This window comes from Gossypium hirsutum, chromosome A04 (genome assembly GCF_007990345.1).
Source record: "Gossypium hirsutum isolate 1008001.06 chromosome A04, Gossypium_hirsutum_v2.1, whole genome shotgun sequence".
Taxonomy (NCBI): Eukaryota; Viridiplantae; Streptophyta; class Magnoliopsida; order Malvales; family Malvaceae; genus Gossypium; species Gossypium hirsutum.
In genome coordinates this window covers 14,885,169-14,946,116 of record NC_053427.1, presented here as the reverse complement: position 1 = coordinate 14,946,116, position 60,948 = coordinate 14,885,169, and the positions used below count along the sequence as shown (strand labels likewise).

Genomic DNA, 60,948 nt, shown 5'->3' with positions numbered 1-60,948 from the left:
TAAAATGTATAAAATTGAATAGTAGCAATGTAAGTACAAGTTGGTAGTGTTTAAGTCTATAAGAAAATCGGGTTAGAGAATTTGTTAAGCCAGATGTTATTTGTGACACTTGGTACCCATGATCCGGTGATCGGGTCGGGTAGAGGGTGTTACAAATGATATAAAATAAAAATTGAAAATAAAAACCTAAAGCTAAACTAGGTGGCTCACTTGGCCAAGCTCCCTAATGTGAAGCTAAACAGACCTATTTATAGTAAAAAATGTCTGACCTAATTAGGTTAATTACAACCTTCAAAGTTGCTTTATGCTTAACATATAACGTTGTGTATGCTTTGTGGTAATTCCAAACATTCACTGAGTTTATTTAAGCTCATACACTCCATATTAAAATCTTGCAGATAAGTAGCTTTTTTAGTGTAAGTGGAGTAGTGAATGAAGGGATCTTAGCAAGGCAATAGTTTTCGAGTAGGTAGTTTTATATTCTTTTGACTTTTTGAATAAATGCAATGTGAATTAGAGTTTTAGTTTTGATTATTAGTATTATTTTATTAATTCTATCTTGGTATTGGATTGATGGAATGTGGATGTTGTTTTGGACTTCATTTAGGATTAAATTGACGTTTGAGATTAAGGTTGATAATGCATGTTCGATATACTTATTTAAATCTCTGGATGTGATATGATAAATGTTTAAAGGATGTAAACAAGTTCAGTTAAATTAGACTATAATTGTGTGTTGAGTAAGAACATTGTTTTTAGCATGAAAAATACTTTATTTTGTGAAATTTTTGGCATTCTAGGTGAATGTGTCGATACTCGAGACTCAATTAGCGATACCATGGGGTTGGGATGTTTATAAAAATTGACAGTAACCCAATTTGGTATCGATACTCACTCACGAGTATCGATACTTGTTATAAAATTACCAATACTCCTACCAATGTATCGAAAAACGTTTTAAATAAAAAATTGACAGAGAGCTAAAATGGTATCGATATTTACATAAGTATCGATAGTTGTTATTTTGTATCGATACCTATGTTGTTTTCTTTGGAATGTTAATAACTGAACCTTAATTCTGGATTAAACTATTTCTGTTTTCATTTAAATGTTTTAATTAATCACGAACCGTTCAGTAAATGTTAATTTTAGTAACCGTTGTTCTTATTTGAAGCTAAATATGCATGTGTATAAGTTCCATTAGTTGTTGTAGCATCTTGTTACTTGGATCCAGCGACCGGGCCGAGTAAAAGGTGTTACAAAAATTAAATATGTTTGTACTAAATGTTTGCTCTTATAAAAAGCAATCGCTAACATCATTTTTGCTTATTTAAAGGTATATATCAATCATTATGTTTTACAAATCCTTTATTTCATTTTTATGGGATTTACTCTCAATTATTAATAAGAAAAAAATTCAAGACGTCATTTTCTACTTTTCCCATCTAACCAATCCTTTAGCTATCTCACTTATCAATTGAATTTTAAAGTTCATTATTTTTCATTAGACCTTTCTAATTAAGATTTTTATAACTCACATTAATTTAAGCTTAAAGCTAGTTTAAGCTAAATAAAAATTCATACTTTTCACATTTCAAGTTATAGCAAATGGTTTTAACTATTTTCTCAACAAATTATCGTTTCAAAGTATATATATCATCGCACACAAAAACGCACTTGCCTTATAACAATTACTTGCCTACTAGCCTATTTTACATACTTGTTAATTATTTTATTTCTCAAATTCATTCAACTCATTAGGCACACACAAGTCCTAGACTATTTTTCCACTTCTAAAACACTCAATAAAGGAATTTAAGAGATCATATACCTTATCAAGTTCAAAATCTCATTCTTGACATTCCCAATCTTCTCAACATAAAATCAATGCACATGCATTACACATTTCCAACTTCATATTAAAATGAAACATGAACTCAAATTTCCTCACCTTGCTTCCTTAATCTTTCCAAGTTTTTTAAACTTTCTCTAGATTTTCTTCTTTAAATTAATTCATAGATTCTAAGGCTGAAAATAAGCTTAGAAAAGTCTAGAAAGTAATATTTCTCATGAGTTTTCAAGAAATTTACTAACGCTTTAAGTGGGGGGCTTGAATGGAGAAGAAAATGGAGGGAAGATGAAAATGAAATGGAAAATGAGAGTTTTTCTCTCAAATTCCTGCGGCCAACGTAAAACAGAAAAATGGGGAGGGATTTCTCCATTTTTCATCTCATAAAACCATGTATAAAGTCCTTATTTGATCCTTAAATCCAATGGTTGCAAGTATGCTAAAGTCATTTGATCTAAAGGCTACAAATCATTCTTGAAAATAGTCAAGATCCCTCAAACATTAATGGTCAAGATTGTGCATGGGATTTTAAATCCAATGACTTAAATTATCTACTACAGACAATTTCTTATAAAATTACCACTTTGCCATTAATGAGCTCCAAAGGCCAAGATTAATCAGAATTTTTATCTAATGGTCTCATATTATATTCTTTGTTTTTTCTTCAAATTTTAAATTCGTCACATATAGCATGTCTTATTACTATGCAACTCTTAACCTCCTAAATTGGAAACAAAAATAGTTCATTAAATCCTACTTTCCAAATTAAATCCAATATCTCAGAATAAATTATATTTTATTACATTTAATAGTTTTTTTATATCTAACTAACTCTACAAATATTTTTAATAAATCTAAATTCTTTCTCTTATAAATTTTATGATACTCATTTTTGAAATATTACCATCAATGGCACTAAAATTTTTGAGGCATTATATGAATTATATAACACCAGTGCCTAAATTGTAAACTTTTATTTTGACTGCCTAAAATGATAATTCTTTGAATTAATGGATCACATATTTATAATAAAATTACTTTAAAAAAATTGATTTTATATAACCAACTAATCACATATATTATTGAAAAATAATATAAAAAATCATAAAACTTGTTTATGAAAAATTATAAAAAAAAATCATAAGAGTGTAAATATTTAAGCTTCATACACAAAGTTGTTTATAAAGCAAATGGCGATCTAAAATTTCTATTTCTCAAGTCTCATAATTTCTTTTTTTTTCCTTAAAATTTCTTATGTTTTTATTATTTTCTGCTACAAGTTATAATCACGGTGTGACATATTGTCACATTAATTGAAAAAAAAATAGAGAATCCTTAATTTTAAGTGTCAAATAATTTTTAAAGCATTTTAGCCATTTAAGTATTCAATTGAACGTAAAAAAACAAAACAAAAATAAAAACTTAATTTTCTTTTTGAAAAAAATTAAAAACTTTTTACATCCTTAAGCTTAAAAATAATCTCACCTAAACGCGTGTGATTATGACATTTACTTATAAATAGATGACTCAGTTACATTTATTCATAAATTAATTTCTCGATACTCAAATATTCTTTTCTTTTACTGAAGAAAATGTTTTTTTAATTAAAGAAAAACTGGCCACATGTACATGGGCTTTCAAGTCTCAGCAATTGGAAAATTTTCATAATTAATTTTCTATTTTGTGTGGAAATTTGACCTTATTCTGTTGGCTCATACAATCATACTCAACAAGTAAAACAAAATCCAGCTCATTGAATGTTGAAATCTTAATACTCTATTCTTTTCTTATAACAAGAAAAGGGGTATTCTTTTCATTTACATTTCCAAATTATGGTTGGAATTGTGGAGAAAAACTCATGGTCAAATTATTTTTCAGTACAGGAAAATAACAAATAATTTTATTGCATATATATAAGTTTATTTATTCTCAATACATTAAATATAAATTTAATAAAAATAAAATTATCAAGTTTTGTTTATATTATTTTAACAAAAAGTTAGTGTAACAGCATCGTGCATAATTTCATATTCCTTTATGGTGTCAGTAAGGAGAAGTTGCAAGTAATCTAGAGGGAAAAATCTAGGCAAAAAGACAAACAACTAACTTCTCAAATTGGTAGTGATTTGCTAAATTTCCGGCCATTGCTGGATGTGTACAGGTAAAAGAGAGAGAAAAAGAGGGTAATCAACGAGTTGATAAGTGGAACAAATTGGTAGTGACTTGCTTTGATGGTAATTGCTTCCTGTTGAAACTTATATAAGCAACTCAATAACCAATTTCTTGTGTATCTTCTTTTGGGTTCATAAAAGAAACATGGGTTGTTGGTCAATGTGGTTATATTTAGTCCTCTTCTTCCTTTTTTCCTTTTTCAATTCCCCATTGTTATCCCTTTCTTTATCTCTTCCTCTATCGCATTTATGTCGTTCTCAACAGAGTTCTTCATTACTAAGATTCAAGAGCAACCTCTCCATTTCCATTGATAAAACTTATCCTTTCCAAAACATAACTTTTAAGACAAAATCTTGGGATGAAGGTACTGACTGTTGCAAAGGGGATGGTGTGATGTGTGATCACAAGGAAGGAAACGTGATTGGCCTTGATCTCAGTTGGAGTGGGCTGATTGGTTCTCTTCAATCAAACAGTGCCCTCTTCTCACTTCAAAACCTCCGATGGCTCAACCTTGCTGGCAATGATTTCGACGACTCTGAAATCTCGTCTGAGTTTAGTAAGTTGAAAAGTCTAACATATCCCAATCTCTCTTGCATGGACTCACTGGTTTTGTCCCACCTGAAATCTCGCTTTTGTCAGAACTAGTTTCGCTTGATCTCGGTCTGAATAATCTTTTGTTTAGGAACCATGATTTTAACATGCTTGTCCATAACCTTACAAAATTAGAAAATATGATCCTTGACCTTATGGATTTGTCTTTGGTTGTACCCTTTTCTTTCTTTAACTTGACTGTCTCAATGAAGCATCTGAGTCTCTTTGCCTGTCATCTGCAAGGAAAATTTCCAACTGAAATTTTACAATTTCCATATCTTGAAAATATCATTCTCCAGTTCAACGTCGATCTCATTGGTCATCCACCTGAAACAAATTGAAGGAGTCCCCTTAGAATGTTGGATGTTTCACAAACGAGGTTTTCAAAAGAGTTGCCAGACTCAATTGGAAACCTTAAAACACTTGAAAACACTTAACCTTCAAGGTTGTAATTTTATGGGGTCAATCCCTTCAACACTTGGAAACCTCACAAAAATCACTTTCTTGGATATCTCAGGCAACATGTTCCAAGGGCAAATTCCAGATGTTTTTGGGAACTTAAACGATCTAAGTTCCATGGACTTTTCTCATAATAATTTCAGTGGGTTCTTACCATCATCAACATTTAACCTCACCATTCTTACTTTCATGGACTTCTCTTCCAATTTCCTTCAGGGCACCCTTCCCAACAACGTACGTGGACTTTCATATCTAAGAGAACTCCACTTAAATGAAAACTTGCTTAATGACAGAGTACCAGGTTGGTTGTTTAGTCTACCATCTTTGAATTGGTTGGACCTCAACTCTAACAAACTTAATGGTCCCATTGACCCAATTCAAGAGCCTAATCTAGTCCAATATGGCGATTTGTCAGAGAATGAAATCCAAGGACCAATTCCAGATTCTTTCTTTGACATTGTGAACCTTATTGATCTTCACATTTCATCAAATAACTTGAGTGGCAATATCAAGTCATTCGAGCTTGTGAAGCTTAAGAATCTAAGGTTACTTGATCTTCCATATAACAGCTTACTATCATTAACTAGCTGCAATAATGGTGCCAATTCTACACTGCCCATGATAATTGAGTTTCATTTCCCTTCTTGCAACATGCAACATTTCCCAAGCTTCTTGAATGCATCCAAGTACTTGCAAGTTTTAGATCTTTCTAATAACCAAATTCATGGTTCTATTACAAAATGGGAAGCCGAAGGATGGGAGATCTTGATTACTTTGAACTTGTATATGAACTTCATGACTGGCATAGAGCAAGTTCCTGGGAAGCATCTATCAGCTCTCGATCTTCGTTCAAATTCACTTCAAGGACCACTTCCAGCTTTACCACAGTCATTGCTTTATTTCTTAATCTCAGACAATGAGTTGGTTGGAGAATTACCTCCTACTATTTGCAATTCGAGTTCTCTTGTTGTACTTGACTTATCCAAGAATAAGTTGGGTGGGATTGTTCCAAACTGTCTTGGCAATTTTAGACGTCTCACAGTTCTGGATTTGAGATCGAATTACTTTCGCGGAAAAATTCCAACAACATACCTCAGATATAGTTCATTGAGAACACTTAACCTCAATGACAACCAACTTGAAGGATCAATTCCACAATCATTGACGAACTGCTACAGTTTGGAAGTTTAGATTTGGGCAACAACAACATAAATGATACATTTCCTTATTGGTTAGGTAGGCTTCCTAATCTGCAAGTTCTTGTCCTTCGATCTAATAGATTCCATGGTGACACACAAAATTTCAATGGATCATTTACCTTCAGTAGCCTTCGAATGATTGATCTCTCTCGAAATGAGTTCACTGGTCACATCCCACCTGAGCTATTTGAAAATTTAAAATCAATGAAAGATATTCAGGTAGACAAAAGTAGTCCAAAGTACATGGGAGGATATTATTATCAAGACTCTGTAATTGTAACAATGAAAGGGTCGGATTTCAAATTTGAGAGAATTTTAACTTCTTTCACAGTTATTGATTTTTCAAGCAACCATTTCAAGGGGTCGATTCCTAACGAACTTGGAGAACTCAACTCACTCATAGTGCTCAACTTTTCACACAATAGCTTAGCAGGTAATATCCCACCATCACTTGGAAAATTGGCAGCACTTGAATCTGTTGGTGCTATAACTGAAACTAACAGATTCAGTACAGACTTGTCAAGCAAGTCTCGAGACTTGCTGAGCAAACAAGAGAATTCGAGCAAGAGAAAGGAAGAAAAACTAAGAGAAAATGAAGAGAAAAATTGATGAACAAACTGAACTTCATTCATAAATTGCATAATGGCACAATGCCAATACATAAACCAGGCACTAAGCTTGTCAAAAATAGTAAGTAATTACCTAAACATCACCTACCTCCACTAATGACATGGAAACTTGAAATTTTGGCTTGTAAACTTATACAAAGTTGTGTTTACAGCTCGTACATAAGCTAATTACATCAGTCAACAACCTAACTTAGTTAGAAATGAACTAAGATTACATTTCATTGACTAGGAATTACAAAATAAACAAAATAAGCTTGTATCAGCAGCTCCTGCATGTCTTGGTCTTGATGGCCTGCATGCTGTTGAGTTTGCTGCATGTTGAACCAACTTCATCACTCCTCCTTGGTTTGCATGGAGCAAACACCTAGCTTCTTTCTTAGGCATTCGAACCTTGTGACACTAAGGGCTTTGGTTAAAATGTCTGCAAGTTGATCCTCTGAATTACAGTGGATCAGCTTTACTTCCTGAGCTTGCTCCATTTCTCGAACAACATGCAACTTGATGCTGAAATGTTTTGTTCTTCCATGGAACACTGGATTTTTAGCAATTGCTACTGCAGATTGGTTGTCACAGAAGATCTCAGTAGCTTCCTCTTGATGCACATTCAAGTTAGCCAATATTTTCCTTAGCCATATGGCTTGGTTGACAGCACTTGCTGTTGCCACATACTCTGCTTCAGCAGTAGATTGAGCTACTAGACTTTGCTTCTTTGAGCTCCAGCAAAACATGGCTGAACCAAGGTTAAAAGCATACCCTGAGGTGCTTTTCATGTCATCTATCGAGCCAGCCCAGTTACTATCAGTGTAGCCAACCAGCTTCAGATTTCCTTCTTTGCTGTACTTCAGACCATAGTTTAAAGTGCCTTTGACATATCTCAGCACTCTCTTTGCAGCTTGGAAATGCTTCTCATTGCAGCAATACAAGAACCTTGAGAGCAATCCTACAGCATACATGATGTCTGGTCTAGTGGCAGTCAAGTATAGCAAGCAACCAACTAGACTCCTGTAGGTTGTTTCACATACTTTCTCAAAATCACCTTGGCTCGATAGTTTTTCTCCAACAGCAACAAGTGTTTTAGTTGCCTTGCTGTTTTGCATGGAGAACTTGGTCAGAATCTTTGTGGCAAAGCTTCTCTGGCTTAGAAATATCTCATTCTGTACTTGAGACACCTCCATTCCAAGAAAATAGGACATCTCCCCAAGATCAGACATTTCAAACACTTTCCGCATCTTGGTCTTGAAATCAGCCAGCACTACTCGATCTCCTCCTGTCACCAGAAGGTCATCAACATACAGGGACACAATGAGTTGTATTTGTGTCCCTTGTTTCTTGACATACAGTGTTGGCTCACTCTTGCTTCGATCGAATCCTAGATTAGTCAAGTAGCCATCGATTCTGCTATACCAAGCCCTTGGAGCCTATTTTAATCCATATAGAGCTTTCTTCAGTTTGTAGACCATATGCTCTCTGCCAACTATTTCAAACCCTTGTGGTTGTTCAACATAGATGTCTTCATCTAAGAAACCATTCAGAAAGGCTAATTCACATCAAGTTGATGGATCTTCCATTCAAGCTGTGCTGCTAAGGCAATCAGCAGTCTGATGGTGTCGAGCCTGGCCACTGGTGCAAAGGTCTCCAAGTAGTCCAAGCCATACCTCTGACTGAACCCCTTGACAACTAGCCTTGCTTTCAGCTTGTTCAAGGTACCATCAGCATTCTGCTTGGCTTTGTACACCCATTTCACCCCAATCACCTTCCTTTTGACTGGCCTTTCAACCAATTCCCAGGTCTGGTTCTTCTCAATCATGCTGATCTCCTCAGCCATTGCCTGCTTCCACCCTTGCTGAGCCTCAGCCTCTTCAAAGTTGCTTGGTTCAGCTATGGCTACATGAGCCCTTTCATAAATCTCAGCCAATGGCCTTGTTCCTCTGACTGGTTCATCATCAATATCCATTTCAGGGACATTTTGGTCTGGCTCAGCTTGGTCTGCTTGGTCTGCTGCAAGTTCTTCAGAAACTTCTTCAGGTTCATGTCTTTCCCAGTTCCAACATGACCTCTCATCAAATACCACGTCCCTGCTTACTGACACTTTGTTTGTTGAAGGATCTAAAATCCTATAGCCCTTCTTAACAGTGCTATAGCCCACCAAAACACCATGTCGAGCCCTTTCAGACAATTTGTCCCTTTTAACAGCAGGTACATGTGCATAACAGATGCATCCAAAGACCTTCAGATGAGCCAGTGATGGCTTGAAGCTAAACCAGGCCTCGAATGGGGTCTTTTGATCCAAAGCCTTGGTTGGAAGTCTATTTTGAATGTATGTTGCAGTGTTAACTGCTTCTGCCCATAGTGCTTTAGGCAGATTCTTCTGAATCATCAAGCACCTAGCCATATCCATCAAACTCCTATTCTTCCTTTCACTTACCCCATTCTGCTGAGGTGTATATGTGTTGGTAAGTTGATGTTTGATGCCTGCCTTATCACAGAAGGCTTGGAACTGAGCTGAGGTGTACTCAGTCCCATTATCAGACCTTATGGTATTCACCTTGCAGCCTGTTTCAGTCTCAGCAGCAGTTTTGAACTTCCAAAACACAGTGGCCACCTCTGATTTCTGTTTTAAGAAGTAAATCCAGCAATATCTCGAGAAATCATCAATGAACAGTATGAAATACCTGTTTCCACTTAATGACTCAGTCTTTATAGGGCCACACACATCAGTATGCACCAGTTGGAGTTTTTCAGAGGCTCTCCAGGCTTGATTCGAGGGAAATAGGAGTCTGGCCTGCTTTCCTAGCTGACATACTTCACATACATCATCATGGTCCACTGAGTTGATGAAGTTTTCAGCCAGGTCTTCTCTGATCATTCGGGCCATCGATATGAAGTTGGCATGTCCCAGTCTTTGATGCCACAGCTTGGATTCATCTGAAGTGGCTGTGTAGGCAATGTCTGACTTCTTTGTCCAATCAACCACAAAGCTCTTATCAGCCATGGGGACTGCCATCAGTTTGGATCCACTTGGATCACTGATTTGGCACTGGTGGTCTTTAAATACAACTGAATAACCTTTTTCCAGCAACTGAGCTATGCTGAGCAGGTTTCTGTCAATTTCAAGCACCAACAGCACATTTGAAATCACTTTGGTACCTCTAAGGGTGCATATCAGCACATCACCCCTGCCTTCAGCTTGAATAAAATGACCATTTCCTATCTTGACTTTAGTTCTGCAGCTTCTGTCTAAAGACTTGAAGATTGCAGCATCAGGTGTCATGTGGTTGGTGCATCCACTGTCTAGGAGCCAACCAGATGAGGACCTTTCCTGAGCAGCTGAGCATGACACAGCAAAGACTTGCTCCTCTTGGTCACTGTCCTCCTTAGCTACTCGAGCCTCAGCTTTCATCTGTTGAAACTGATTGTGCATTGGTTTGGCCTTGCTCTTACAGACTCTCTCAACATGACCCTTCTTCTTACAATGCTGACACACAGCATCTGGATTGAACCAGCATTTTTCTTCTGAATGACCAGCCTTTCTGCAGTGCTTGCAAGTCTGAGCTTCTCTCCTTGCAGCATCATTCTTTGGCTTGTCTCTCCAGGCCTTTTTGCCTTTGTAGGCAGTATTTGTTCTTGCCTGAAAGGCACCTTCTTGGTGCTCCTCCAGTCTGCTTGCTCTCCTCTGCTCTTGAGCATATAGAGCATTGATCAACTCTGTCAGGGAGATGGTGGACAGGTCCCTTGAGTCCTCGAGAGTTGAGATTTTTGCCTCATACCTCTCAGGTAGAGTTGCTATAACCTTCTCCACTATCCTAGCTTCATTGAACTGCTCTCCTAAGAGCCTGATGCTGTTAACCACAGCCATAATCCTGTCAGAATATTGCTTGACAGTTTCTTCTTCCTTCATCTTCAAATTTTCGAAATCTCTCCTCAAGTTCAACAACTGTTGCTGCCTTGTCCTCACTATCCCTTGAAACTCTTCCTGCAACTTGTCCCAGGCCTGTTTTGGTGATTCACAGGCCATAATCCTTGTGAAAATCACATCAGACACTGAGTTTTGGATGCAAGACATAGCCTTGTGCCTCTTGGTCCTTTCATCAGCATGCTGCCTGATCTGAGCCACTGTTGGATTAGCTCTAAGTGGCTCTGGTTCAACATCAGAGTTAACCACCTCCCACAGATCGAAAGCCTGCAGGTAGGTCTTCATTTTGACCACCCATATTTGATAGCCTTCTCCATTGAAGACTTGAGGTGCAGCTGGTGAAAAGCTTGATGAAGCCATGGATTTGTGTAACAAATCCCTTAAGAAATAGGCTCTAGATACCAATTGTTGGTGCTATAACTGAAACTAACAGATTCAGTACAGACTTGTCGAGCAAGTCTCGAGACTTGCTGAGCAAACAAGAGAATTCGAGCAAGAGAAAGGAAGAAAAGCTAAGAGAAAATGAAGAGAAAAATTGATGAACAAACTGAACTTCATTCATAAATTGCATAATGGCACAATGCCAATACATAAACCAGGCACTAAGCTTGTCAAAAACAGTAAGTAATTACCTAAACATCACCTACCTCCACTAATGACATGGAAACTTGAAATTTTGGCTTGTAAACTTATACAAAGTTGTGTTTACAGCTCATACATAAGCTAATTACATCAGTCAACAACCTAACTTAGTTAGAAATGAACTAAGATTACATTTCATTGACTAGGAATTACAAAATAAACAAAATAAGCTTGCATCAGCAGCTCCTGCATGTCTTGGTCTTCATGGCCTGCATGCTGTCGAGTTTGCTGCATGCTGAACCAACTTCATCAGAATCATTGGATCTCTCGTCAAACAAGCTTCAAGGAAGAATCCCAGTGCAGTTAACTGACTTGACATTTCTTGGAGCATTGAATCTTTCTAATAACAATCTTGAGGGGCATATACCGTTAGCTAATCATTTCGATACTTTCTCAAATGATTCCTTCAATGGCAACTCTGGACTATGTGGATTTCCATTGTCAAAGAAATGTGGCAACGATCAGGAACTAGAATCACCTCCATCAATAGTTGCTGATGAATCTGAAACAAGTATTTGGAAAATTGCAGCAATGGGTTATGGAAGTGGACTAGTGCTTGGATTGAGTATGGGATACATAGTTTTCACAACTGGGAGACCTCGTTGGCTAGTGAAGATGATCAAGCGAAACCCACAAATGAGAAGAAGGATCCGTCGAAATGGAAGGAGAAAGAATTAGCAGTGGATGATTTAGGGTTTGTTTCCAGCATCTTTTCCATAATATTTTCCGTTTATTCTAGTTATAAGCGAAGTTTCATGCATGATTTTCAATCAAATTTAAACTTGTTTTGTTTCTCCACGTTATCGTAAAATTTGGATTTTAATTATTACAGGAAACAAAAATATTCATTCCAAAGCCATAGAACTACTTTAGTTATGATTCAATTGGATGGCGGTGGGGTGCGGGTGGTGCATTTAACTTAATTTTTGTCTCGCATTATAGTATTGTTACAATAATTAATCTCACTGTCACCGCTATATTTACAGTAAAATGCAGATAAATGCATCACCCATCCAAACTCACTCTTATTATGATATAAACCAAAAACTGAACAACCATATACATTATATTATTTGAGCAAAAAAATACATTATATTATTATCCAAGATGAATTAGAATCGAACTCGAACTCCAATCTAGTTGTTTTTGTATTATTCATATTAATTTTTAATATATTTTATATAAAAATGAACATTTTATTTTTGAATTAATAAAAACTAAAAAAGTATATAAAATGATGAGAAAAGATTGTATGAAACTGTGATTCTACGTCATCCCTATCCCTTTCCAATAGAAGAATGACAAATCAGATTTTTCTTCTTAATTTTCAGCTTTTTCTTCTTGAAAAAAATCAAATCCAACTAAAAAAGTAAAAAATTAGGAGGAAAAATTTAATTTGTCATTCTCCTATTAGAAAGAGATAGGGATGACGTGAAATCACAGTTTCATACAATCATTTCTCTAAAATGACATGCTTTATAATAGATATTTTAAATTCAATCAATTTATGGTTCCAAACTAGTGAAATTTGACCTAGATAATTTCGTTTTTATGCAATGTTTTTGGAATTGATCAATTGTTGAATCAGTTGAGTCATTAGTTTCCTATTCGACTAGTTATCCAATTTTATTTAAATAGATTATTAAAAATTTATAAAATTTTAAAAAATATTTAAAAAATATAAAATTCGATTTAATGATTATTTGCCATAACCCGAACCTATGCTTCAGTCGGTTCCACAACATGAAAAAGTTGGTAGATTACAAACGTTGATATACCTACGTTGACCAAATATATTGGGAAGTGGATAAAGTTTGACAATGGTGCAACTATAGGATAATAGCACCATTTGTGAAGAGGAAACAAATTTTGAGATATACGAAAACATAACATTCCCTATATACGCACTATTGGATGACTAGCACAAGTCATAAACTGGATTCCAACATAATCTGTGGCTAGATAATCTGAGTCTTGATGGTTGACATGTGATCCTAATATGGATACCGCATCACATTTATTTTTAAATTATTATTATATATTTTTTATTTAGCTATACCATATAAAAGATTAGATTTGTTCAGATAAAAATGTTTGTAATAATAAAAATTGAATGAAATCGTAAGCATAAAGTTTTTCATTGCCTGAAAAAGCTTTTCAAAAAATCCAACCATATGGCAATGAATTGTTGCTTGGTTTGTAACTCGTTGATTCTCAATAAACTATTACGACGGATAATGGTTGTACTATCCAATCCATCCGAGACTTTTGTAATCATAAAAGCTCCTCCTGATTTAGCATTTTTTGGTATTCATTTCTAGCTCAACTTTTAGTGTTTATAGGAAATGTGAAAATAAATAGAGTGGGGATTTCTGGATACCTTGCAAACGAAGAATTAAAGTACGTTTTCATCGAAAGATATTACCAAAAGCAGAGTCCTTCCATAATTTAACTACATCAGTGACCCCGTTGATTGCACACTCCATCGAAGTAACAGTAGAAGACCAACCCTACTAAAAAACCCTTGAAAAATCTGCATGAGTCAACCATGCCGCTTCAAAGCAAAAGGATCTTTTATCTGTTGGCGGGACACAACCAGCATCCGTATTAAAGAGAATGGGATGGTGATCTGAGTAGAGATGAGGTAGATTAAAAACTTTCAATTTGGGTAGAAACTGAAGAGCAGTAGTATTTATAAGCACTTGGTCAAGAAAGTAGAGGTGGTTTGGGGTTGAGGAAAACGAGACTTAATAATCTTGCAATGCTCGCCAAGGATAATTGGCGCTTACATGTGAACCACAATGCACTTTGGTGTCAAATTTTCCAGAAAAAGTGCATGCGTAATACTCCCTTTATGGAGGTCGATTTGAAGGCAAATGTGTCATCTACTTGGCATCACACTACAGGAAAATAGGGCTTTAGCGGCGTTTTTAGCGGCGTTTTATCAAAAAACGCCGCAAAATTGTAAAACACATAGCAATAGCGGCGTTTTACCAAAAGCGCCACTAAAAACAGAGCAATAGCGGCGTTTTAGTAAAAAACACCGTGAAAAACAGAGAATTAGCGGCGCTATTGGCAAAACGCCGCTAAAAGTCATATAACCCCTAAACCCAAAAAAATCATAAACACTAATCTATAACCCCTAAAACAATAATTATTAAAATTTATGGTTATACAATATATTAAATATTTTCTTATATAATCGTAAAAGAGATAGTATTGAATTTAAAATATCGAATTAATTATCATTATAGTTTATGGTTTATGGTTTAAGATATATAGTTTAGGGTTTAAGATTTTTGAGTTAACTATGGTTTAAGATATATGGTTTAGGGTTTAAGGTTTATGAGTTAACTAGTATTTGAAGGTTTATGATGAATTATGGGTTTAGGGATTATAATTTAGGGTTTAGGGGTTAGGGTTAGAGTTTAAGGTGTAAGGGTTTGGGGTTAAGGGTTAAGGATTTAGAGTTTAGAAAAATAATAATAATTAAAAATATTTAACTTGTTTATATTTAAAAAATTAAAAAATATCAAATGAAAATAAAATGAATATATTTATAAAAAAAATTAAAACAATATCATTAGGTTTAAGTAAATTTACGTTAAGTATTTATAAATTTAATTGGAAATTTAACTTAAACGGGGTCGTTTTCTTTTTGAAATGTTTTCTTTTTCTCATGCCCGACACTCAAACCCCTAATTTTTAAAGTCATTGAATGTATATTAATAAAAAAACATAATTGTTTAACTTAAACATGATTGTGCTTTAAGCATGATATTAATATATTTTATTTTTATTCAAGTCTCACTTCATTCAATATATGAGCCTAAAATTTTATCTAAGTATGCCCATATTAATAAAAGGCTTAACCTAAACCCAATTTAATATATATATTTATATTATTTTTAATTTAATATTTAATATCCTATATATGTAATTGTATTTAAATTTTTAATTTATATTTATTAAAATTTTATATGTAATTGTATTAGCATTTTTTAATGTTGACATTGTTACTAAAAACATGGTCCCTGGTGAAGCAAGGTTAAAAACACCAGTTAAATCAAATTGTTAGTTGTTAGGATTTTGTCCTTCTTATAATTTACAAAAAAAAAAAATCAAATTATCAGTATAAAACATGTCAAAATTAATTCTTAATGTAAATAAAAAATTAATTAACATTAAAAATTTGGCAATATTTAATAACATAGGTTATTCAATAATTAATTCTTGCCAAATTTGATATTTTCCCTTCTATAAAATGAATAACATAATTAAATTTAAGAACATATTTGTTGTGTTTCCATATTAGTTATTGTGAAAATTAATTCAATCCGACTAATTTTGATTCAAGTTAAAAGTAAACTCTTGCTAAAATTTATTCAAGTTAGGAATTAATATGTATTTTTAATTCACATTAAAAATTATTTTTTCCAAAATTAATTAGTTAAATCGGTAATAATACGAAAAAATTATCAAGAAATTAATAATAGTTGTATTGTGTAATTTTCATTTTATGTTTTAGGATATGAAAAATGCATGCCAAATGTCAATTTTTTACGTTGCCGCATCAACAACTTACCATAATTGGTTGAATAGAAGGCAACAAATTAAACTTAAATTGCACCAAACTAAAATTCATGTATACAATTACACATTAAATCAATGTTAATGTATAATTGGATCAAACTTAAATTGCAACCGAATATAGGCCCAAATAGGTTGGACACTATTGGACTGTAGCCCAAGAAGAGTATTTATATTCTTGAAATATGGGCTAGACCCGGGGATAGCAAACAAAATATAATTGTTTTTTCAATTTAAAAAAAATGAAAAACCCTAACCCTAAAATATCTCTGCGGGAGAGCATCAAACATGGAAAGAGTTTTCATTTTTGCCACTATTCGTACCTGAGTCAGTGTTTTTTCCTGTCTTCTTTTCATCTCTTTGTTTCAAAGAGCGGGAAACGAAGAAAAGCCTAAAGTTAGGGGTTTTGTGTTTTTTTTTCTTCGAGTGATGGCGAATGTAGCAGTGGATAAAGATCAACAATGGCTAATGAATTTCCGTTTAAGGTAAGTCAGAAATCTTAGTAATGCTTTCCTTTTTATTGTGTTTCCATTTTTTGTTTTATATATACGTTTTTTTTATCACAGAAAAAGAAGTTTGAAGTTTTTCAATGTAATGCTACTATAAATAAAGGTTTCTGTATTTGTATTGATTTTAAACTCTTTTTTTGGGGGGGTTATATAATGTTAACTTTCAATGGCGTTATTTGGTTTGTTCATCTTTGTTTCATTGGAGAGCTGATAGGTGAGTTAGTGTATTTTCTTTATTTTTTATGTTTATTTTATATATAAATTAATATTTGAATCTCACTGTTTTCTGTTTGTTTCTCGGGATTTTGCTTCTCGGTTTTCTTCCTTCCAAATATCCTTTCTTTTTTCAAAATTTTCTCTTCTTCGTCCTCACACTTTCTGGGATTTTTATTCCGTTGTTATCAGTTTTCTTTATCAACTTTTTTTAATGATTTTATAATATTACAGGAATTGTTGTGTAAATTAGAAAGAGTGGGAGCTTTCAATTGTCATATCGATTCACGCAAACACAATAAGAAGTGAACAAAAAAAAAGAGTTCAAAACATCAATTCTTTGATCTCTTTTCAAGGTACCATTTTACTTGTGTGCTGTGGACCATTTTCTTCAACTTTATGGAGGTTTTTGTCCAAGTATTAGTTAGTTTTATGTGGGTTGTTTTGCTGCAGCTTAAACCAGGTTTGAGCTACTATGCAAAAGATCCACAGGCTGCTGCAAATTCATTAACTTCTCTTCTTGACAAGGCAGAAAGTGTTGTTCTGCTAGATTTACGATCAAAGACTGCTGTGAGAGTTGGGGTAGGTATTAGGTTCATGCGTTATGCATTCTAAGCCTTTTAATTTGCTGAACAATGGGGCTATCTGTGTAGGCAACTGCTGGTCTGAGGGCATTAGGAGGCGAGGCATTTGATAAAATTTGCAATCGGTAATTTTATTTTCGGATATATGTTTGTTATGGCCACAGCATTTACTTTACCATTTCCTCAAGCTAGTGCAATTTAAATATGTATTTAGGTTAGGGAACTTTTGAAAAGTAGAAGCACCCTTAAATCCGAGGCAAATGGGGTCAAAATTCTGGACGGCTCTCAAGAAGGTTCTTATGAGTGGGTATGATATGCTGAATTTTCTTGTACTTTTATACTTTGCTTTTACTTTGCATACTGTAATTGGGGTTAGAGTATCTTGGCGTCCCTATATTATAGCTAAAATGCAATTTAATCCTTGTATTATAGAACCGAGTAATTTAATCTTTAAACATTTGATATAGGTGCAAACAAGTAAAATTGATAACAATATTGATGTAAAATTATTTAAATGCTGATGTGGACTTTTCTTCTCAAATCTTACATAGTACATGAGTTGTACATGAGTTGAAATCCGACAATATGTATGTTCTTAATTGAAAAAATGTTGCTACTTCAGTTCCATCTAGAGATCAATATTTTTGTCAGATTTCGGGGGTCTATGCTAGCTTTTAGATGGTTTCCCGTTAACATTGCTATCAATTTTACTTATTTCTCCAATGTCAAACATGGAAAAGATTGAAGGACTCAATTCTGTAATATAATGGATTAAATTGTACTTTTGACTAAGTACAAGGACTGCTTGATATTTTAATCTTATAACTGGTCAACATGATCAGTCTTGCTTGAGATGCTTTCATGGTGGTGCCGGAGCCAATTGGAGAAATCCGAGGGGTTTCTCTGGGGTAACTTAGGGAAACTAGAATAAAATATTTACGTGCTGTTAGGGCTAGGATCCGTTGTAATTTTTCCTACTGATGGAGCCAATGGACCTAATTTGGACTTTCTTAACCTCCATCTTCTTTTATAGGTGACAATAAATTACCTACTAGGGAATTTGGGAAGGACATATTAAGACACAGTTGGCATAGTTGATCTTGGTGGTGGATCTGTTCAAATGGCGTATGACATCTCCAAGAATGCTGCTTCAAGAGCTCCAAGTTTACCAGCTGGACAGGACAATTATGTAAATGAAATGTATCTCAAGCGATCAAAATATTACCTCTATGTACACAGGTACCCTCCATTTTAACAAAATAGGATTCTGTTAATGATTTGAAATTGAATATAAAGAGAAATCTTAATGGCTTGTGATTCCTTAAGCAGTCTTATCAGACAGGTCTCTATTCAGTCATTTGTATAATCTTTATATTTTAGTTATATACTTATGGCTTTCTTGTGTACAGTTATTTGCACTATGGCTTACTGGCAGCTCGAGCAGAAATTTTGAAGGCCACTGAAGATTCTGGCAACCCTTGCATCTTGGAGGGTTTTGATGGTATGTTTGAATTTCTTTGGTTGCAACCAACACTATAAAGTGCTGCTTTTTTTAAATATATATATATGTGTGTGTATTTGTGCTGCAAATGGCAGGCACGATTTATGAATTCAGTAACTAAGTTTATAGCTACGACGACTGAAAATGTGGTAATTGTCTGTATTTGCTTCCTACTGCTAACTGTATTCATCTCTCTATTCTGAAACTTTGAATGCACTGAATAATGGAATAGTTCGAATGTTACCGGATTTAAGAGAAATTAATGTTTCTTTAACAATTATATTTGTTTGTTTGTTTTCATTTAATAGAAATTAATGCTTTGGATTTAGTCTAAAATCTCTCATTTCACCTTTTCCCACACTGTTGCTTAAATTTACTGCTGCAGCCTTGAGGAATCCCCAATCCCATCTCCATCACTCTCCATGCATTAATTCCTATAGCAATATCAAGGGTGGCAATTTTAATTGACACATGACTTCTTTTGAACTGTTTGTTTTTCAGGTTGACCAACTAATTGGAAAAGATCATCTTTTCAAACGCAGTATTATTATTTTGATCAAGGCCTGGTCTATTACGAGAGCCGGATCCTTGGTGCACACCATGGCTTGATTTCTACATATGTATTAGAAACAATGATTTTATATATCATTAATGTCTTTCATTCATCTTTATTTTGTTCTATTTGTATTTTGTTAGATTTTTGGTGTAGTATGATAAGTGCGGTATTTTGTTTGGCGGGATGTATTTATATCATAGATTATTCTTCTTATCAATATTTTGATAATGAATTTTAATTTTTTTATATTTTTTACAATATTTTATAATATTTTATTTTTTTTAATTTTTATGACATTTAGCGGCGTTGTTTTCAAATAAACGCCGCAAAATTTAGCGGTGCCATCTATAGCGACGTTTTTTGCGGCGTTTGCAAAAATGCCGCTAAAAGCCTAAAAAAACGCCGCTAAAAGTCAGTTTTGCTGTAGTGTCAGCATGATATCTTGAAGATTTGTAGTGTGTTGAATCAAGGATGTAAATGGATAGTTGGGAACAGACATCGCATGAATTTCTAGAATAATTAGTGGTCAAGAGTGTTGGAAAATAATTCGGTTTGAAAACGGTTTTTTTACATAGCAAAAAATAAAAATTTTAAAATCAAGTTGGTTTGTGATATTTATAACAATAAACCATTTACCGAAATTGCATCTGTGTTTTCAGCTAGATGGATCATTGTCGTTCCTAACTTTCAACCGAACGACCTTTTTCACTATTCTTGTACCATTAACTACTTTGAGTGTGGGTTCGAACGATTCGAATCAAACACAGAACCATAAATAGTTTTCTTTACTTTCAATGTGAAAGAAAAACTTCTCTCAATGGAAACTGATAGAATTATTATTTCGGAAAATAGAATTAATACTTAGAAAATAAAATCTCATTATTTTCGAGTAGAATAACAATATCTTAAAGTTGTATATTTCGCCCTACAAGTGCCATCTATTTATTTATAGGGAGAAGGTAAAACCATTGTTAAATTGTAGTAGTCTATTTCAAATAGAAAAACGAACTCCTAGTTTAACTAGGATTAGGTGGGGCGACAACCCTAGTTAAACAATCTAGGGTTTGTCGTCCCTTACTTTAAACATGAGGGGCTTTGGGGCCTTTCCCATATTAGGTCTAATTACAAGTACTTAATGAATTTTTAAACTGATACTTTATAATTTGATCCAACCCAATATTTATTTTTCTATATCCCAAAATAAAATCTTAAATTAATGTAAATTAATTAATTTCCTAATTAAATAATTTTCTCAACCCAATTCTAATTCTGTTAAAATCGTGATGACTTTATTGTAAAAGAATCTATAAGAAAATATATTTAATATTTCTATATTCAACGGATTCATTATACCAAATGATTTGTTTTTATTTTAGGACTTCATTTAATTTGAAAACCATAAATTCATTTCCACATCATTTTCATTTCATTTTGGAGAAATTCACATTCATTTCCAAATGTTTCTTATTTCTCTATTTTTACCATTTCTATCTATTTATGTTCATTTCATTCAACATGCAATTAATTTCTAGTTTGAATGAGCTATTGGAGAGATAGATTAGACATATATGATTAGGGCTCAAATTATTTATAATTAAGTTCTAGCTTTTCGTTTATATACTCATTTAGTCAAGAAGTCATTCCACTATAGTATCGTGACTGAGCTCTCCCCAACGGCATACCATTATTAAAACAACTCGATCAGTGCTCATCCAATGACATTGTCATAAGTGTGTTACACTAATAGGATATCCTTAATCTCTTTGGGATAAATCTGTTCTCCCAATATGACCCTATTTTATCTCATGGTAACCATAACATCTTCCTTCACGAAAAGTCAATTACTATCAAATAGTAATCAAGTCATTCATCATAAAGACGAACGACCCGTGACCACGTTTACTTTTCATCAACCATGTAATGCCAATGAGAGGATATGATTTACCCATATCTCGAGCTATGAATTCCACACTTGTGAATGACGTTACATACTATAGAAGTCGTATACCCAACATATAAGCTTTTGGTTCCTTATCTATTTGAACTCAAGTTTTTACTTACATCGAAGTATACGAGTTATGCATACATAGTCTGTAATCCACTTAGGATTAAGGTATGTCACATTTTAAACATCACAAGTGAATAAATCTATAAATGGATTCAGGATCTATTCTTCTTGGGTCTATGTTCTATGGATACAAGCTATTTAATGCTCCAAGTTCTTATTTTTTTTTTATTCTGGACCACGAGAGTTATTTGTTTCGATCTGTATCTTTCTACCAGTAATAGGTATTGGTATTTATCCAAATTTCGTCCTCTCATTATCAGGTGAGAAGTTTGAAACTATTCTATATAATTATTTTTATAGATAGTTTTCATGAATCAAAAAAAATCAAAAAGGAATCCTATGGTTTTTAAAATTGTTCGTTGTACAATGAAAAAGAAAAAAAAGAAGTCTTTTTATGTTTAATTCCTTATGTTATGCGTTGTATCTGCGATAATATCATCTCTTTCGATGGAGAAGGGGGCTATGCCCCATTCTATTTCTACATCTAGGATCCGACTTGTATCATTGATAATAATAGGAACTGAACCATTATGGTAAAGAAAAGTTTGATTCATAGGGAGAAGAAGAGGCAAAAATTGGAACAAAAATTTCATTTGATTCATCGATCCTCAAAAAAAGAAATATCGAATCTAAGAGAAATTCTAGAGAATGTTTGCTACCCTGAGATTTTCTTGTCTTTCCTGACCGATAAGGAAAAAAATTGGGTCAAAAGAAAATGCCATTTTGGAGTATTATCAACAATTTTCTTGTATAGGCAGGGATTCGGTATTTTCTGAATTTCCTAAAATTCAGGGTTGGTCCATTTTTTTTATTACTTATATTTATATCATATTTACCTTTAATCAATATTATCTTTATCTTCATATTGTTTTTGTTTATTCAATTTCAATATTATGAGTCCTAATTAGAATAGGAATTCTTATGGTATCAATTTAGGGTCTATGATTTTAAAAAAGTTGTTCTTTATATAGAATGATTCCCATTTCAGTCGATTTCTTCATTCAATTCAATGATTCAGGATCTATTCTTCTTGGGTCTAGTTTAATGTATTATTAGTCCAGTCAGTCACATCTATGTCTCTATTTTCTAGGAGTCATCCGCTCCAATGCCCAAGACAAGGCATCTCTCAATAGGACTTCAATCAAATAATAAATACGTGTGGTGTCTACAAGTGTGATAGGTTAGTTGTAATAAAATTTATACAACGGGGTACAGGAGTACTCCGAGATCAAACCCACAAAAGTCAACGATTAAGTGAATTCTAGCTACTATCATGCAATTAAAGAGTCTAACCAACTATTCGCTAAGTACTATTTTATGACAAACCATTAATTTGAGAGAAATTAAACTAATTAATAACAAATTAATAACAAAAGGTGGTTGGTTGAATTCAATATGATTAATTAATTATCGAATTAGGGATGTATATTACTTAAACTCCTAAAATGGCTCCATTTTACCTCTCGGTCTTTGTTTTATCAAATTAAACAAATTAGTTTGGTTTATCTCTCGACCTCACCCAACTAACCCAGGACTAATGAATTCGTTCCCAATAAGCTTACCTCCCGGTCTTACTTATCTTAATTTTCTCTTAGAGGCGTTAATCCTAAGTTTTGAAATTTATTCAATTTAGTCTAATTTATTACAATTTAGTCCCTAACCAAAAACTTGTTTAACCATATATCCACCAACCAACCTTCTAGGGTTTAGCTACCCATTACTGTGTTTAAACTAACAAACATCAAAGAAACAACCATTAGCACTATCAACATAAAACTCAATAGAAAGATGAAAGCTTGGTTTTTACTAAAAAAAAATCAAGGAAAACAAACTAGAAGTAAAATAAACAACCAAGAACAACAAAATTAAGATTTCTAACAGATAAAAAGGAAACAAATTGATATAACATTAAACTAAATATTAGAATGTGATTACAGCCAAGTTTAAGGTACTAAACAGGTAAATAAAATTAACTCTAAAAATGCAAAGAAAAATAAAGAAATAAATAGAAAATTAAAACCCTAAATATAGGAAAGAAGAAATGAAAACCTAAAAATGAGAGAAAAACTAAGAAGATAAACTAAACTTGTGTCTAATGCCTAATGTGTCTAATGTTTCCTCTTCTCAGCCAATTTTTGGCATTTTTTAGCTTCTATATGACCCATTTTTCTTGACCAAAATGCCCCTTAATGTGTCTTTTTGAATGGCGCTTCGGTTGGACAAGGACTAACCTTATTGGCAATTTTTGTCTCCACACACGACAGTGATATCGCGATTCCCAAAGGTGGATATCGAGATATCGCAGACAATCTCCAACTAGAGGATCTTGGGGTGTTGGGTATCACAATACCACTGTAGGTGGCATTCTTCTCTTTATTTCAAGATTTTCGCGGGTACTGCGATGCCCACGCTTTGGTATTGCGATACCCCCTTCCTTGATGATGTTTTCGCTCAAGTTCGGCCATCGTCGAATTCCTACAACACTTAATCGATTGTTAAGGTCCAAATGGCGCATTTGGCCAATTTGGCTCTCAAAAGGAGTATAAAAACACATTAAACACTTATTCTATTTAATAACTAAAAACTAACCTAAATTACTAAAATGACACTTAAATTTCTCGAGAACAAGCTCCTAAAGCATAATAGGGAGCCTAATTTGACATATCAAATTATGATAGATCAAACTCCTCCACACTTAACTCTTTGCTTGTCCTTAACCAAACATACAAAACATGCAAAAAGACGACCCTTGGACTAAATTGGACAAAAAGGCAACATGGTAGTAAAACATTGAACTTGTATAAGGACTATCTCACACGTAACCTAAAAATGATATTTAGCTAACTTGGGTATTTTTAAAGCAAACAAAAAATCAATTTAACAAATTAAAAAGGCCAACAAATCTAGAAGCAATTCAAATGAGTATATGTACAATTGTGTTATCCATCAAAATAGCCTAGATAAATACATTATAGACACTCAAAACGAATTGAAGTTGTTCATCCGAGCAAATACAAACAAATCAAGAGAAATGTGTGAATGAAATGTTCGGGTCGCAAAGGTCTTCTAGGCTTGTAAGGTTCTGAGGTATAGGATGATTTGGAGTTCAAACAAAATGGTAGCTCAAGATGGTTTTGAGCATTAGAAACAGTGAAGCACATGACATTGTTCCCCCATTTGTCCTTAATTAATCGTGAAGGTCACCTCCTTATTTCTCATTCTCTCTTTTTCCTTATCTCTCTAAAAACTTAGAAGATTTTAAATGATATTGGTACGTACAATATGTAATACCCCTAACCCAACCCGATTCATCGAGTTTGGATCTCAGGTATTACAACACAAAATTCTTTAACTAAATTATCTAAACAGTTGTCAGATGTATTTTATTTAAAAAAAATTGTTATTATTTTAAAACTAATAGTCATATTGTTTAAGAACAAAGGAATATATTATTACAAAATTAATACATCAAATTTAATACATCTCTTAACAATATTGAAGTTATTTAAAGATCGAATCATAAGGCGCAGTCCTAACTACAACACATTTCCACTATATGCATAATAGCCAACTTCGCCACTTCTTTGGTGCCATCCAGGCATCATCCTTCCTAACGCAATCTCATATCTTATATCACTCAACTGATCTGCATTGGTGTAAAAATGAGTGGGTGAGCTTTACAATCTCAGTGAATGCTTAGAAAAACTACTACGCAAACAAGTCATCATGCATTAATGAAACATCTATATAGTATAATTACAACAGTACCAACTTTAATGTCATATTGTACTTACTTATGTATTGTTTAATGGTTTATTAACTTAGTAATCACATATACTTTTAAGCATATATCACATTACACATATAATCACATTTAAAGATAATTTGGCACTTGATCTATGAAACATAGAAGTGGACTCTATCATCACACATCAGATACACGGATCTCCAACACACCAATTGACTCATAGAGTCGAACATATCCCAAAAGTGAAGAATAAAGCTAACACTCTCCAACGTATTAAACATGTCCCGTTGAATAGAGCTTAGCTCATATTCCTTTATCTCTCCAGCCTATCCTAGGGCCTCAATGCCCAAAAACGCAATACATATAGGTGAGTACTCACAATCTATGGCATGCCAACTATATCTATCGGTCTCATGGATCACAAGGCCAAAATATACATTATTAACACACACATTTACTTACTGTTCACTGCACTTATTCACTGTAAATATCACATTATAAACACAACATTATCTCTGCCATTTTGCATGTAAAACATGCCTACATTTACACTTTAACAATGATAATTATGAACACATAACACATGCTATAACATCTTATCTCATTTCACATTTTCATAATCACACTAGCACATTTTTCACAAATTAAATTAAGAGTACAAGAAAGCTTACACTTGAAATTTAGAGTAGGGGTTTAGGCCACTTTTAAATTCTCAATTAACGCAATGAATTGTGTCCACAAGTAGCTATTCTAAACACTCACTAACTACTTTTGCCTTGACACCAAAAGCTCAAATATCCTTTCCTTAGCTCATAGAAGGTCCTAATGGATCCAAAGCTTCAACATAATAAATCACACAGCAATACAATCAACAATTAGCTAAGGCTCACCTCAAGCAATTAAAAACACAAGCCTAAGCTAGGTTATCATGAAACTGAAACCTTTAACATAGAACCTCAGAATTTCAATTATCTCGGTCGATACCCAATATTTTTACCTAAAATGAATTTCGTACATCTAATTCTTCCTCTATGACAAATGCTCAACCTTCAACCTACACAAAATTATTCAAATTCATGGTTTTGTAATTTTCGACATGTTATGGCAATTTCACAAAAAATCATTTAAACGCAAGAAATCTTTAACAAAGTTTAGAATCCTTCTAATAATGTCAAAAATAATTGAAAAATACTTTGAAACCACATTTTTACTCAAAATCCTGAAATCTACCATTAACGACCAAGTTTTCGGCTTTTATTTAAAACATATGTTTAAATGGCTAAAAACTCAGCTTTAAAGACATGATAACATTAAAAACTAATAAGAAATCAAACTGTTACCTTCAATGGAAGAAAAATGAGCTTTTAGGGAAACTCCAAGAAAACCTGCAAGTTTGAGAGGTAATGAAATCAATGGTATTTTTAGTGTTTTTATGAAATTCTAGAGGGATTTAATGCTTTGAAGATTGCAGGAAGTCAAAAGAATAAATTTTGGAAATAAAAATTTGATGAACAAAGGTTTGGATGCAAGGGACGGCACAAGAATAAGGGAAGAAGAAAAATTAACCTGAAATCTTTAGGAGAAAGGGGGAAAATAAGGTGTTTTTAAAGTTTTAGTTTAACTGCCTTTTAAAAACTCATAAAATTCCAAGCGCACTAAAAACCATAGTCGAAAACATTTACGGTTACCATGCGTACGAAATTCCAAGCACACTAAAGCTAAAATCCCTAGAATACCCTTAAAACTCATAGGCCTAATTTTGGGGTAACACTTCACTTGCCCAGGTACGTTCACATCTCTGCATTGATTCTTACCTCCTGAGTATCAGACTAAACTTGCATACTTGTATCATTCACTTCAATGGAGTTCTACACATATCATCATTTTACCTATCTCATCTTCACCATACTTGTATATTTACTAGTTACCACAGATCTAATCATCCATTTTATATTCGTATACTTCTATTTGTATAATTTACATAGAAGAGTCAGTGTAAAGATTCACCTGATACTCGCCTATAGTAGCTTGAAGCTCGTACTCGAACATTTAACATGAACTAGTAGCAACAACTACTTACAGAACATAAGATTATCATTAATACCCATTTATAGACAAATTTATAACTCTCCATCAATAGGAAAAACCCCCATGTAGGGTGTCTTATAGTTACAACTTACTGTTCGTATACCACTAAAAGACTTATTTTTTCAGAACTTAACATGCAAGACTATAACACTTACCCAGATATGAAATGATCATTTGATTAAACTAAATCTTAGCTCTCAGATAAATGAAGAAGATTTTTCAATGGATTTAAGAGGGAGAAAGAACCAAAATGCCATTTTTTCCAGAAAAAAGAACCCCTTTAGAATCCTTTCCCACACATATATATAACTGATGTTCTTATAGTGGAACTTGATAGGTGTCACAATCTTTCAGAACTTGTCTTTTTTATGGCCTACACATATTGAGAAGAATATAAATGAGTATCTAGTAAAGTAATTATAAGACCATTCTTAACCAGATCACTTTACAGCTCAACTAGCACTGTACTTAGACAACCAGGCGTACTATACCATTAGCACAAAATCATATCATAATTACCTTTTCACTTAGTAATTATTTCACTCCAACTAATAGAGAAATTTGACATAAGATCTTCACCTACCTGATATATGCCCATCTTAACCGCCAAAAGAAACAATTGGGCAGATAACATTTTTCCAAAACAATTTATTTTACTAGAAGCAAGTATTTCAAATTATGAATTGAAAGATTTCTATTTAAGCTTGACTTTGATTTTTCATTTGATCTTTTTTTTTCTGCTCTTTCACTTACAATGCTTTTAACTCTCATCTTGATTTTATTTCACATATATATATATGTTTTTTTGTACTAACTTACTTAGCAAGTTTTATATGTACCCTATCATATATCCTTTTCTTTTCCTTTCAAGCACACATGAAGCCAGCATAACGTCTCCACCTATCCCTCAAAGCCTATGGATCGACATCTATTACATACTGCCTTTTTATTGTTAGGGATGGAGAAGGATTAAGTTTTCAACTCGTTTAGGCTCAAGGCTTCAAAAATAAGGCTCATCAAAAAAGGATTAGTCAAGGCTCAAATTATGGAAGCTAATGGTTAATAACATAAAGGTAAGTCTTTTTGGCTCTAAGCTAAACAAACAATGCCTAAGGTCCTTCCAGAAACATTTCACAAGTTACATTTTCTATTATGCTTACAATTATTCAGATGAACAATCAACAATTAAAGCTTTATTTATCTACAAGTATATACACAATTCATTTATTCTATGGCACAATTTATACATTTTTCATTAAGAACGGGTGCTTCTAGTCTATTAAGAAAATTATCTTATTAAATTAACTAGTCTACTTTTAAGAATACTAAATTATCTAATATCAATCAAACTTTACATACTCGACTATCCAAAATACTTATTCAATATTTACGACCAATGGCCTATTTCTCAATTATTGTCCAAGCACCATGCAAACAAAAGAAAATACAAGAATTAAAAGAAAAATATTTTTGGAAATTTTTGATTTTTTTTAAAACAACGTAAAAGTTTAAATTAAACACACAAAAATAGGAAAACATAAAGCAACCAAACTATGTGCACCCCCGCACTTAAACCACACATTTCCCTTAATGTGTGCTTAAAACAGAAGGTAAGAAGGTTACCAAACTCCCCTAAAAGCGTTGAACTATATTGGCTAAAGCTGGGGTAGTCTACCTCTTTGTTGAAGTCAACTATGTAGTGTAGCTTCCGAGTGAATGAATGCACATAAAAACAAGCAAACAAACACAAAGAAAACAATTCCAAATAATAAAAGAAAAGCAAAAACAAAAAATAAGTCCTAAATAATCCAGTAGTTTTATAGTTATATACTGCATTTAATTTGACATGTTCACTTGCAAATGCCACATTTAATTTATATTATTGGCACAATTTTAACTCTAAACGTTAGTGCATTTAGAGGTGATCAAGTTGGTGGTGTTGTTGTTGGAGAGGTTTAGACATTGAATCCAAATTTATTAGGATAAATAGGAACATTAAAAATTATAGATACAGTTTTTATTTATTTTATTTCTATTTATTAATTTTAAATTTATTAAAAATACCAAAAAATATTTTTTTCAGGCAAAACGATCCACCTGTGGTAAATGATTTATCTTGGGGAAATCCTTTATTTGATGATCCATTCAAACCACAAGCCCTGATCCGTGAAGAGCTACTGATGGCTTAAAGAACGTTTTATGGGTATGCACTACCAACACTCAATGTTGTATGAGGCAGCATTGAACAACCAATGATCAACACCAATAATTTTAAGATCAAGATGACAATAATCCAAATGATCCAAAACACGTTGCAGTTCTGAGGGAACATTATGGAGGATCCAAACAAGCATCTTTAACGATTCCTCCAATTATGTGACACTTTAAAATACAACGGAGTAGCCAACAAGGTAGAGCATCTTCGATTATTCCTCTTTTCTTTATGTGACCATGTTGCTGATTAGTTAGATTCATTAGAACTAGGTTCCATTACTACATGGGACGAATTAGCGGGAAATGTTTTACATAAAATTTTCCCGATTAATAGATCCATTCAACTCTGTCAAGAGATCGCCAACTTCAAGCAATTTGACGTTGAAGTTTTATATGAAGCTTGGGATTGATTCAAGTCACTATTGAGAAAGTGTTCCCATCACAGAATGCAAGAGTGGTTCCAAACGCAAATATTTTATAATGGTTTAGACAATAATTTGCTGTCCACTTTTGATGGAGCATCCAGAGGTGTTTCAATGAACCATACATACGAGCGAGAATGTAAATTATTGATGACATGGCTATGAACTCGTATATGTGGCCAAACAAGAGGTTCACTTACAGCCAAAAACCACAAGTGACAAAAGCCATAAAAAAAGTGGACACTTATCAAATTATTTTAGAGAAGTTGAATTGATTGGAAGTGGTAGCTAAACTGACCATTACAAAGTCGACCTAACACTACGAGAAAAACTTGGATCATCAATTGGATGAAGTTAACTACGTGGGTAATAGGGGTGGAAATCCCTATTCGAACACATACAACCACGATTGGAAGGATCATCCGGACCTAAAATAGGGAAGAAATCATGAAGTGGAAATTATGTGTAAAATCGAGTAATTCTTCCTTACCAACCTCCACATATACAAAAATCTCAAGATCGCTCCATGGGGAATGACCATACTGTATATTGTCAATGACTCAATTAGATAGAGGGAGAGATTTAGTCAATAAAGACGAACATCCAACAAGTACAGTCTAAATGTACTTTAACTAAAAACAAGTTGATGAATTTCAAAGAAGGCATCCAGAATAAAATGAACCAAATGAACCAAATGACGGAGATGATGAGTAACATGCAAAGGTACATTTGTATTAGAATACTGAGCAAATATAGAGAATAATCCTTAGAATGAGGGAAAAGAGCACGTAAATGATACCACTTTGTGATCTAGTAAGACTCTTAACGATATTAAATCCCCTTTTCAACCAAACAAGGATTTGCAAGAATCCATCAAGGAATCCATGGATGAAAAGAAGATGATGAGCCGATCGAACAAGTGACGAAATCAGTGGTAGAGCCAGTAATCACATCAATGATTGAGGACAAACGAAAGAGGGATGAAGTAGATTTTGTAGGATTCTTGAACTTATTTAAGTCCCGTAATGTTAATCTACCCCTATTGGAGCTAATCGATAAAATGCAAAAATATGCCAAGTACTTAAAAGAAATTATGTCTAAGCATAAAAAAATTAAAAATGGAGAAGAAATTGACATTGATGCCTCTTGTAGTGTTATTATTTTGAAAAATATACCCCCTAAATTGAAATATTCGGGTAGTTTTACAATTTCTATAGAAATAGGGGATATTTATTTTAGTAAGGCCTTTTGCGATTTAGGGGCCAATATTAATTAATTCCTCTATTAATCTATAGAAAACTTGGATTAAGGGAGTTAAGGAACCCTTAAATAACACTACAGTTAGCTGATAGATCCTTAGTACACCTAAAAGGTGCACTCGAAGACGTATTGGTTAAAGTGAGGAATTTTATTGCCCCAATTAATTTTGTAGTTATTGACTTCTAGGAAGATCCAGAGATCCCCATACTGTTGGGTAGACTGTTTTTAGCAACTTCTAGATCAAACATTCATCTTGAGAAAAATGAATTAACAATAAAAATTGATAGTGAACTAGATGTGTTTAAATGCGGCAAAGATTCCCAAGATGAGGGATTCGAAAAATAATTAGGGAATGTTTTGCATTATTCTATGTAATCCCTAATTATCTTGATCAAAGGTATGTTTCAAGTGTGACGTGTGTAGGAAAACTTGGTCTGAGGGAACAAGGCAAGTGGAAGGAATCGGACAAAATAGATCTCTCGAGGATGAAAGGCAACAATCAACAAAGGAACAAAAAGTTGATGGCGGATAGTAACAGGTTGATGGATGAGTTTGGTAGCCATACTCAATTTTAATCATCGCAAATCATCTCTATAAATATGTAGTTTTGTGTTTTTTCAGATTTTTAAGGGTTGTAAGTATGAATTTTAATTGTAATTAGGTTAAAATAGGTTAGCTTAGGGCTAGGATGACTTTAGAAATGTTTTGAAGTGATTAGGCACAACCCCAAGGAGTCTGGCATGTCTGAAAACATCATTTTCACAAAGTCTAATACGTGTTGCAACACATGTACCCCTTTTTGTGGTGATATGCTACTTCGAAACAAAGGAGTGGAAAACCCAAGGCCATGTAGCGACACGCGACTTCGAACCAAAATTTTTCACAATTTCAAACTTGTGACGTGACATAGCATTTCAAAACAAAAATCCTAGGAGATTAGGGCAACGTGTCGCGACACGCAAAACCCTATGTCTTGACACGATGTCATTTTCTACAATTTCCAGTTTATTTTAACACGTGGCCCGTTGGATTTTCTATATAAGTCGTATAGTTTTAGACCTATTTTTTCACTTTCAAACACACCAAAGGAGCACCCAAAAGTAGGAGCCATTGTACATCTTCTCTATTGTTGTTGCTTTAGTTTGAGCATCCACACCTCTGTTCATTTGTAATCTCTTCTCCCTTTACTTGTCAATTAATTTTTTTCTTGTGTATCTCCCTTCTTTGGCTGCCAAAATACATCAGAGTTGAGCCAAACATGAACAATCAATGTTAGACGTTCCATATTTATTTGGTAAGCGCTTTGTTCTTATAATTTGAATCGTTACTATTTATGGCACCCTGTAAAGCATGTTGTGCTTAAGAACCACCAACTGACTTTGACCCTACTCACCTCTATAACACGAAAGTTGAGCGCTACTATATGCAAATGAATGGATGTACATTCATTCAAGAGTGAAGGTTTGACCCTTGTTAATCGAGTGCGATATGATTTGGGACTTGATGGAGTTCCACCACTGGTGCAATTTCTGCTCGACCCCGAACGAGTCAATAGTCACCATTGTTTATGAATTTTACACGTCCCTTAAGGAACAAGAAATTTTTCAGCACCCAAGTGATATTTTTAATTATGTTAGAGTCTAGGGTAAAGATGTACTGGTAACACCTTGGGAAATCTGTGCCTAATATGATGCACCATATTATGCCTTAGGTTATTTAGGCTTTGTTGACTTAAAGTGGATGCTATTTTACATTATCTCACTCGAGGGCATGGTGAGTAGACTTGCCAAGTCAGTTCTAATGTTCCTGTTAAATTTAATCAAACCATTATGTTTCCGATGGCTAAGATGTGGGTGCAATTCATTTTCACCCCCATCTTACTAACACAAAATGTCTCTTACATCACTGCCTTTTAAGTGGTTTTGCTTCACTCTATTTTGCAGAGAAAACAAGTATGCATTGGCTAGTAAATTTATCAGGAGATGTAACAGTGCATTAGTGACCAAAAGTGAGACATGTACTTCCCCCATTTAGTGATGACCCTCTGCAAATAGGTGAATGTTACAATGTCCCCTGTGGATCAATTCATGATGTCAAAGAAAAAAGTCCTCAAAAATAATATGTTCTCTCAATTCGTTGAGCTCCAATGAAAGCAAGTGAAAGAATGGAATCAACACCAAAAGGAAAGGATAGACGTACCACCGGCACCCAAGGAAAGAGCAGAATTGAGGACCAACTCACCGTTCTAACAATTATGTTCGATATGGAATGAGCTATTAGGTGGATGCAAGAAATGTCCCTGATGAGCATTGACTATGTGTAGAGGCATGATATACGAGTGCCTAACCTGTCACCAAATAAGTACGTGCCCTTTTCTCGCTCCAATGAGACTGAGGGGGAGCCGAGGAGGAAGACGATGGTGATGATGACAATGATGATGACAATGATGATGGTGATGATGATGAGGAGGAGGAGCCTTTTCGAGCACTGGACTACGAGGAAACGTTTTAGTCGGAACACCCCATGACTATGAGAATCAAATTTCGTAGCCCAAGCCTATAGAGCCCGGCCCAACCTTCGGGTGAGAGGACGACCAAGACTGTTGTGGGAAGAGGCAATGGAAAGGGAGTAATGGGAACAGAGTCAGTGCACAACTCCAATTGATTTGGAAATTTTTTATTTTTATTTTGGACTTGCAATTTATATTTTTGGCATGATTTTTATTTTTCTATCTTTCATACTTCAGTTATTCTTTTGTTAGTTTTATTTCTCTATTAGCTAATTTCTGTGTAGGAACCCCATTTTTTTTATGGAAAAAAATTTTGAAGCTCAATTGGGAAGGATAAGACTACCCAACATTGCGCATGAGACTATCGCACTAATCGATAATTTTGTTCCCCTATTTTATTTTTGTGCACATTAGGGGCAATGTGTTTAATAAAATCTAAGGGTAACTGTAACAGCCCGATTTTAGCTAAATTAGAACAGTGGTTTTGAAACCACGAATCCGATGTCAAAAAATTATTTTAATATTATTTTTTGTGTTTACAGCATGATAGCATGTATGTGTGAAAATTTCGTGAACTAATTTTATCGTTTAATTACTCAATTTGAGAAAAAAGAACTTAATTACGTAAATTGCAAAAGTTGCATATTGTTTGTTTAAAGTGCTTCAGTGCTATGATTTAATAAATCAAAGGTACTTATGTTGTAATTAGACCATTAACAGTGTAAGTGGACAATTATAACCATCCATTATATGATTTTATATGTTTATAGCCAAGGGTAATATAGTAAAAGTTATAATTTAGTAAAAACAAAGTCAAAATTTATTTTTGTTCATCTTTGGCAACCAAAAATTAGAAAAGGAAGATAGGGTTTTAGCTCAATTTTTTTTATTTCTATGTTTTTGTGATCATTGCTTCGTATTCTAGTTAACCCGTACCTTAGATTTTGAATTTGTTTAAGATTTTGAGAGTTTCCATTGATGAGTTTATGAGCTCTTTGATGTTTGAAGGTGAAATATGATTTTTGATGATAGATTTTCATATTTTGCAAAGTGATTTTTGACAAAAATGTTAAAAAGGGATTAAATTGTAAAATTTGTAAATTAAGGGGTTGAAATGTGATATAAGTGAAAGTTTTGGACTGCTAGGGACTTATATGCAATTCGGCTAAGTATGGGTTAAATGGAATTGTATGAATATTTTTTATTTGTGAAATAGGGACTAAATTGAATAAATGTGAAAATTTAGGGGCTAATGTGTAAAAAGGCCAAAAATGTATGATTTGGATTAAATCGAATGAATGGTTGATTGAATTAGTTAATTTTGAATACATATAGATCAAGAAAGAAAGAATTCGAATTTAGATTGGGGGAAAAGCAAGGTTATTGAGTAGTCGAACCGGTCCATCAATTCTGTATACTAGGTAAGTTCGTATAATTGAACTTAAATGTATACCTATATATTTGATGAATGAAATTGATATATTAATTATTCTATTGGAGAAATGATGAGATATCGAATGAAATGTATGAATTGAGTAAGGCAAGTTGCCGAATAAGACCATAGCCGGGCTATGGCAATGGAATAATAAGACCATAACCAGGTTATAGCATGTGAATGAAAGACCATGGCAGGGCCTTGGCAATGTATGTGTAAGACCATAGTTGGACAATAGCATTGGAAAAATCGATGAATTTTTATTGAAAGCATTTGTAAACCGGAGGGGTTTGATAAAAGTGTTGATGAGAAATAGATATGTATCATAAGGTATGTATGGAAGATTATTCAAGTATCGACATAGATGAAGTTGAGAACTTATGAATGATGATATGGACAAATTTTATGATAGCTCATGAATTGATGCTTTAAATGTTTATGATATTATCTATTTTGAATTGTAAGAGAATGTTGGGATTATTTTATGTTCACATACGAACTTACTAAGCTTATAGCTTATTGTGTGTATTTGTTTCGATGTTTTATAGTTCTACGAAGCTAGCACAGATCCAGGGATCGTCAGAGACTTCATTGCACTATCGATAATCTATTTTGGTACTTTTAAAGCTATGTATGTATGGTATATGGCATGTATAGGCTTGTATCAATTTGGTATGTTTGATGGATGTGTATTTTGGCCATTTATGTTGGCATAAGATGATAAACTTGATGATGTTTTATGTTTAGAGACTTCATCGCACTATCAATCATCTATTTTGGTACTTTTGAAGCTATGCATGTATGGTATATGGCATGTATAGGCTTGTATCAATTTGGTTTGTTTGATGGATGTGTATTTTGGCCATTTATGTTGGCATAAGATGATAAACTTGATGATGTTTTATGTTTAATGTTTGGTAATAGCTCTATATTGAATGAATGTGGTTAAGTGGTTATGTATGTTTGGATTAGTTTTGTTAAATGAATTATATATGTGTATTATGATTAGTAAAGCAAGTTAGGTTGTTTGGTATTTGAATAGGTAAATGGTATGGAACTGAGTATTGAATTAGTTGAAATAGATAAGGTATGATTATGTATTGTTTGATGAACTTTGGCTACTTATTTGTGACTTAAAATTGTACCAATTCAGTTTACTTAGGTATGTGCAAAAAGGGTGGCAAATTGGCTTTGCAAATGGCCTATTTTTGTCCACACGGGCAGAGACACGAGCGTGTGTCTCAGCCCTGTGCGACACACGATTAGGTTACACGGCCGTATGTCCCCTGGTTTTAAAAGTAAATTAAAGTCAGTATGCTCCACATGGCCTCACACATGGGCGTGTGATCGGTCGTGTCGCACAAGTTAGTATACCCTCCTAAATGGCACATGGCCTAGCACACGGGCGTGTGACTTGGGCATGTGTGGCAACTTCGAAGGGCACACGGGCTAGACACACAGGCGTGTGGTCGGCTGTGTGACCCAAGTCAGTATGTATGCCGTATTTTCACACGGCCTGAGACACGAGCTTGTCTGGAGCCGTGTGAGGCACACGGCCTGTTCACACGAGCGTGTGACCCTTGTATGTTTGAAAATTTTATAAGTTTTCCAAGAATTTTATATGTTATTAGTTTAGTCCCGAACCATTTCTAAAGCATGCTTAAGGCCTCGTAGGCCTTTATAAGGGACAATGCGAATATGATTGAATGATATTTGAGTATGGATGCATAAATGTATGAGTTTTGTATGTCAAATGATATGTATTGATTGGTAATACCTTGTAACCCTATTCTGATCATGAATACGGGTGGGGGTGTTACAGTAACATAGAAAGTTTTAGGAACTTTTAACTTTTTCCTTATTTTTCTTGTCAATTTTTAGGAAAATTTTAGAATAAAATTTTTTATGATGTTTTGTTAATGCTCGACCTTGTAGAAATACAAGTGATTGGTTAGGAGCATGTAAATAGGATTTTGTGAATAATCAGTAAATTTAGTTTGATAATAATTAATTCTACATTGTGAATAGGTTGAAGTATGTTAGGTATACCATGTGATAGATGAATACACAAATAACATGCATGTTAATTATATTTTAGGTTGTAAAAATTGATAAATTTAGTTAATTTGATCCATGTATTGAAATACCTTAGGATGAATTAAGGTATTGTTTGGTAGACGAAATAGAGCTAAAAAGCCTACCTAATACTTGAATTCCCTAGTACCCTATTTTGAGCCTAAATCCATTTTCATGATGAACCATTAATGAAACCATGAGTCGAACATATAATTGTTTAATCCTTTTTCTTTTGGTCCTCGTACGAATTTAGACGTCAGGCTATTAGTATTAAGGGTAGGTAGATACATAATGGAAGTTTCAAAATAAAGAAAAATTAAAGTGAACCTAAAGAACGATGCGGTATAGTGAATATAAGATTCTTGCAAACTTGTGTTTGAGTAGAAAAATCAATCAAAAGAAAAGTTTGTGAAGGATAAAAAGCCAAGTGAGAAAACCTTGAATATATAAAAGCAAAATGAGAGAAAAGAAAAGGAAAAAAAAGAAAATAGAAAAAGAAAAGTACTCATGTTTGCATAAAAAGCTCGTTAAGATGACTGTACTTATGAATACTACACAGTATCTTAGTAATTGGAGAGGAAATGAAGGTGAGGGAAGTGGATATAAGGTGGTGAGCTTAATTGGGACATTTGGGGGAGTATTGGGAACAATATAATGTGTCAAACTACTTTCGTGCTTAAACCATTTTGTTGTACCTAATCTTGAATTTTGAACCAACTTAAGCCGCAGAATGTTACAAGTTGAAAACTCTTATGTGAGTTAGGTATACACTGCATGGATGAAAATTAATCTAAGTTTTGAAAAGTTTTACCACTTAGGGTACTTTTAGCATAATTTTATAGTTTTGTTTTTTTTTATCGAATTCTATAATTAGCATCCTTTAGTCTGTTTACCTTGTAATTTACTGAAGTAGTCTATCTGGCATTAAAAATCGGGAGTTAATTACATATCGCACTAGAATTACATGATTATGTATAACATTTTGTTTGCATTGCTCTGATTCAGTCTCTTGTATGAAGTATTCTTGAATACATTATCTTTGCCTTTTTCTTTTTCTTTTTTTTTAGTTTCTAGCTTTCTTTTTCATTTGCTTGAGGACAAGTAATGACTTAAGTGTGGGGGCATTTGATCTGCCACAAATCGTAATGGCAGATTTAGTACTTTTCAGCACTTAACGAGCTTGTTTTATAAGCATTTCAATATGTTTCATTACATTTTTGCATTTCTTAGTCTAGGATTAAAATATTGCAAAATAAGTATTTTTACGCATTATTTTGAGTTAGTTGACCTAATCGGGCCAATATCAGTCTTAAGGTGGTTTTAATGATTTACTTGAGTGTGCAAGACACGTAAATTTAGGCTCAAGATGCATAAGGAATGGAAGCCAAGTTGTAACACAAGCTTTTGGACTTGCAACACAACAAAGCTGATAAGGAAAGCCATATTCGAAGTTGTGTGTCTCGACACAAGTGCGACGTGAGGCCAAAAATAAGCAAGGGTGCTTTCATCGCTTCGTCGCACAATGAATCTTTTTATGTAATTAAGGATGGTGTTTACCCTAATTAGGGCTACTAAACACCCCTATAAATAGCTAAGTTGTTGTGGAAAGCGTAATAGCCCATATTTACCCAGGCCCATAAAATAAATAAATAAAAAATAAAAAAAATTATCAAATAATAAAGTCCATTTACAGTCCATTTACAAAGCCCAAAACTCGGTTGCATTTATAGCCCAAAATCCATTAACCCAATACCCGGTTACACCCAAGCCCGTACTGTAGCCCAGATACCCAAATGCTGCCCAAAATTCATTAAACCCAAAATACACAGGGCCCAAGTGGCCCAATTCGTTAACAGAAGACGGAAAGCCTAGGGTTTCTGAAACCCTAGGCGCCGCAAGCACGCTGACACCAGGCCTGAATTCGTGCCGCAATTGGCGCGCCAATCCCACCACCGGTACCCCATCGTTGCCTCAATCAGCGCGCCAGTGAATCGTCATCAGCGCCCGATCGTCACTGTTTCCATCGTCATCACCTACAAAAGGGGAAAGAAAAACACAGAAAATATGGAAAGGAATAGAACAGAAAAGACACCAAATTTGTACTTAGAAAACAGAGGCTATAAAAGCCAAAAATTTTTACTGTAATGGGATATAGGCAAACGATTGATATACATATAGACAGAGATACACGCATATATACACAGAAGAAAGAAATAAGAGCAGTTTATTTTCTGAAAAAGGTGATTTAGCTACATATTTGTTTATAGTTTATATCTCTGTTTAACACATATAAATCGTTTTTTTCTAAAAAACTGTTAAGTATTAAAAAAGGGAAAAGTTTACCCGTGATTTGCCCGGAAAAACGAAGGCTTTTAGCATTCCAACCGCTGTGTACAGGGCGCGTGTGCGCGTGCAGCCCAGTGGCCGGAGGCCGGAGCTGGAGGGCTCCTCTCTTCTCCTCTTTCAGAGGATTTTAGGTTTTTTTTTAGAAAACTGATTGTAAAATGAATTTTGGGCTAAAATTTGACATATATAGCATTACAAAAACGACGTCGTTTTGCTTAGTTCAATAAGCACTAAAACGGCACCGTTTAAGTGAATGATCCGCGCATTGACCCGTGACCCAGGGAGGATCCGCGTGTTTTTGGTAAAAGGGCTAATTGTCCAATTGATCCTTCCGCATTTTTAATATTTACCATTTCATTTTATTTTTATTAAAATTTGGCCCTAACCTTTTATTTTTGTTTCAATTTAGTTCTAATGGCCATTATAAAGCCTATTTCGGGACGATGTTGTTTTGGGATTAGGGTCGAATTACCCAATGAGTCCCTCGGCTTTTAGCGCGTGTTTCAATTAGGCCCAAATTTTTCTATTTATTTGTAATTAACCCCAGATTCTTTAATAAAATTCAATTTTAATCCTTTTTATATATTTAATTTATTTTAAATACTATATGTATTATTTATTTTTTAGTTATATATAAAAATAGTATATATTATTTTTATTTAAATGTTATTTTATCATATTATTTATATTTCATTTATATATTTTATTACATATCATATTTTATTATATATTATTCCCTATATTATCTTCCTTTTATTATATATATTATTTATTATTTATTATTTATTAGTATATAAAAATTAAAATTTGTAAATTATTATAAACTAATACATATATTGTTATTATATATTTAATGTCTAATATTTTAAAATTTACTACAAAATTTTGTTCCAATATAACATATTATTATTTTTATAAGTATATTAAGTTATTATATCATGTAGTGTATTTTGTATATATATTAATTATCTCTAAAAAAACTCACATTCATCGTTTATACTTTGTAAAATACTTCATCTATTTTTAAAAAATTTTGTATTTATTTTCTTATCTTTATTTTTGATTTATATGTTCATAATTTTGTTTATTTTTTTTGTATCTTTTTGTATTTACTTAATATTGTTTTAAAATGGTAATGATATCTCACCATCTATTTGTTATTTTTATTTATTGTTTACCATATTTGCATAAAAATTGATTATTTATGTTGTTTTAAGTTATATTTCCATAAAATATTGTTATATATTATGTAATTTATATATTGTTAGATTCATTGTTTTCTATGATTATATCTGCATAAAATGATAATGTATATTGTGTAATTTATGTCATTATTTATCATTTTTTATATTATATTTGCATGGAATGATAAAGTAGGTATCATGTAGGTTAATTTATTTAATATTGATCCTTTGTAATAAGTTGAATGCATCATCACTTTAAAGAACTTTTATATTTCATTCAATCCAAAAGAATATAAAAAATAAGGCAATGTTTTTCTGGTACTTAGGAATTCGGGAAGTAGTGCCCTAACATGCTGGGTTGCGATTTCCCGTTTGTCTAAGTGCCTAAAATATCCTTCTAAATAAGTTTTGAAAATCAGAAGATGATTTTAGTTACGAAAGTTTAAGAACATCGTGTCCAATCATGCTGGATGTGATGTTTATATTCTTTTGAAACGAAGGAATCTTGATTTTTAACTCAAATTATTACGGTTTTAAAAGAGATCTTATTTCTAAATTTTTTTAAGCTTTTGACATTAAGACAAAACTATTCAATTTGGTACCAATTTTGGGTGTTGCGAGAGTGCTAACCCTTCCTTGTACGTAACCGACTACTGAGCCCGTTTTCTCATAATTTCGTAGACCAAAATGTTTTATAAGGTGATCCAATCACACTTTAAAAGGTTGGTGGCGGCTCCTGTTTTCAAAATAACCTTCCCGTTTAAAAGAGGTTTCGACAGCTTGGCGACTCCACTGGGGAATTTATAAGAGAGTCAAGCCAAGAAATTGATTTTTTGTGTCTCAATGTCAAAAGTTTGGAAAATTTTTAAAATATCAATCTTTTTACTTGTGTTTGCTGCATATGTTTGTTATTTTTGATTTCGTACTCATTGCTTTTGCATGACCGCTGTGATCGCACCCTTAAGTGGGAGTGAGAAGCTACGCTTTTGTGAGGTTTTCACCTCCGTATGGGCTAGTGGATTACTTCCGGGATACATTTGTACCTATGTCTACGTGAGATTTCCATCTCCGTATGGCCATTGGGAAATGTGTTCCCCTGAACCGAACTTGGTCCATATGAGCCTATAATGGGTGAGGACCGAGGAATCTTCTAGTTCAGGTACCCTTGCTTTAGAACTGAAACACATATAGCGAACTTTAAGTGCTTACCCTAGAAAATATAGTGATAGCCTTAGTAAGTTACCCTTATAAGTACCTGTTTATTATACTCTTATATGATACTGACTTATTTTATTTTGCTATCATTGCATGTTACTCAACATTTAAAGGTGTCAATTCACGATTTAATTTCTAGATTAGAAAGTTTTGTAATGTGGAACGAATATCTTGATAAAGTGGAGGACAACGCTTCTGTCTGTGCATGGTCAGAGAAAACCCAGTTAGAAAAGGGAGATAGTGTCACTGAGGGGTATACGTCAGAGTTGTGGGACTTTACTCGTATCAGTTCAACACAGAGTGAGTTTCAGGAGTTGAAGGACATTTGGGCCCAATGGGATGACGAGGCTAAGCAGCTGTTCTACCAGAATTATGGAGATCTTCCCTATTTGCTAAACATCAAGGTGGATAAGTATCTGTTTCGAGCTATGGTATAGTTTTGGAACCTTGTTTATAGTTGTTTTACATTTGGAGAGGTAGACTTAGTACCTACTTTGGAGGAGTATACGACCTTGCTCCGCTGTCCAAAAATCCAAGGTAACAAGGTGTATGTTAGGGCTGCTAATCTCCCTACTTTCTTGAAGAAATTAATGATGATCACAGGGATGAGTGAATAGTGGGCCGCAGCTCGAGTCTAACAAAAGGGTGATAGTAAATGCATTCCGTGGGCAAGTTTGAGGGATTTGATATTGGCACACCCAGATGTGAAGAAGAGGGTTGATGTTTTGGCCTTAAGTATTTATGGTTTGGTGATTTTCCCTAAAGCTATTGGGCACATAGACAAGGCAGTTGCAGATTTATTCGATCGACTTGGTAAACAGAACACGCTTGTGCCTGCAATCCTAGCTGAGACGTTTAGATCCTTGAGCGCATGTCGGAGAGCTGGTGAAGGTAGGTTCATTGTATGTGCACAGTTGTTGTTAGTATGGTTCCACGGTCACTTTTGGAAAGTTGATAAAGTTCCCTGCCGAGTGTTCTTTGAGGATTATTCTCCCTTAAGGGAAGCAGCAGTTACACCGAGGAGGGACGACATTACAGAGGAAAGGTGGATGGAAATACTTCAGAATCTCTGAGAGGAAGATGTAACGTGGAAAGCCCCCTGGATGGCTCCTAATGAAATCCTTTATCATTGCGGAAGTTTTGATTGGGTACCTCTTCCTGGAATTTGGGGAGTTGTTGGTTATGCACCATTACTCGTTCTAAGGCAATACAAAGCGGGGCAGTTTATACCTGCAACACAAGGTTTAGCTTAGAGTGATTTCTCATATAAGGGGGATCATTATAAGAAGAAGGTGCGAGAGATTTCTGAGGCTTGGAAGAAAATTTGCTGTGTGAAGATTCTGACTGCAGGACCGACGATGACCCTTGGATACAAAGAGTTTTTTAGTAAGAGGACTAATGATAATATCACTAGGCCAAGTTTGGGGTCTGCTCGATCGATGGAGGAGAGTTTACGAGTGATTCCATCAGAGTTAGAAGTTATAAAGTAAGAGTTTGAAAGGAAGAATTTGAAGCTCGGGAGAAAGATAGAAAAGCTTAAGGAGGAGAAGATGTACCTGAGCTTAGACGTCGACGTTTATAGAATTGAGGTCGAAAAAGAGAGGAAAGAAAAGAGGAAGATTGAGGAAGACCGAGATGACTTGAAGATGCAATATAAGAGGATACAGTTATCAATGAGAAGAACTGGATTGGGAAAGTCTTCAGAGCAGTGGCAACAAGAGGTTCAAGAAGAAAGAGCCAAAGCCGAGTATTGGGAAAAGAAGTTCCAAGAGATGCAGGTGCGTAACCAGGCCCTGGAGAAGGAGAATCAAGGATTAAAAACTAAGGTGACTGAGCTTGGACGATCTCTTCATTATCACCAAAGTCGTAACTCTACAGTCGAGTTAAAGGCAAGCCTGGATAAGATTGAGGAAATGAAGCACAATATTGGAGGGTTGGAAGCAACATTGCAGAACTGTGAGCTACGGATTGAACAGCTCGAGATAAGAGAAGAACATTGGAAGGGAGAGCTTCACCATTTTCAGGATCAGAGATAGGGACTGCCTCATGGGAGAAGCTGTAGTACAGATTCGAGAGGTTGCTAATCATTTACAAGACCTGGCAGCGCAAGCTAATGTATTGAGTATAAAGTATGAGTCAATGTCAGATAGAGGTCTAGAGTTAGCTTTGTTATTGGATAGGGTTAAAACTTTAGGCCTGAGGGAAAAGGCGTATTTGTAATCCGTTTTGTGTAAAGATTTTTGTTTCTTAAATAATATTTTCTAAAAGAAACTGAATCAGAATCGATATCTTTTTTTTTTGCATTCATCCATTTGCATCTCATCGCATCATATGCATTCAAATTTATAGAAAGATCTTAATTAGTTTAAATTAAAAGGGACAAAGAGAGAGTGAGAGAAAGAGGAAATCTGGAAGCAACACATCCTTACGGTACACACACCAAGACAAAGAATATGGATTAAAGACTTGAGTAGATCCAGAAAGAAATGCAAGAGAAATTACAGGAACAATTGGCAAAAATCCAACAGGAGATGAAAGATCAAATGTTAGAGGCTCAAAGGAATATGATGGCTGAGATGGCTCAGCTGCTGAGGGGGGCAACGGATAAAGCAAAGGCCCCTATGACTACCACTGAAGAGGATAACGAGGATCATCCTCCTGGTTTTACTCCACCTCATGTGCAGACTCAACCTGAGGCATATCCCCGAAGGCTGTCCGTCACAATAAGGCCTCAACAGGGGCAAGTTGATGCTGGATGCCCATGAACTTTCAAACTAGTTCGGGATTCAACCCTAGAGATAACCCTGCCAATCCACTCATCCCTGATTTAGATGTAGCTGAGAGGGAAGAGATGAGACTCGAATCATCAAGGCAATTAGAGGAATGTTGCAGATGGTTAGAGGAGAAATTTAAGGCATTAGAAAACGCTGATAATCGTCAGGAAATTGATGCCAAGGACTTGAGTTTGGTCCCAGATTTAGTGCTTCCTCATAAGTTCAAGATGCCGGAGTTTGAGAAGTACAATGGGACTATTTGCCCTGAAGCCCATATCACCATGTTCTGCAGGCGGATGACTGGTTATGTAAACAATGATCAATTATTGATCCATTTTTTTCAAGACAGTTTGGTTGGGGCAACGGCTAGGTGGTACAATCAATTGAGTCCCGCAAAGATTGGTTCCTGGAGAGACTTAGCATAAGCCTTTATGCGATAGTATAATCATGTGGCTGATATGACTCCTGATAGAATCACTTTGCAGAACATAGAAAAGAAACCTAATGAGAGCTTTAGGCAATATGCACAGAGATGGAGGGAGGTTGCCATGCAAGTTCAACCACCGCTTTTGGAGAAGGAGACTACCATGCTGTTCATTAACACCTTGAAGGCCCCATTCATTACTCATATGATTGGAAGTGCCACCAAAAGCTTTGCTGATGTAGTTATGGCAGGAGAAATTATTGAAAACGCCATAAGAGGTGGCAAGATAGAGGGGGAAACTGTTAAAAGATCGGCCCCAAAAAGGAAAGATAATGAGGTGAACAATATGAATAGTTATAATTCGAAGGCAATTACAGTTAGTCAGCCCAGAGCAACTACAGTTGGGCAGTAGGATTCCCAAAAGCAGGGATCTGGTTCAAGATAAAATTCTAAAAAGGTCTCATTTACGCCTATCCTGGTGACGTATCGGGAGCTTTATCAAAGTTTATTCAATGCGCATGCAATAGCTCCTTTTCATTTGAAACCATTACAACCTCCGTATCCTAAATGGTATGATGCAAACACCAAATGCGAATACCATGCGAGGATATCGGGACATTCAATCAAAGATTGCACTAGTTTTAAAAAGGCAGTGGAAAGACTAATCAAGATGGGGGTCGTAAAATTTGACGACACCCCTAGTACAGAGAACCTATTGCCAAACCATGGTGATCAAGTGGTAAACGCAATTGGAAACACTGATATGAGAAGGATCAAAGAGGACGTGGCAGAAGTAAGAATGCCGATGAAAGTAATCTGGAAAGAAATGGTGAAAAGAGAAATGATAATCTCTGAAGAAGGAAATAAATGAGTAAGGGACTATTACGAGTTCCATGCAGAAAAGGGACATGAGATTCAGGAATGTGACGAGTTTAAGGCTTTGATACAAAGCCTTATGGATAATAAGGAGCTGGAATTTTATGAAGCTGGCTCAGATGAGGGTCATGTATGCGCATTGGAAGATGAACCCAAAAATCAAAGAATCAACCGTCCAAGGATCATTATTTCTCTACCAAGGAATAATGAAGTCAAAACACAAACAGCACTGAAGGTCATTATTTGCAAACCCGTTTCCTTTCCTTATGAGGATAACAAGAGGGTACCTTGGAATTATGACTGCAATGTGACAATGCCAGAGAAAGAGACTATAGCTAGTGCTTCTAAGGAGGCTCAAGATAAGAGTTCTTACACACGTAGTGGGAAGCGTTATGATGTAGAAGGCGTCAGAGTTGAGCTTGCGAAAGCAAAAGCCTTTGATAAAGAAAAGGGGGTTGAAGTACTTGTTAATGAGCCAGTGAAGGAAGAAGAAGCCAGAGAGTTTTTAAAATTCTTAAAACACAGTGAGTACAGCGTGGTTGAACAATTGCGCAAGCAACCAGCTCACATATCAGTGTTGGCTTTGCTTCTGAGTTCAGAGGTACATCGAGAAGCATTAATGAAGGTGCTCAATAAGACTTACGTTACTAATGATATATCCGTCAATAAGTTGGATCGATTGGTTAGTAACATAAGTGCTGACAATTTTATCTATTTCAATGATGATGAAATCCCACCTAGTGGCATGGGATCAACTAAAGCTTTACACATCACCACTCGCTGGAAGGGGTATACATTGCTGAGTGTGTTTATTAATAATGGATCAGCCATAAATGTCTTACCATTGTCCACATTGAATAGATTGCCCATAGATAGTTCTCACATGAAAACATGCCATAATGTAGTGAGAGCATTCGATGGCACGGAAAGAAAGGTCATGGTAAGAATTGATATTCCTTTGATGATTGGGCCAAAAATGTATGAGGTAGAATTTTTAGTGATGGACATCAAGCCCTCTTACAATTGCCTGTTGGGAGGCCTCGGATACATTCGGCAGGAGCAGTGCCCTCATCCTTGCACCAGAAATTGAAGTTAGTAACGGATGGACGGCTGGTCACCATAAATGCGGAGGAAGACATCATAGCAGCAGTTACCAGCGACGCACCATATGTAGAGACAAATGATGAGGCTATTGAGTGCTCTTTTCATTCCTTAGAATTCGTTAATGCAACATTCATTTCAGAGGGGAAGGAAGTGCCGATACCCAGGATATCCAAAACCATAAGAATGGGTTTACAGATGACAATGGGGAAAGGAGTTTTGCCAGGAAAAGGATTGGGAAGATATCTTCAAGGAAGGATTCAGATTCCAGAATTAAAGGAGAAGAGAGACCGTTTTGGCTTGGGTTTCAGGCCAGATCACAAGCAAAGGAGGAAGGAAATAGAGAAGCGTTAGGAAAGAAGAAAGGCGCGTTTAAATGGAAGAGAAGTAGAGTGGGAATTGATGACATTCCCTCATATATCCCAAACTTTTATATTAGGAGGGATAATTCACCCTGAGAGAGGGTTGCTCGAAAAAGGAAGTTATCACATCAATGTTGTACATAGTGAAGAGTCTGAACGAAGAAACCTTGAGGGCATTCGCTCTTACGAACCGGGAAGCTCTTTAAACAATTGGATTGCAGAAGAACTTCCTGTAGTTTTTAAAGACTTTTCAGAGTAATTTTCAGAACACTCTTGTTGCTCTAGATCCTAGGAGTAATAAGGTTTCATTTGTAAAATAGGCTCATGTTCGGATATTTGCATTTCAATAAAACATGACTTTTGTTATCAATCCAAGTGAATATTCTTTTATACCGATCAATATTCTTTTAACCTTTTTAAATTCTTTCAAATTTTTCATTTATACATAACACATAAATGAACATTCTTAAAATTCATTCATTCTTTGTACATTCTTTCGTACCCTACAGGTTCCTAGATATCAATGACATGAGCATTGATACTACAAATCCTGAATTCTCTTTTGAGCAAGACATATGTGTAGAAGAACCTCAGGATTTTGAAGATGACAGGAATTGTGATGTGTCTCCAGATCTGTTGAGAATGGTGAAACAAGAGGAGAAATAAATCCTACCCCGTGAGAAAGAGGCAATAGAGAATGTAATCTTGGAATAAGGAAAAGAGGTGAAAATAGGGACACATATTGCAAAGGAAATGAGACAAGGTCTTGTTGAGCTACTACGTGAATTCAAAGATATATTTGCATGGTCATACGAGGATATACCAGGACTGAATACTGATATCGTGGTACATCGTCTCCCCATAAGAAAGATTGCAAGGCAGTCCAACAAAAATTGCGAAGGATGGGGCCTGATATTGTGCTGAAAATAAAAGATGAAGTCAAAAAGCAGTTTGATGCTGGATTCCTACAATAGGTTAAGTATTCAGAATGGGTGGTTAACATTGTGCCTGTCCCTAAGAAGGATGGAAAGGTACGAATGTGTGTTGATTACAGAGATCTGAACAAAGCTAGCCCAAAGGACAACTTTCCTTTACTGAACATCGACACTTTGGTGGACAATACAGCAGGATATTCGTTGTTTTCTTTTATGGATGGCTTCTCAGGGTACAATCAGATAAAGATGCATCCTGAGGACATGAATAAAACTACCTTTATAACATTATGGGGCACCTTTTGTTACAAGGTAATGCCCTTCGGGCTAAAGAATGCAGGGGCAACATACCAAAGGGCTATGGTGAACTTATTTCACGATATGATGCACAAGGAGATTGAAGTGTATGTTGATGACATGATTGCTAAATCTCAAACAGATACGGAGCATATTGAAGTCTTGAAGAAGTTTTTCCTAAGATTAAGGAAGTTTCAGTTAAAGCTTAATCCAGCAAAGTGCATTTTCAGAGCTAGGTCGGGGAAATTATTGGGCGTTGTGGTTAGTGAAAAGGGAATAGAAGTTGACTCAGATAAGGTTAGAGCCATACGAGAATTGCCTCCACCACGTACTCAAAAAAAATTTCAAGGTTTTCTTAGAAGATTGAATTATATTGCTCGATTTATTTCACAACTAACAAAGAAATGTGATCCTATATTTCGCCTCCTTAGAAAACACAACCAAGGTACATGGGATGAAGAATGCCAGAATGCTTTTGATAAGGTTAAACAATACTTGTTAAACACTCCAGTATTATCTCCGCCCAGTCTAGATAGACCATTAATTCTGTACTTATCAGTGTTTAGTAATTCTATGGGGTGTGTGTTTGGTCAATGTGACGAGTCAGGAAGAAAGGAGAAGGTGATATATTATCTCAGCAAGAAATTCACAGAGTGTGAGATGAGATATTTTCCAATTGAGAAGTTGTGTTGTACTTTGATCTGGACGACTCGAAGGTTGAGGCAATATATACTATATCATACGACTTGGCTAATTTCGAAACTTGATCCATTAAAGTACATGATGGAGTCAATAGCCCTAAATGGAAGAATGGCAAGGTGGCAAGTACTGCTTTCAGAATTTGATATAGTCTATGTAAGTCAAAAGGCTATAAAAGGGAGCGTGATAGCAGAATTTCTGGCTAGCAGAGCTCTAGAAGATTATGAGCCATTAAGCTTTGATTTCCCTAATGAGGAGTAAATGTACGTGGCAACTATTGAATAATATCCATGGAAGCTGAACTTTGACGGCGCATCCAATGCTGTAGGAAATGGAATTGGGGCAGTCTTGGTATCCCCAAATGGCGATCATTATCCATTTACATGTAAATTGGATTTTGACTGTACGAATAATATAGCTGAGTATGAAGCATGCATCATGGGGATTCGAGTGGCCAAAGAGCGAAAAATTAGAACCTTGGAAGTATATGGAGACTCTGCGTTGGTAATATACCAGCTTAGGGGTGAATGGGAGTAAGGGACCCCAAATTGATTAATTATCGAAGGGTAGTTTTGGAGTTACTTGAAGAGTTTGATAATGTCACTTTCAGTTATCTCCCACGGGACGAAAATCAGATGGCGGACGCTTTGGCAAAATTGGCTTCCATGATTAAAGCGAATAAATAAGAGGATGTGAGACCAATTCAGATGAGCATTTCTAAGGTTCCAGCTCATTACTGTAATATTGAAGAAGATGAAAAGGATGACCATCCTTGTTATCAAGATATATTACGATATGTGAGTAATCGTGAATATCCTGAGCAGGCAACTAAGAATGACAAAAGAACTTTGAGAAGGTTAGCCTGCAAATATGTACTAGATGGAGACATCCTTTATAAAAGAAGGAAAGATCAGGTACTCTTGAGATGCGTCGATGTTGTGGAAGCTAGACAAATCCTGAAAGAAGTACATGAAGGTGTTTGTGGGACACATGCTAATGGCTTTACGATGGCAAGGCAAATCATGAGGTTTGAATATTATTGGTCTACTATGGAAAGAGATTGTATCAGCTATTATAAGAAATGTCATAAATGCCAGATATATGGGGACAGGATTCATGTACCACACTCACCCTTAAATGTTATGACTTCTTCATGGCCCTTTTCCATGTAGGGCATGGATGTCATTGGGCCAATATCACCAAAAGCTTCGAATGGGCATCATTTCATCTTCGTGGTCATTGACTACTTCACAAAATGGGTAGAGCCAGCTTCATATGCTAGTGTTACTAAGTCGACAGTAAGTCGTTTCTTGAAAAAGGAGATTATTTATCGGTATGGAATGCCTAAGAGGATTATATCAGAAAATGCATTGAACTTGAATAATAGCATGATTGCGGAAGTTTGTAGCCAATTCAAGATCAAACATCATAATTCATCTCCATATCTCCCAAAAATGAATGGGCCAGTGGAAGCTACCAATAAAAACATTAAGAAGATAGTGGGGAAAATGACTGAGACCTACAGAGATTGGCATGAGAAATTACCATTTGCACTTTTGGCCTATCAAACGTCCGTCAAAACCTCTACTGGGGCAACTCCTTTCTCGTTGGTTTATGGGATGCAGGCAGTGTTACCCATTGAAGTAGAAATACCTTCTTTTCGAATTTTGTCAGAGATAAAGCTAGATGAAGCAGAATGGGTTCAATCGCGGTATGACTAATTGAACTTGATTGAAGAAAATAGGCTAAAGGCTATTCGTCATGGTCAGATGTATCAGAAGAGAATGATGCGAGCTTATGATAGGAAAGTTCGTCCAAGAGAATTCTCGAAGGGGGCCTAGTATTGAAAAAGATTCTTCCTATACAGAAGGACTTTAGAGGAAAATGGATGCTGAATCGGGAATGGCCGTATGTTGTGAAGAAGGCTTTCTCTGGTGGTGCACTGATTTTGACAAAAATGGATGGGAAAAGTTTACCTAATCCAGTGAATTCAGACTCAGTCAAGAAGTACTTTGTCTAAAGAGAAGGGAAGTCAAGGTGAAAACCCACAAAGGGCGCTTTGAGATTTCTAAAAACTTCTAAAAAAAATGGAGAAGCCAAGGTGAAAACCCGTAAATGGCGCCCTGAGACCATAGGGGTTTTTAGTTGAAAACCCAAAAGGGCTGCTCAAATTTCGAAAAGCATGCACTGACCTTGCCATACGATATTTGACAAGAAATGGAGTATGTTACATACTGGGGCATCAAGAAAATACTTTGGATCTTCTAAATACATGATAAACTCAAAACAGTCTTCATGGAATTTGTATATAGAAGCTCAAGCTGTGATATGTTGGATATCTAATTTTTGTCCTGTTTACTATCTTTGGATTCTTTTTTTTCTCAAAGATATGTTTTCAGATTAATTTCCTATTGTATTCTGATGATTTATTTAACTATTCTCAAGATTAAATTATTCTTCCATTATTCATAAAGTGTGTTGCATTGAAATAATGATTGATGAACTAAATATTTTTACAAACGAAGTTTTGCATATTACTTTGAAAATCTCTAAAGAATACAAGAAACTAAAGTAGAACATTTGTTTTAAGAATTCCCATGAGTGAGGGTCGGAGGTATTCAAGAAAATTTCTTCAGTTCAAAGGGTAATTGGACAATTCAAACGATTCAATCTTAGGAGAGGATCGTCTCCAGCAGGTCGTAACGTTCGAAGAATGGTACAATAGGACCAATCTGATTCAAAACACATGAGCAGAGTATGATTGATACTTTGAGTAAAATAAAGATGGAACTTTGATAGATGAACGAGTAAAGACGTCCGAAATAGGAATCATTTTCATAACATTTTACATCATAGTATGTCTATTTAGGAGCATTTGACTCATTTCGATCATGTCACCTTAATCATCGGGCATGAGCACATATGCATTCTACAGGTTACGCCCTTTAAAGGACAATATAGATCACTGATAGCAGATTTGGCATCTCTGTATTGTCAGAGAGCAGATCGAAGATGACAGATTTGGCATTTATGTATTGACAGAGAGCAAATCGAAGATAACAAATTTGGCATCTCTGTATTGACAGAGAGCAGATCGAAGATAACAGATTTGGCGTCTCTGTATTGACAGAGAGTAGATCGAAGATAACAGATTTGACATATCTGTATTGTCAGAGAGCAGATCGAAGATAACAGATTTGGCGTCTCTACATTGACGGAGAGTATATCGAAGATAACAGATTTGGCATCTCTGTATTGTCAGGGAGCAGATCTAAGATAACAGATTTGGCATCTCTATATTGTCAGAGAGCAGATCAAAGATAACAGATTTGGCGTCTCTGTATTGACAAAGAGCCAATCGAAGATAACAGGTTTGGCGTCTTTGTATTGACAGAGAGTAGATCAAAGATAACAGATTTGGCGTCTCTGTATTGACAGAGGACAGATCGAAGATGACAGATTCGGCCTCTTCGTATTAGGTAAGGAGTAGATCAAAGATTTCAGCATGGCGTTCCTGAGTTTGCAGGGAGCAGGTTGAAAATAGCAGATTTGACATTCCTGAGTTACAGTGAAGCAGTTTGAAGCCATCAGAATACCTTTGAGGAAGATGAGGATCAAGATTTCGAGACTTGGCCAGGCCGGGAAAATTTGGTCCTTTTATAATCTTTGATCTATTCCTGTTACACAGTAATAAGCAAAGAGGGGCAGCTGTAATAGCCTAAATTTACTGGGCCGAGTAAAATAAATAAATAAAAAAATAAAAAACAAAAATTTATCAAATAATAAAGTCCATTTACAGTCCATTTACAAAGCCCAAAACTCGGTTACATTTAAAGCCCAAAATCCATTAACCCTATACCCGACTACACCCAAGCCCGTACTGTAGCCCAGATACCCAAATGCTGCCCAAAATTCATTAAACCCAAAATACACAGGGCCCAAGTGGCCCAATTCGTTAATAGAAGACAGAAAGCCTAGGGTTTCTGAAACCCTAGGCGCCGCAAGCACCCTGACACCAGGCTTGAACTCGCGCCGCAATTGGCGTGCCAATCCCACCACCGGTACCTCATCGTTACCTCAATCAGCGCGCCAGTGATTCGTCATCAGTGCCCGATCGTCACTGTTTCCCTCGTTGTCACCTACAAAAGGGGAAAGAAAAACACAACAAATATGGCAAGGAATCGAACAGAAAAGACACCAAATCTGTACTTAGAAAACAGAGGCTATAAAAGCCAAAAATTTTTACTGTAATGGGATATAGGCAAATGATTGATATACATATAGACAGAGATACATGCATATATACACAGAAGAAAGAAATAAGAGCAGTTTATTTTCTGAAAAAGGTGATTTAGCTACATATTTGTTTATAGTTTATATCTCTGTTTAACACATATAAATCGTTTTTTTTTCTAAAAACTATTAAGTATTAAAAAAGGGAAAAGTTTACTCGTGATTTGCCTAGAAAAACGAAGGCTTTTAGCCTTCCAACTGCCGTGTACGGCGGCGCGTGTGGCGCGTGTGCGCATGCAGCCCAGTGGTCAGAGGCTGGAGCTGGAGAGCTCCTCTCTTCTCCTCTTTCAGAGGATTTTAGGTTTTTTTTTTTAGAAAACTGATTGTAAAATGAATTTTGGGCTAAAACTTGACATATATAGCATTACAAAAACGACGTCGTTTTGCTTAGTTCAAGAAGCACTAAAACGGCACAGTTTAAGTGAAGGATCCGCGCGTTGACCCGTGACCCAGGGAGGATCCGCGCGTTTTTGGTAAAAGGGCTAATTGCCCAATTGATCCTTCTGCATTTTTAATATTTACCATTTCATTTTATTTTTATTAAAATTTGGCCCTAACCTTTTATTTTTGTTTCAATTTAGTCTTAATGGCCATTATAAAACCTATTTCGGGACGATGTCATTTTGGGATTAGGGTCGAATTACCCAGTGAGTCCCTCGGCTTTTAGCGCGTGTTTCAATTAGGCCCAAATTTTTCTATTTATTTGTAATTAACCCCAGATTCTTTAATAAAATTCAATTTTAATCCTTTTTATATATTTAATTTATTTTAAATACTATATGTATTATTTATTTTTTAGTTATATATAAAAATAGTATATATTATTTTTATTTAAATGTTATTTTATCATATTATTTATATTTCATTTATATATTTTATTACATATCATATTTTATTATATATTATTCCCTATATTATCTTCCTTTTATTATATATATTATTTCATTATTTATTATTTATTAGTATATAAAAATTAAAATTTGTAAATTATTATAAACTAATACATATATTGTTATTATATATTTAATGTCTAATATTTTAAAATTTACTACAAAATTTTGTTCCAATATAACATATTATTATTTTTATAAGTATATTAAGTTATTATATCATGTAGTGTATTTTGTATATATATTAATTATCTCTAAAAAAACTCACCTTCATCGTTTATACTTTGTAAAATACTTCATCTATTTTTAAAAAATTTTGTATTTATTTTCTTATCTTTATTTTTGATTTATATGTTCATAATTTTGTTTATTTTTTTGTATCTTTTTGTATTTACTTAATATTGTTTTAAAATGGTAATGATATCTCACCACCTATTTGTTATTTGTTATTTATTGTTTACCATATTTGCATAAAAATTGATTATTTATGTTGTTTTAAGTTATATTTCCATAAAATATTGTTATATATTATGTAATTTATATATTGTTAGATTCATTGTTTTCTATGATTATATCTGCATAAAATGATAATGTATATTGTGTAATTTATGTCATTATTTATCATTTTTTATATTATATTTGCATGGAATGATAAAGTAGGTATCATGTAGGTTAATTTATTTAATATTGATCCTTTGTAATAAGTTGAATGCATCATCACTTTAAAGAACTTTTATATTTCATTCAATCCAAAAGAATATAAAAAATAAGGCAATGTTTTTTTGGTACTTAGGAATTTGGGAAGTAGTGCCCTAACATGCTGAGTTGCGATTTCCCGTTTGTCTAAATGCCTAAAATATCCTTCTAAATAAGTTTTGAAAATCACAAGATGATTTCAATTACGAAAGTTTAAGAACATCGTGTCCAATCATGCTGGATGTGATGTTTATATTCTTTTGAAGCGAAGGAATCTTGATTTTTAACTCAAATTATTACAGTTTTAAAAGAGATCTTATTTCTAAATTCTTTTAAGCTTTTGACATTAAGACAAAACTATTCAATTTGGTACCAATTTTGGGCGTTGCGAGGGTGCTAACTCTTCCTCGTATGTAACTGAATCCCGAGCTCGTTTTCTCATAATTTCGTAGACCAAAATGTTTTATAAGGTGATCCAATCACACTTTAAAAGGTTGGTGGCGGCTCTTGTTTTCAAAATACCATCCCCGTTTAAAAGAGGTTTCGACAGAAAGTTTTAGAAGCTTTTTGCCACATTATGTTTCGGGTTTATTTTAGTAAATTTAGGTTAGTTTAGGTTTTAGTTTAATTTTCTAAACACTTTTATTTCTTGTTCTTCCATTACAGCAAAATAGACTTTTAGCGACGCTTTTTTTAGCATTTAGCGGCGTTTTTAAGCTCCACTAAAACTTTTTGTGGCGCTTTTTAGAACGCCGCAAAAAACGCCGCTATAGGTAACGCCACAAAAATTTGTGGCGTTTATTTTTAAAAAATGTCGTTAAAAGTCACGGCTTTTAGCGGCGCTTTTCCCATAAACGCCGCTAATTTTGAAAGATTTGCAATATATTTTTTTCACCAATATCCAGCCCTTCCTGCATTAAAATCCAACCAAATACAACAAATATAGTATAAAATGCAACCAAAAACAGCAAATTTAGCATAAAAATACAACCAAAAACATTAATTCTAAATGATACTTCAAATTTAACGAAAGATATATGATATAATTAATAAATAAAGTATAATTTAAAATATTCTTAAAATAATGTTAAACGTGATAAAGTTAAAAATATTCTTACAATGAGAAAACTAATGTCTAAGATGGCGGCTTTTGCGATTGCTGAAACATCTGCATCATCTGCTGAAGCTGTAGCTGGAGGTCATCGTACTTTTTGCTCTGCTCTGCTACCATCGCTGCTGCCTCTGCCTCCCTTGCTCGTGCCTCTGCCTCCTTCGCTGCTGCTGCTGCCTCCCTCGCTGCTGTTGCTGCCTCCCTCTCTGCCGCCTCCGCTCTAAGTTGTTGCTGGAGTTCTTCATATTTTTGTTGAATCTCGGAAATTTGCTCAACCGTGTTCGTTTGCATCTGAGCTATTTGGTCTATTAACCTCTGAACTTCAGCTTGAGCTTGACTTCCAGAAGGCATGTATTGCGGGGAGCCGGATCCAAAATATTGGGTTGGGGTAACACCAGATCCTTGAAATCGAAACCGACCGTACCTTTCATGACCCAAAACTTCAGTGATAATTCTGTTTATCAATGTTCTCAAGATTAACAGAACTATCAGTCGAAGCAATCGCTTCATATTCTGCCTTCTTCTCCTTTAGTTTCTCCTAAAAAGTAATTAAACAGTTAGAAACGAAATATATAATAAAAATGAATGCAACATAACTTAACATTATTTAAAACTACTAACGATGAATTGAATTAAACAATTATAATTAAATACTATAAATATTTAGAATAAATCAAATATTATTAAGTAAATATACCATAATTTCTCTAGCTTCGGATGTCATAGGAGATCCATCTTTCTTCCTATGCGTAATCTCAAAAAGCTGAAGGCGTCCAACTTTTTGTCCAGATTTGACTTCCTACAATATAGTAGTAAAAATATTATTTAATAGTAGAAAGTTATTAATATTTGAAAGAACTAATAAATTCATAATACCTCAGCCTCAGCTATAGAAGCAAAACTTCTCGACCCTACCGTGTGCGTGAATTTTTGTTTTTGCCTGCTGCTTGTTCCAACTCGCTCACGGTCCTACATAATGAAATTATTATTAAGTATATAGTAAACACTATATATAAGAGTTTGGAAATACGCAATACCTCTCCTTTCTTTGAATTCCAGAATCGAACCGCATTTTCCCATTGGTACCTCAGTATTCCCGGCGGGACATTTCCTAATTTTTCCTCGAGGCTTATGTCTTTCTTAAAATATTTTTTTTTAAAGTGTTTTTATTGTCTCTCCATTTTTTACCCAATGCCTTCTTGATAGAATCATCGGAGACCTCAAAAGCAAATCTCTCCTAAAAAAACACAAGTTTAGAATGTAAATATAAATAAAACTTAAACCAAAGTATTATAAATTACATTCACATTTTGTTACCTTAATATTAGCGAGAGCCTGATTTTTGTTACTATCAGGCATGTGATGCCATGATTCATAGTTGATGGGCAACATATTGGCTTTTCGTGCTAAAATGCCCAAATAGCCTGCTAAAAGTCGAGCTTCAGATCCAACAGGCTGACCATGAGTATTTCTACTTACTTTGACACGCTCGACAGGATCTAAGTCGTATAAATCTCTAAGCAGCGTACATCCTCGAACTCTGTGCGTCCCACCACTTTCAGCTAAAAAATGATATACTATTATTATATTAAAATTGACAAATAAATCAATAATAAAAGTCAATACATGTAAAATGAACTTAACATTACTTTGAAATTCTTCAGGCTCGTCAAGTGTCTCCGGCACATTCGAAGATCCAACAACTGTCTGCTGTTCACTATTTCCTTCTTCCGAATTTAGAGTATTCTGGACAATACTTAAATCTCGTAATCTTCTTCTACGCATTTTTCCTGCAATACACATAAAATAGTTAAAGTTTTAGTAACAAATTACAACAATAATAGTATATATAAAATAGTTAAATTATATAACTTGACCAAGATTAAAATTATAATATTACATATAATTAAAAAATCGTAAAATCTTACTACATCATTATTCGTAAATATCTTCATCCACATCATGTCGAACCCATTGATGTTATGTACTAGTACTAGGGATATTTTCATCTAAGTTTTGTTCTGGAAAAGGTAATGTTTCTGATCTTTCGACAATGTCATCTCTATTTCCATTACCCATGTCAAACAAGTCTCTAGTGATGTTCCGGAGTACAACATACCAACCCTCATCAGTTGGATCTTTCGAATAAAAAATTTGTTTCACTTGAAAGGAAAATACATATGGCTCATCCATCAATTGTTGTCTAGTGTGAATCAAACGAGAGAAATTCACCATTGTAAAACCAAATTGATCTTTTTTAATTCCTCGAGCAGTATTAACATCAGCCCAATCACACCGAAATAAGACAACTTTCCATCTGCCATAGTAATCCAACTCAATAATATCGGTAAGAAGTCTGTAATACTCCACATTACCCTCAACCAGATTACTGTCCCTAGCACTAACATAACTTGTAATTGAAGAATTAACAACAACTCCACAATTTTGAGTTCTCCTCATTCTCTCGCGATACTTTGTATGAAATCTGTATCCATTGATAAGGAAGGCACTATATCCTTTTATTACTCTGTTCGGACCTTGGGGAAGCCATTTAACTTCGTCATTGACGTCCTTCCCACTCCAAACCTATTGAATCAAAAGTAAATTGAATAATTATAAATGTATTATGTAAAAACATTCTTATTTGATTAACTAAATTTTGTGAATATATGTAACTTATTAACTTTAGTTACATACAGTTTGGCTTAACCATTCATGAAAAGATTCTGTGAATAACTTATTAATCTCTCGATGTTGTAATCTTCTAGAGCATACACGAAATCTCAAAATTTATTTGTACTCACTATGTTAAAATCAAGTTTAATTGGTTAGAAGATAAACAAATCAAAACGACGAATATGTGAAGAAATTTTAGAACTTACTTGCGTAACGGTTCAACTAAATCGTGGTGAAAAAGTACGTATCGATGTGCTTGTATCCACGATATATAATATAATTCTGCAATTTCAACTTTGCCGATTGATTCTCCGTAACTTTGGAATAAATAAGTTTCGGCCAAGTTATGATCATTGAGCCTAGCATTTCTAGTTGGTCTATTCAATCATGTTTCAACATCTTCTAAATATCTAGAACAGAAGGTCAAGCACTCCTCTGCCAAGTAGCCTTCAGCAATTGATCCTTCTGGATAACGCTTATTGCGACAATAAGATTTCAATTTGCTTAGGAACCTAAACACGATATACAATATTTATCAAAAGTTGTAACTAAATGTATAGAGTCGAATGAATAAATACTTGAGAAATAAATTAGCACCTTTCTATAGGATACATCCATCGATAAAAAATCGGTCCACCAAGTATTGTTTCGTGAGGGAGATGGATTACCAAGTGCACCATAATAGTGAAGAAGGAAGGTGGAAAGATCTTCTCCAAATTGCATAAAGTCAAAGCAGCTCGATCCTGTACTTTCTTAAGTTCTTCAACATCCAAAACTTTGCCACAAATAGCTTTCATTATATTAGATAGTTCAATTATACAGGACGTCACATTTTTTGACATGCAGGACCGTAAAGCAACTGGGAGTAAATCTTGCATCAAGATGTGGTAATCATGTGATTTTAATGAATATAATATATTTGACGCATACGCATCTGGGACCTTTATATCCTTCAACACCATGCAAAACACCTCTTTCTCTTTCTTTGACATTGAAAAAATAGAAGGCGGCAACCGATATTTCCCATTCGGAAGTACTTGAGGATGAAGATCACACCGAATTCTCATGTCAACTAAATCAAGTCAACTCTGAAGATTGTCTTTTGATTTTCCATCGACATTTAAAATTGTCCCAATTATGTTCTCACAGACATTCTTCTCAATATGCATGACATCAAGATTGTGGCGTAAAATGTTGTGCTCCCAATAAGGCAACTCAAAAAAAATACTCCATTTTTTCCACAAGTCCGCCTCATTAGGATCATCCTCTTCGTCAGATTCATCATCAGATTCATCCCTCGATCTTCTCCTTGTTTGCGTGATAGGTGGTTAATTCATCTTCCCGTAACTAAAGTTGATATCTTTTAACATAAACAAGATTTCAGATCCAACGGTCTGCTCAGGAGCTCCTCTGTACTCTTTAGTACCGTCAAATAAAGTCCTCTGAAATCTAAATTTATGATTTCCATCTAACCACCGACGATGGCCCATGTAAGAGAACTTCTTCCCATTATACAACCACTTCGAACAAGTTTGCGCAGCACAACAAGGACAGGCATAACGTCCTTTAGTATTCCAACCCAATAAATTAGCATAAGCCGGGAAATCATTAATTGTCCACAACAAAGCTGCACGTAATTTAAAGTTCTCCTTTCTCAATACATCATATGTCTCAACACCCGATCATAATTGTTTTAACTCTTCAATAAGTGGCTGCAAATAGATGTCAATATCATTTTCGGGACCTTTCTCTCCAAGGATAATCATTGATAAAATAAACGAAGATTGCTTCATGCAAATCCATTGAGGCAAATTGTAAGGAACAAGCACTACTAGCCAAGTACTG

General features: G+C 34.6%; 2 protein-coding genes, 1 long non-coding RNA gene and 1 other non-coding gene across 4 annotated transcripts; 3 read left to right on the top strand and 1 right to left on the bottom strand.

The window, feature by feature from the left end:
* Window positions 1-5,068: 5,068 nt before the first annotated feature.
* Window positions 5,069-6,262, top strand: LOC121228051 (receptor-like protein 53). Its single transcript, XM_041111178.1, has one exon. The coding sequence runs from the start codon at window positions 5,069-5,071 to the stop codon at window positions 6,260-6,262; it is 1,194 nt and encodes a 397-aa protein (XP_040967112.1).
* Window positions 6,263-6,405: 143 nt separating this feature from the next.
* On the top strand, window positions 6,406-12,132 carry LOC107947873 (receptor-like protein 9DC3). The gene is made up of 3 exons (XM_041111177.1): window positions 6,406-6,778; window positions 8,811-8,924; window positions 11,684-12,132. Exons 1-3 carry the CDS (start codon window positions 6,406-6,408, stop codon window positions 12,130-12,132), a joined length of 936 nt encoding a protein of 311 aa, XP_040967111.1.
* A 4,115-nt stretch (window positions 12,133-16,247) lies between these two features.
* On the top strand, window positions 16,248-19,653 carry LOC107948489 (uncharacterized). Its single transcript, XR_001697417.2, has 8 exons — window positions 16,248-16,529; window positions 17,001-17,122; window positions 17,220-17,348; window positions 17,420-17,475; window positions 17,565-17,657; window positions 18,384-18,589; window positions 18,760-18,851; window positions 19,353-19,653. It is a non-coding gene; the product is annotated as an uncharacterized lncRNA (long non-coding RNA).
* A 10,215-nt stretch (window positions 19,654-29,868) lies between these two features.
* LOC121228809 (small nucleolar RNA R71) lies at window positions 29,869-29,973 on the bottom strand. The gene has a single exon (XR_005926384.1). It is a non-coding gene; the product is annotated as a small nucleolar RNA R71 (small nucleolar RNA).
* Between the last annotated feature and the right edge of the window lie 30,975 nt (window positions 29,974-60,948).

Coding starts and splice junctions, on each gene's coding strand:
- LOC121228051 (XM_041111178.1), top strand. CDS start 5,069: ATGGGGTCAATCCCTTCAACACTTGGAAACCTCACAAAAATCACTTTC.
- LOC107947873 (XM_041111177.1), top strand. CDS start 6,406: ATGATTGATCTCTCTCGAAATGAGTTCACTGGTCACATCCCACCTGAG. Junction 6,779..8,810: donor AACTGAAACTAACAGATTCA/GTACAGACTTGT, acceptor CATAAATCTCAG/CCAATGGCCTTGTTCCTCTG. Junction 8,925..11,683: donor TTCTTCAGAAACTTCTTCAG/GTTCATGTCTTT, acceptor TGTCGAGTTTGC/TGCATGCTGAACCAACTTCA.